The 72,089-nt window shown below is 37.3% G+C and overlaps 2 protein-coding genes across 2 annotated transcripts in view; both read right to left on the minus strand.

The window, feature by feature from the left end:
• EID2 (EP300 interacting inhibitor of differentiation 2) overlaps positions 1-12,653 on the minus strand; it is a 21,326-nt gene extending 8,673 nt beyond the window's left edge. The window contains exons 1-2 of the mRNA XM_074231585.1: positions 12,478-12,653; positions 11,691-11,917 (exon numbers count right to left, since the gene is read on the minus strand). Of these exons, the coding sequence (XP_074087686.1) occupies positions 11,691-11,917; positions 12,478-12,653 (403 nt within the window). The remainder of the gene's footprint in view (positions 1-11,690; positions 11,918-12,477) is intronic.
• A 13,078-nt stretch (positions 12,654-25,731) lies between these two features.
• Positions 25,732-60,250, minus strand: PGM2 (phosphoglucomutase 2). The gene is made up of 14 exons (XM_074229642.1): positions 60,102-60,250; positions 55,969-56,136; positions 53,401-53,507; positions 50,412-50,496; positions 47,942-48,025; positions 47,648-47,841; positions 43,886-44,075; positions 42,801-42,898; positions 40,067-40,247; positions 39,884-39,977; positions 38,295-38,424; positions 31,124-31,313; positions 29,337-29,470; positions 25,732-27,576 (listed from the first exon to the last, which is right to left on the minus strand). The coding sequence occupies exons 1-14, from the start codon at positions 60,222-60,224 to the stop codon at positions 27,474-27,476; spliced, it is 1,881 nt and encodes a 626-aa protein (XP_074085743.1). The 5' UTR covers positions 60,225-60,250; the 3' UTR covers positions 25,732-27,473.
• Between the last annotated feature and the right edge of the window lie 11,839 nt (positions 60,251-72,089).

A 72,089-nucleotide genomic window follows, 5' to 3' on the forward strand; every position in this document is an offset into this window, starting at 1 on the left:
AAATCTGGTCTCAGACCTTAATAATTACCTAGCTGTGTGGCCTTGGGCAAGTCACTTAACCCCATTTGCCTTGCAAAAAAAAACTAAAAAAAAAAGACATGTGAGGATGAAAACAGGAGAAAAATACAGAAGACAATGAAAAAGATCTACAAAGATTTTTATAATAAACAATTTTTATCATTAAGAACCAGAGGATCACCATACTAGAACATCATAGTCCTACAGATGGTAGAAACAGTCCAAAGGAGAGCACAAACAACATCTACTTTCTCATTTTTATAAAACTCTTCTGAGACTCATTTACACACTTATTCAGGGAATCCTTAGGGAAGATACTAATGGGATCAACCAGGTTTTTACAAGCAATAATCTATAAAGATCTATAAGTTTACCATTAAGGAACTGACCAAAGGATAGATAGAATCAAAGCTACCACTTTATTGTTTGCTGATTATGAAAAACCTTTGAATCAGTAGAGGAAAATGTGACCTTAAAAGCTCCCTTTCAATAAAGTATCTTCCAGTCTCACAATAAAATGATTTCCACTTCTTTGAAAAAAGATAAAAACAGAAATAGTCTTATTCAGTGGTGCACTGATCACAAAAATCAATTACAGAATAAAATAAGAAGGAGAATGCTGCCAACATGGTTCATGACTACTATGGAAGAAAGAAAAGGGAACAAACATTAATTTACTATGATATTCTAAGCACTATATATATGCTTTCCAAATATTGTTTGATCCTCACTAGAACCCAGTAAGGCAGGTCCTATTGTCCCCATTTTTCAATTGAAGAAACTGAGGAAAACAGAGGTTAATTAACTTGCCCAGGGACATAACAACTAGTAAGTATATAAGTCCAGTTTCAAACTCAGGTCTTTTTTGTTTCCAGGGCCACTAGCCCCTGCTATCTGCCTCTGGCAGAGATTCAATACATAGTTTAGGTTAACAAGAAATCCTCAGTGAGAGGTAAGATCTTCCAGATGCTACTGTTTGCAGATGACATTACATTGGTTGCATTAAGTCCTAGGATATTGCAGAACCTCCTGGAAGACATCTAAAACCACTCATAAGAGTTTGAAAAATCAGGTGGGTTAAGAACATCTATTACTGAGATTATTACATGTAGTTGGATAAAAAACAGTTATAGAGTTTACCCATCACTCTATCTGGATCAGACAGAACAAAGGACAACAGTTGGGTCTAAAAAATTAGACAGGAAGAGAGAGTTATACTGTCTTTAGAAAATTGCAGAGATTTTTAATGTGCCCAAACTTCTCTAGGAAACAAAGATCTGTGGTTTCATATCTACACAATAAGGAACACAAGTCTGTGAAATGATAATCTCGCAGAGAGCAATGGAGAAGCATATGGTAAATGTGAGCCAGCTATACCCAACGAGGAACTTCAAAGAAGAAAAGAAACAAATGATGTTACCAGAGAAATGATGCCAGAAGAAAATGAAGAAATCTAGCATGTTGGATCAATGTCCCCACAACTGATTTATGAGAGAATAGGGTCACAGGAAGATGTGAATAGGATGTGATCTTGATCACTTGATCACAAAATGATAAAATAATAGATCCAACTTAAAATTTTGAGCAATTGAATGAGAAATGATGACTGTAAATGTTTATTTTTTCCATTTTTTGAAGTGACTTTTTATTAAAATAGGTTAGGTTGTGGCTACTGTAATAACATGGCTTGTTTTCAGTGTTTTATCCTTTGTTCTAATTTGATACTCACTTAGACCTTTGTTCTAATCATTCAATAACCTGCACCCAGGTAACTGATTTTGGAATGACTACTGTACTATGTAACTAATGATGGAGCCAATTTCTTTTTTATGATCATCAGTGTTCACCATGTTTAACATCTTCTGAGTCTATTTGCACAGTACCTTAGCAGACACTTAACAAATGTTTATTGAATTGAATTGGGGAAAGTATCCATGACATTCAAATATTAAGCATCTTAATGGTCAAAGACTTTGGCTTCTTACATTTTTAGATCCTGGAACCATGTCTTCCAATACAGATTTTCCCTACCACCTTTGTGTCTGCCTTTTCACAGACATCATAAAAGTATATTTGCCAAATTATTTAAATTTTACCAAATTCTTTAGAGAAATGCTTTATTTATTCATTCTTTATCATTGACACATCATACACAGTGATATTCATGATGACTTGTTTACCCTCTTTAAAAGCACTACAAAATGAAGTGACCAAGTATCCCATGAAATGATATTTCCTGTTGCCTTTGGGGACTAAGAGAAACAGTCCCACCAATTCCTTTAGCTGAATTTATGAGAATTTGCAAGCTGTCCTTTCTTACAGCAATGGCTACTTTATGTCTTCTGGTTTAATTAATATTGAGAATAACAACAAGAATTTGGTGCAATTCCTCAACAGCTTGCCAACTTATTGGACATTAAACAAAGCAATTAAATGCACCAACAGTCAAATAAATATTCGTGGGTAGTCTTTAGAAAATCTGAGCATTTTATGACCCTTTTCTGTCAATTTGTTGGTATCACTATAGAACAAGATGGTGCTACAATGAACTGAGAGCTCTGTTGAATTGTTGTCTGTCCCTAGCCAAAATAATTTAACCTCCAGCGCAACTTCCTGCTGATGAGCATCTCTGTACACAATTCAGTTGATTCTCTTGTACTGCCTACAAGACTGTCTTTGACCACACCAAGCTCAAAGCTTCTCCAGCTAGACCCAACCTGCCTGAACTTCAACTCTAAGAGTGCTGACTTGGAGTGATCTCTACTCTAAAACATCAGAGCACTTTCTAGAGACTTGGAAATAGTTACTAATAAAACAAATGCAAAAAAACACCCACAGAAGATAATACGAAGACTGCAAAGGTAAAAACAGTCACTACAGACATTTAAAGGGCAAAATACTGTACACATAAACGGACCTATCAAGTAACAGTCTTATCCACAGCAAAGAAGCATCAAGCTAATATTCTACCAAGTTGTTTCTTGATCACAAAGAAGAAATTAAAAACTGGAAGTTTTTAAAACTTGTAGACAGAATCTTGGTTTTTAGCTCTCTAGGTTTATACCCAATTTCTAGAAGTCATTGTTCCAAGGATTGCTTTTATAAAGTGTTACTTTGGGGGCTGCTAGGTGGCACAGTGGATAGAGCATCGGGCCTGGAGTCAGGAGTACCTAAGTTCAAATCTGGTCTCAGACACTTAATAATTACCTAGCTGTGTGGCCATGGGCAAGCTACTTAACCCCACTGCCTTGCAAAAACCTAAAAAATAAAATAAAATAAAATAAAGTGTTACTTTCCCCCTTCCACAAGTTACACCAAGAATTAGTACATTTATGTTGCTATGTCTCTGAGTAGATCAACTTTGTTTTTTCCCCTAGCTATGGAACACACACACACACACACACACACACACACACACACACAAAACACATGTGCTTTCAAACATTTTTAACTCTTCTGAGAGCCATCATTTTGATCCCAATTTTAAATGAAGAGTTAGAAAATTTATGAGCAGGAAAGAATAAGCTTCCTCTTCTCATTTTCTTTCTGAGACATCATAGTATTCTTTAAGCTTTTCTCTCAAGTTCTATAAATGCTTCCCCTAATCCTTAGAGAAACCAGATTATTGCTTCTTATCCCTAAGCCAACCACCCCATAACCAAGTTCCTTATTTGCTTGATCTATCCATTTTACTCTACCCAGATGACATCATCAGCACCTTTACATCTCTACACCTAAAGTGTCTTGTACCTACAAATCTCTGTGCCCAAGCCAGTCCAAAGCAACATCCTCCCTTTCATTCCTTACGTCAAACTTGTGAAAAGAAGTCTGTCTGTCCTTTTTATCATATCAGATGAAACCAGTATGGACTAGTGTTTCACCTCAAGCTGTATTTTCAGAGAAGTAATTAGAGAGTAAAAATCTGGTCCTAACATCAAGAAAACTAAGATTCAAGTTCAACCTCTGACATATACTGGATGTGTACTTTATTCCTGATTGTCCCAGACAACTCTCTAAAACTTAAATTGTTGATCTGCATTGTTAACGGGAATTTCTTCACTGGAAGTTCTTTATACTAAATAAATCAAATATAAGAGGTAGAAATCTATCTACCCCACCTCCACACCTTAATGTAGCCACCAAAGGCCCAAGATACTTCAATGGTCTTCACAGACCTTCACAGAATTGATCATTGGACAAGACAGGTATTAATTTATACATAAGATTTTTGATACAGTAACACAGTCACCCAAGATTAAGGAAGTGCGACTCTATGTGAGAAAGAGGTACTAAGTAAAGAGCAGAATTCTGAAGGCTCAGCCATGTGGTCTACCCAGAAGATAAGATTATCAGAGATATACTTAAGGAGAAAGGATTTTTAATCCCAAGAATTGAGTTACCCCCACAGTCACAGATAGCCTCTATCTATACATGTTCTTCATTATCACTCTAAGTATGAACCCACTCTTTCCATGGATGTTAAGAGTATTTTTGGAAGAATTTGCATCTTATTTGGGGGTAATGTTTTTATATTAAACATTCTTTCTATGTTATCTTGCTAATGAAGTCTAAAGGGAAGCTAGGTGACATAGTAGATAGAGCACCAGACTTGGAATCAGGGAGACTTGTCTTCCTTAATTCAAACTGGCCTCAGACACTTACTTTCTGAGTGACCCTAGCAAGTCACTTAACCCTGTTTGCCTCAACTTCTTCATCTGCAAAGTGAGCTGGAGAAGGAAATGGTAAATCAACTCTAGTGTCTTTACCAAGACAACCTCAACTCAGGTCACAAAGAGTTGGACACAACTGCAAAACAACTCAACAACAAAAAATTAAATCTAAGAGCTGACTGTTAATGGGAAACATACAGTGGAGGCTATATAGAAATATAGTCCAACAGTTACCCTTAGAAACTCCTCTAAGGGACTCCTCTGAGGGACTTCAAGTCTTCAAGTGTAAATATGGGAGAATAGCCAAAAAGGCTACCCATAGGGAAGGTCCCCTACAAATGGATGCCAGTAGATAGAATATCCTTACAGAGATGACAAATATAGCATAATGTTATATTGTATTTAATATGCACTAGAACAAGCTCTTCATTTTTAGAAGAGGAAACTAAGGCCCAGTGAGGTTGAAGGTTACAAAAGGAAGCAAGTTCGCAAAGCCAGAACTGGAACTCAGGTCTCCTGACTCCAAATTCATTAGTTTTTTTTCCCTCACTTCTCAGTGCTGCTTCTTGTCCTCATCTACCAAAAAACAAGGAGGTTTCTCTTAAGCTCTTTTAAGTTACCTTTGACTTTACAATACCACAGGCTTTAAATTTCTACTAGTATAGTATAAACCAGGGCTCCTCAAATTTTTTTGTTTTTGTGAAGGAAATACTCTGCTTCTGATGAAGACAAAGCAGTGGAAGTGCTGACCAGGAAATATGAAGGGCAGTGGTGGCTGGGTGGAATGCCAAGAGGGAGGCCTGCCAGTAAGTCTGAAGGAGTATGGGATCATGCCAATAACTACTGACATTTCAACCTGTGGATTTCCAGCCTTACCTGGTTCCTTGCCAGAAATGTCTGTGGGTCAAGTCCCTGAAGGCCATGCCCTCCTTTCACAGACATCTGAAATGCCAGTAAGGCCAGGGCTTTGCCTCCTATCCTATGCCCAAAGGCCAAGAGGAAGGACTGCTGATAGCTTCCAATTTCCTGGCTTATTAAATACAATCAAGTCAAGTAGTCATCAAGCATTTACAAAGAACTTACTACTTGCTAGGCCCTGTGCTAAATCAAAGACATTCAAAAAAAGGTGGAAACAGCCCACATGCTAAAGGAAGAAATGACATACAAATTCTGTACCAATGATGCTGATAAATAAAAGATCACCTCAGAGGGAAATGCTTCCTACTGAAAGTAGTATTTTTTTTAGCTGAGATTTGAAGAAAGCCAGGGAATTAGTAGACAGAGACAAGGATGGAAAATTTCAGGCATGGGGGATTGCCACTGAAAAGACACGAAGTCAGGGGATCCAGTATCTTGTTCGAGGAACATCCAGAATACCAGTGTCACTGGATCATAGAATATGTGGAAAATAGTAAGGTATAAGAAGATTGGAAAGGGAGGAAGGGGCTAGGTTATAAAGAGTTTTAAAAGTCAGATAATTTTATGTTTGATTACTAGGGGTATTTAGGAACTACCAAATTAATTGAATAGGATTTGATCTTTAGACATATCAGTTTGTCTGCTGCACTAACAAGTCTCCAAGTGTCTGGGGGATACTTAGTTTTTTCCCCAATCTCCAAATATAAAGTTCTTCTTTTGCCCTTCTTCCAAGGATAATTGGGATTACCCAGATTTTATTAATTTCAACTTGTGCCTCATTCTAGCAAATTTATACATGATATTTTAGGCTGCTTTGAAAGTTTAATTATGAATCTCCTTTGTCAGGTAATTTTTCTTTAGGCACAAATAAAAAGTAACGTATTGCTCAATAGGCTCATGCTGTTTTTCAGGAAATAAAAAATAATATATTAAAAGTGTTTGTCAAATTCCAAATAACTTTTTTCAAATGCTAATCTAGGTGATAAGACTGATACAGGTCAAAAATAAGAAAAGGTGGGGTTTTTTTTAACCTTGTCCTCTTCTGTTTTTTCTCTACATTCTCTTTTTTTGGTAGCTTCATCAGCAACTTTGGGTTGGATGATCATCTCTATAAACCTCAGATCTATAAATGCAATCCTATCATCTCTCCTAAGACTTAAAACACCAACAGACATTTTGAACTATATGACTCACAGGCCTCTCAAACTCAGCCTGCCCAAAACAGAATGCTTATTACCTTTCCTTTCCTCCTCCTCCAAACAAAGCTTCCCAATCTCCCTATTTTTTCCAGGATACCACTATACTTCTACTTACCTGTGTTTATAACCTCATCCCTAAATACTTGCTCTTACTCAATTAATATATCCAATCAGTTGCCAAATCTCAGCATTTTTAACTTCTCTCCCATATTTCCCTTTTCTCCACTCAAAAGACTATCACCCTAGGGGCAGTCAGATGGCACAAAGGATGGAACACTGGTCCTGGAATCAGGAGAACCTGAGTTCAAATCCAGCCTCAGATAGTTGACATTTACTAGCTATATGATCTAGGGCAAGTCATTTAATCCCTAGTACCTCACCAAACTCCCTCCGAGAAACAAAATCTACCACCCTAGTCTAGTAGGCCATCACCTCTGAACTGGACTATTCCAATAGCTTCCTAATTGATCTCCCTATCTCAAGTCTCTTCCCACTCTGATGCATCTTCCACAAACCATCATTCTGATCATGACATCCTACCCCACAGTTAATAAACTCTAGTGATTCCCTATTTCCACTAGAATCCACTAGGAATAAATGTAAATCCATTCATTTATTATTTTAGGCTCTTCCCAACCTGGCCCCATCCTGGCCTCACACTTCCAGCTTTATTGCACATTATTTCTCTTCCTTCATTCTGCTATCCAATTATCAGACATGATTTCTTATACACAATACTCCTCAATCTCTGAATTCATGACTCCATGACAATACCCCTGAATCTGCATTGACTATTCAACATAACTAGAATTCTCATTTTTCTCACTCACTTCCACATTCTGGAATCTCTGAGAGAGTCGATTCAATTATAACCTTATTCATGAGGACTTTCCTGGTCCCCCAGCTGCTAATGTCTATTGGTCTACCCTTCACCTCCTCCTGGCTCAGGGTATTTTTTAATCTGTCTTGGATCTGTTCAATACATACTTTAACTTATCCAAGTTCTTCTCCCTTCTTTAGAATGTAAATTCCTTGATGGCAAATTAATTTCGGTTTTGCATCACAATACTTAGCATAGTAACTGGCACATATATCAAGCATTTAATAAATGCTTTTTAATTGACTTTTTTAAAATCAAACCCTAGAATTCCTACAAAATAGAAACACAGGCTTTGAAATGTTATGGCAGCTGGAAAGTATAAACTTTCATAGATTTCAAAATATGCTTTAAAGGATAAACAAGTAACTTCTTAGGGAATATGTGTGCCAGATCTAAAGGGTAGCCTAAATAGGGCAACATGATAGAGTGAACAGAGGATTAGAGGTGGCATCTTCCTTCAGTTGCTTCATCTTTCTAAGAGATCTTCATTTTTTTAACAGAGAAATGAGGAACTACATGCCCTATCCGGTCTGTTCTACCTCTTAATGCTATTATTATAATCAAGGAGCAGTATCTTAAGCTAGCCTCATCTGAGAAGCTCCAAACTAAAAGCCCAAAGGTTCTCTGCTTGGAAAGGAAATGTGACACACTAGAGTATACTGGATTTAAGAGTCCAGGAAAAACTTGGATATGCATCCTGCATCACACACTTGCTAGTTGTATGAATCTCTTAATCTCTGAACCTCAGTTTCCTCATCTGTAAATGGGAATTATAAATAATAGCATCTCCCTTACAGTTTCAGGAAGGTCAAATGAGATAATATATACTTTGCAAACTTTAAACATATTATATAAATGTGAGTTATGATTATTATTGCCATATTGGAGAGCTCTGTTCTCCCTATACTTCCCTTGGATATTAAGCACAGGCAGCTAAACTTGTTGCATCTAGGTGACTCAGTGGACAGAGCACTGGTCCAGAAGTCAAGAAACCTCAGACACCCAATAGTTATTAGACTATGGACAAATCATTTAACCTGTTTACCCTAATCCACTGGAGACAGAAATGGCAAGCCCCATCAACATCTTTATCAAGAAAACTCCATGGACAACATTAGCTTATTATGGTTCATGGGGTCATGAAGAATTAGACATGAACGAACAACAAGCTTAACTTAAGTCACAAATGCCTGTTATTAAACAAATTCCATTTTTCTATGTTTTTCAAGATCACTGACAGAAAAGAAGAAAAAGGGAAGCAGACAAACATGAATAAGTATTGGTCTAAATAAGACATTTAACCTGAGAAGGTCAAGAAGGAAGGGACAGAGGCATCACTGGTCAGGAAAACTTTTTTCAAGCTGACAAATGAACAATTTCTATTTTGGGATCATTCAGACATCTAAATGATCAGGGATGAAGCAATGTTTCCAAGACTGTTAGGAGAGTTGGGACTAAATTGCTATAAAGGGGAAAGATGAAGGTTCAAGGAAAGATGTTCACAAATCCAGAGAAGAATCTGAGACAGGATTTAAGTCCAAGATTTTCTTGATCCTAAGCCTACTCTATCTGCTACAACATATTGCATTACAAAGGATATTTTTAGGCAAAGGAGATAGACAATGGACCTAATAAGCCTCTCCCACATATGAGAACCAGAATTCCATATTCACTGGTGGTATATGCTCAATACATCACTGATGGATGTAATAAATAAAGTGTAAGGTTACATGAAGATTATCATTCACTCACAGCTGAATGGCCTAATCCAGGGATATAACCCATGCTAGGGGAATTCTGGCATCTCCTCCAAAGTGGTTTGCTAGGTGCTAAATGTCAGAACTGGAGTGGAGAGAAAGGTAATCTTTCATTGTGGCCCATTTTTTTCCACGATCCTACTGGATATTATGACAAATATGGTAAAATATTATAATGAGCACTAGAGATATAGGCAAATTATAATTAAACCATGCAATGTCTGGGATCCTATGAAAGAAGGGAACCCCAAGATGCTGTGGGAATAGGGCATTAGATTTTAGGAGTTCCCATTTGCAAATCTTAGAACCCTAGAATTTAAACTTTCACCACTGATAAAAATAAAAAGTAATCATTTTGCAATTGATAGGAAAAATCTCTATCATTTTCTATGTTACATCATCCCCTGTCTTAGGGGGATTGAAAGCCTTTTATCTCAGTTATGAAGCATTTTCAGATTATTTTATATTTTTAAAATGTGTCATTTTACAAAAATGGGGCTTCAATAGTTTCCATTCATAAGACACAACAGAAATCCTTGAGGATACCTTATAGCTCCTAGAATCATAGAGTGTCAATGTCATCTATGATGAGTAGTCACCCTGTTCAGGCTCTGGAGATTTACAGGTAACAAAGGACTGGGGTTTTGTTTTTTTGCTTTTTCTTATTTTTTCTTGTTTTTTTTTAGCTTTGCAGTTGTCTGTTACACTAAGAATAAAATTAAAAATAAGCAAATACCCTTGATTCAGTTTGAAAATGAGGAAATGAAATTACTTTGAAATTCAACTTGAAATAATGGCTAAATATCTATTTTTAAATGTTGGCCAGTAGAACAGACCAGAACAGAAATAACCAGAAACAAATGAATATGATAGCCCAGAGATCAATAAACTCAAGAACACAAACTATCAGGGAATGATTCTCTAGTAAACAAGAATTTCAGGGAAAATGAAAGAGTATTTTGGCAGAAAATAGTTTTAGACTAGCATATTACACCAGATATCATGATGAATAAACCCCTAAACTTTAAAGAGTCACACTGTGGAAAGAGACAGAGAGACAGAAAAAGAGAGAAGAATGGGGGTAGGTATGTTTCACAACTATTGCAGAAAATGCATCATCAGTCAAAGGATAGAGATCACAAAAGACAAAATAAGTAATTTTGATTACTTAACATATTTTTATAAGAATTTTTAACCTAACAGTCAAAATCCTCCAAAAATTTGTTACACTACATTTGTACAATCTTATTCCACATCATTTATATGAATTATAAAAAACAAAAAACAAAAAAAAAAGGAGCCATCATAAAGTCATATTAGTTTGCATTTTTTTCAACAAACTAAATAGGAGCTCCCAAAATCCTGGATCTTTACAATTGAAAGTTGTATTTAAGGGTTTTGTCTGGGGCGACTAGTGGTGCAGTGGATAGAGCACCAGCCCTGGAGTCAGGAGGACCTGAATCCAAATCCGGCCTCCAACACTTAAGAATGACCTAGCCGTGAGGCCTTGGGTTAGTCACTTAACCCCATTTGCCTTGCAAAAACCTAAAAAGATAATAATGATAATAATTCTCGTAGGGAAGGAGATGCTTCGGCCATTGACTGCAGGGAGAATCTCAGCGGTGAGACCGCCGTATCTTGCGTGGCTCAAGGGTCTCCCGCGCCTCCCGCAGGTTTCCCTGGCTAACTCGGCCACACGTTGAACAGGAAGAGACTTAACAATTACGATACAATGTTACACAGCGGGCGGTTGGAGGAGGAAGATGGGGATGCCGTAGCGGGAGCGCGGCTCGGAGCAGGACAAAGTTCCTTCCCGACGCTTAAGTTGCGCAGGGCGGCCCGGCCCGGCCCGGCCCCCCACTCCCAGTTCCCCTCGGCGCGGTGAAGGCGGATAGCGGGAGGCCGGCCACGGCAGAGGGATGGCAGAGCATCAGGTGGGCCCGGGAGCGCCGGCTACGTGACGGTTTCGCTTTCATCCCGGGGGCCCGGGGCCGGCCGGCCGGGCAGGGCCGGCGCATCCCAAGGCGGCAAAAGAACTTCCCGCGGCTCCGGAGCCCACGGGGGCCCGAGACCAAGCGCCGCCGGGCTGCCGCGCCGCCCGCCTCCGGTCCGGGGCTGGGGCTGGGGCTGGGGCCGGGGCCGGGGCCGGGGCCGGGACTGGGGCCGGGGCCGGGGCCGGGGTCGGGACTGGGGCCGGGGCCGGGGCCGGGGGAGAGGAGGGCGCCCCCGGCCCCCGACTCGCGCCTACCTGCCGCCTTCGCCCGCACGGCTCTGAGCGAGGAGCAGCCCCGGGGCCCGGCGGCTTCCCCGGCGGCCCCGCGGCAGGCGGGGAGCGGGAGAAGCGGGCTCGGGCTTCCCGTCCATCCTGCGGGGCCCCTGCGGTCCGCCGGCTCCGCTTCCGACGCGATCGGTTCCCCCGCGGCCGCAGCAACAGGCACCCGTCTGGGAAGCGGCGGCGGCCGCCGGGCGGGGGCCCTGGGGAGGCGGAGGAAAGGGGGGGGAGGAGGAGGAGGCAGAGGGGAGGGGGAGGGGGGAGGAGGGAGAGGAGGAAGAGGAGGAAGAGGGGAGGGGGAGGAGGGAGAGGAGGAGGAGGGAGAGGGGAGGGGGAGAGGGGAGGAGGGAGAGGGGAGGGGGAGGAGGGAGAGGAGGAGGGGGAGAGGGGAGGAGGGGGAGGAGGAAGGGGGAGGGGGAGGAGGGGAGAGGAGGAGGAGGAGGGAGAGGGAGAGGGGAGGAGGGAGAGGGGAGGAGGGAGGGGGAGGGGAGGGGAGGAGGGAGAGGGGAGGGGGAGAGGAGGAGGGAGAGGGGAGGAGGGAGAGGGGAGGGGGAGGAGGGAGAGGGGAGGGGGAGGAGGGAGAGGGGAGGGGAGAGGGGAGGGGGAACGGAGGGGGAGGGGCGCGGGAGGAGAGCTGCCTGCTCGCGTTTCCCCTGTGTAAGCCGAGAGCCCGGGGCGGCGGCGGCAGAGATGCCCGGGGCGGCCCGGGCCGCCCGACCTTGTGACTTGGTCCGCGGCGGCAGGACGGCTCCCGGCCCGTCACACGCAGGAAGCAGCTGCTGCAGTGCGGGTCTGGCGCCCCGGCCTCGGCCTCCCTCGCGGCCCGCCCGCCCGTCCTGGGACACGCGGCCCCGGCTCACTCCGCCGCCGGCCTAGGGGCGCCCGGGGCAGGTGGGGGCGCACGGGGGAGGGCACCGAGGGACCCCGCGCCCGTCTCATCGCCCTCCTCTTCCCTACGGCAGCTGCCCCGGCAGGATTAGAATCAGGGCCGGGCGGGGTGGGAGAGTAGAGAGGGAGAGAATCAGAGACAGACAGAGACAGACAGAAAGATAGAGACAGACAGAGACAGAGAGACAGAAAGAGACAGAGAGAGAGAGAGAAAAACAGAGACTGTGATGTATGTGTGTGTGTGTGTGTGTGTGTGGTCTGATTACCATCTATTTATAGAAGGCCGGACAATAGGGGGGCACAGTCAGGAAGGCCGGGTCTGCACCCTCTTCCCTTCTCAGCAGTTGGCATGACCATCACGCTGTGGTCTACCTCTGACCTCTTCTTCCCGTTCCCAATCCACTGTCTCCTTTCCTGTACCATTCTGGCTTTTCTGTGAAACTCTCCCTTTCCTTACCCCACCCTGGACAACGTACTGGAGAATTAGGTAAGGGTCCAAAGTACCTTCTTCAAACGCCTCTCCTTATCACCTTAGAGTCGGGTGAAGGACCAAAGAGAAAGATAAAGTGCCCCCCCCACACACACACTCAAAACTCACATATACACACACACACATGAACACAAAATGTTCCTGCAGCCCTGAAACAGGCAGAAAACCTCTATCCAAAGAAGCCACTACAATGTCCAAAATGATCTTCAGAAAACCCCAAAGCTGCGCTATATTCCCTTGGTTGCTAAGTAAAGTGATTGACCTACATGGTCTGACCTATGCTTATTTCACAAATTCATAGCATGATTTTTTTCAGCTCTGAACAAAAAACAACATACAGGTGTTATTGGTGGTGGTGGTGGTGGTAGTGGTGATGGTGGCTTTATCAGCTTCATGACACATAACCAGCAACACATAACCAAGCGTAGAAGTGGATCTGTAAGTGGAAGTTAGTGTGGAAGTTTGCTTTCTACAATGTAGATCAAGCCTGCCCCTCCTGTGGGACTCTTGTCCAAGGCTATCCACAGATTATCTGCCAGTGATCCATTTAACATTCTCATTTTGGTGGAACACAAGGGTGGCCAGATGGTTATCTCTTGCTCTGGACCTGTGAATCGCCCATCTTCTTTTTCCCTCTTACATTTCTTTGAGAACCATCTTTTTACTTTGTGGCAACTTGTTACATGTTGTAGCTTGCTTATACAAGCTGTGTGTTTATATATATATATATATATATATATATATATATATATATATATATATATATATATATCTCCATTGCCCTCTGAGTGATACTCATTTTTTAAACCTCCAGATTATATATATACTGTTCCAATGCTCATGGTCACCCAATAGTACAAGTAGAATATTGATATTTTAAAAATAAACTTTTGTTTCTAGAAATTTGGTGTTATTAAAGGAACTTTGTGGTTTCCAGAAGGTAATCTAACCAGCTCTTTTTTCTCCTGTTTAAAAGTCTGAACTCAACTCACTGTCCATTTACGGTATCATTCTGATTGTGTGCCATAATCAGAATAATGGCCATTCCCTATTTGGCTTTTCCTTTGTGGATAAATAGGCCAGATTCTTTGAAGTGGCTAAGGATCTTATCCAGAAGGTTGCAATATTTATGAAACCCAATAACAATTAGCACTGCAATTAATAGTTAATAGAAATTATTTTGAAAAGTACTGGTATGAAAAATAAAAAGTATATAAAAGGATGGCTAATTCTTTTAAGAAATTTGTGGTTTAGGTAGGGGTAAGATAAATATATATGAATATATCAGGTAAGTAAGTATAAAAGCTATAGAAATTCAGGATATGGTCACCAGGAAAAATTTTGTCAAAGATATGCACTGAGTATAGAAGGAGAGGCAGGATATTCTAACTGAACAACAGGTCAAGCAAAGGTACAGAATTGGAAAAGCACCGATTTGTTGAAGAGATAGTAAGTTCAATTCCTCATATTGGTCCATTAAGAACAGATACTATTGAAGGCCAGAAAGAAGCACAGACATGCAGGGCAGTTTTGAAAGCTATAGGTTGAACTTATTCTTAAAAACTAAAGTCAGTCATACAATAGAGATCTGTAGTATCATTTACAATTTTTCTTTTTCTCTTCTACAGTGTATGTGAAAATGCTCATTTTATTTATTAAATATTATTATAAATTATATATATTTGCAAATTATACATATTATTTAATTCAGAATATTTTTTTAAAGAAAAAGATAAACAGAACATGTCTCTATTTGCCTCATTTGATGTGTGACTCATCATAGGTATGTTTTCCACTAAAGTCTTTTTATAATGCCTCACTGATGACAGGGTGACTGAATTCTCAAATGCCGTACTAACTGAGCACACATATTTGGAGAGAGTTCAAGTATGGCCTCCAAAATGGACTGGGAACCTATTGTGAAAGACTTGCCTAGCTTTGTTTGGTGATGTTCTTTACCAGTCCTTTGTCAGTTGACATTGACTTTCTTGGTAGCTGTATCACCAGCTCCTGGCACAGGACCTAGTATGTAAAAGGTACTTAATAAATGCTGTAGGGTAATGAATTGAGAGCGATCTACTAAATTATAAAATGATCTTGGGCAAATCATTGAATTTCTCTGAGTTAAATTTTCATTTGTAAAAAAGTCAGTCCTTTCTATCTCTAATTTTATAACCCTGTGATCTACTAACTTAAATCATAGAAATAACCATACTAGGGGGCAGCTAGCTGGCACAGGGGATAAAGCACCAGCCCTGGAGCCAAGAGGACCTGTGTTCAAATGTGACCTCAGACCCTTAATAATTACCTAGTTGTGTGACCTTGGGCAAGTCACTTAACCCCATTACCTTAAATTAAAAAAAAAGAACCATGCTATCTATTCAGTCAAAGGAAGTGAGTAGACACTGGCATTTGTCTAGTATCTATTTTCTTTTATTTATTTCTGTTGTGTTTTACTTTTCATTTATTATCTTCATTTTTTTTTCTTTGGCACTGGACTGTTATTCAGACAGGAATACATCATGTGGGGATTCCTCGGTTTGACGGGCAACTTTAAAATGTCATGATGCTCTATAACCTGTACCAGATTGTTTGCTGCCATGGGGGGGGCAAGGAGGAGAAAGGGGGGGTTAGAAAAATGTGGAACTCAAAAACTTACAAAAGGATGAATGTTGAAAGCTACCTTTGCATGTAACTGGGGGAAAAAATAAAAATATGTCATGATGCAAAATATATTTAATACTGAAAGTCACTATAAGGTTAAAAGATTATTAATGTCGTCTAAAGTTCACTGTACTTTTAGTCTGCCCTACAAGCACTCCCAGAATCATCCTGAGTTTCTGAAATATCAGACTTGACCAATTGACATCACCTCTTATGGTCCCACTTCCTGGTTACAATGTTAGAGAACTCCTTTCTCCATATAGAGCAAGCCAGCCGTCTCCAAATACTATTCTCACAATAAGAGCATCTAAAACTGAAAATTCTGTAATGTTATTCTATACTTTACCCTTTACAATACCCCTTGGGGTTGTTGAGGGACCCAGTGGGAATGGGAATGAGGTAGGAAAGTAGGATAACAACTGTAAGCCAAAGTCTGGACAAACAGATCAAAGACACTGCTTTGGCAGAACTCAGGGGAAGGGTTCTGACAGCAGGCTGACTTGGAGGGCTTCAGAAGGGTGGAGAGAGCCAGATAACCTGTCTGTAGAAGCTGAATCTGACGGTCCTGGGAAGGAGAGGAACGTGTCCTGTTAAATCTGCTACGTTAAAGTGACCACTGGGGCTCTTAGGATGCTCTGAGCACAGTCATTATTTACAGCCCTATAAACAAAGATGCCAGGGGATTATACATCACTGGGGCAGCAGAGAGAGCATTACTTTGACTTATAGTTAAGAAATGTATTATAAAGTTTTCAGTCTGAAGGTAGGCTTAATTTTCCATTTTAAATTCAAAAGAAATCCTACTACTTTTAACCCAGATATTTGAAATCATCATTTGTGCATTCCATGGCCAAATTTGGAAAACACTGGCCTAATGTGCTCATATTCCAAACTTGATAAATTATTGCTATCATGGAAAAAGGAAGGGGCTTACACTGCTGGGAATCTTCAATACATTGCTACTTGATTCTGAACAGTGTTTCAGTTAACAGAGGAAAGAAAATACAAGGACCAGCATTTTGAATATCTAGTTAATAAAATGTGTGCTCCATGACAAGAAGAACTAAAGTTAGGGTCAAAGACCACAGAGTATTAACTTTTCTGTTATTTATATTTAACATTTCTACAAAGCTACTTTTCTGAAATTGCTTTTTGAGAGAGAAAAGGTAGCAAACATAGGAGAGTTAAAAAAGAAAATGAAAGTTACAATACTGAATGTGCTACCTTTCTTTGCAATTTAGAAACAAGAGTTTACTTTTATGGCAAATTAGTTACAATTTGTATTTTAAATTTAAGACTACACAAATCCACACAGAGAATTAGTGAACTGGGTCTTGAAACATTAGTGGAGCATGTGTGAAATTCAAAAGTCTCCTTTTATGGACAAAGCAAATAAGTGTGAGCTCTAGTTCCAGTTTCTTTTTTCACCTACTTGCTCCATCAGTTAAATTATCATTGTACAAAACCAACTGCCCTGCGTAGATCTCTGGAGACTCTTATGTTGACTTATATCTGTCTCTTGAGGGAGTAGAGCTTGGAAAGAGGCAAGATAACTAGTGCGATGAGATGTACTAGCATAAATTCCTTTTATATTTATTTATCTGGAGGCATAACTTTTTTCTTCAGTGATTTCCCCCCCCGATCTTACCCTGATAGAACTTCCAACTCCTATCACACACAAAAATGTCATATGATTATTAGTATATCATATTCTTGCCAATTGTTTACATGTTGAATTTACTTGGAGTATGGTTGTCTGCATATATAAAGCTCAAAAAAGTGGTCTGGTGATGAACTCAATGAATGACTTTCTCTTCAGGAAGAATGTAAGCTCTTTGAAGAACCAGAAATTTTTCTGATTTGTCTCTGGGCCCCCATAGTAGATACATTATAGAAGCCAGATAAATGTTTTTTGGACTGAAATAGACTATAGCTAAATTGTTATTTTAGATTAAAAGCTTATGGAAGCAGAGGCTATATTTGCTAGCACTATGTAACTATCCTAGCACCCATAATGTCCATGTAAGCTCTTAATTATGTTTTAGATGGAGAAGATGTGATGAACAAATATAAGATGGAAAAGGAGTGAGAACTATTTTCCTGACTCAGAGCAATAATCCTTGCTCCAGTCTTCAGTGATAGTGGTAGACTAGGGCTATATTTCAGCTATTTTCTGCCAACTAGGAATTCTCTTTGTCTCATAGTTTCCTTAAAGAAACTCAAGAATTTTCCTGGATAATCTTTTTTTTAAATTTACCTTTGTCTATTCTGTTACATCATATTTCACAGTGGGCAAGAGTAATAAAGCACATGTTTTCTTTGTCACCTAGTAATTTTCTCTTTGCAGTCCAAATGAGTTAGGTCTGCCCAATTTTATCTCTTTTCTGTTGTGAATAAAAATGTTTTTTAGTCAATAGCTTGAAGTTTCCTTGACCTTCAAGAGGAATCTTTGATTCTTTGAAAAGGGAGCTTTGCTGGGAGTAAAAATAAGAGGCAAAACCTACCTGGATTCACATTTGATTCAATACATTTCTAAGTGCAAACTATCTGGGAGGTACTGTGTTAAGTAATGGATATACCAAGAAAAAAACTAAACAATCCCTTTTACCAAGAATCTCTTCTGTTATTAGGGGGCAAATTGGTTACAATTTGTATTTTAAATTTAAGACTGCACAGATCCACACAGTGAGAGAATTAGTGAACCATGTCTTGAAACATTAGTGGAGCATGTGTGAAATTCAAAAGTCTCTTTTTTATGGACAAAGCAAATAGATTAAGTCAATATAGAGAGCAGAGGAGGAAGAAAGCTCTAAGGACTAAAGGGGATCAAGGAAGATTTCACAGAGGAGGGGGGGGCAAAAACAGACCTGAGTCTCGAGGAAAAAGGATTCTAAGAATGTCTTCTAAGGATGAAGAAAAGGGAGATGAAATGAGTCAAGTAAATCGAACATCTTATAATCCAGTTTGGAAGATATAGTACATGAAGAGGAATAGTGTGAAATTCAATGGAAAGGTAGGTAGTAGGAACCAGACTATGAAGGACTTTAAATGTCAGGAATTTAAATTTTATCCTAAATGCAATAGTGAATCACTGAAGAATTGGGGGGGGGGGGACAGCTAGGTGGTGCAGTGGATAAGGGACCTAGCATGGAATGGGGAGACTCAAATTCAGCCTCAGACACTTAATAGTTATATGACTCTGGGCAAGTCATTCAATCCTGTTTGCTTTAGTTTCCTCACCTGTAAAATTAACTGGAGAAGGAAATGTCAAAGCACCCCAGTATTTTTGCCAAGAAAATCCCAATTGGGGTCACAAGGAGTTGAACATGATTGAATGAAAAAGATTTTGAGCAAGAAAGGCCTGTAATTATTTTGTTAGCTGGCTCAAGGATGAAATAGAAGCAAGAGGTCCATTTGGGAAGCAATAACAATAGATGGAAAAAGGTAATGAGTCTTGAATAATTAGAAAGGGATCCTCTTGTGAAGACACTCCTTGAGAGTGAGAAAGGGGATCATTGAATCACAGATGTGGAGGCAGGGAGGGACCTCATAAGCCATTTAGTCCAACCCCTCATTTTTTTTTACAAATAAGAAAACTGAGGCCTGAGGAAGTTAAGTGACTTGTCCAAAGTCACACATGTAGTAAGCCTCAGAGAAGATTCAAACTCAAGTCTTCTCACTATAAAGTAATCTTTCTACTATACTATATTAAGTCAATGAACTAATCGAGATGCAATTATCAAGTCCTTGCAATATGCTGCATATCGTGTCAGGTGCTGGAGAAACAAATACTAAAGTGAAATAGTTCCTAACCTTCAGAATCAATAGATGGTTGGTCTTGGAGTTAGGAATAGTTAAGTTTTTTGGGGGGTTTTTTTGGGTTTTTTTAGGTTTTTGCAAGGCAAATGGGATTATGTGGCTTGCCCAAGGCCACACAGCTATGTAATTATTAAGTGTCTGAGATCGGATTTGAACCCAGGTATTCCTGACTCCAAGGCCAGTGTTCTATTCACTGTGCCACGTAGCCACCCCTGGAAGAGTTAAGTTTGAACTTTGCCTTCAGCATTCATCATGTGATGATGGGAAAGTCGCTACATCTCCACCTGCCATACATTCTGTATAATGGGACTGATGGTAATCCCCTAGACCCCAAGATTGTGGAGATCAAATAAGATAAAAAAATTTAAAATATTTTATAAGCCTTTTAAGATTATTAACATATAAAAGAAATATTAGCTATTGTCATCATTATTGCATTCTTTCAGGGGAATAATATGAATACATAAGTACATGCAAAATAAATACATGGTAATTGGTAGGAAGAGACATTAGCAATTGAAGAGAACAGAAAGCCACGTAGAAGATTGCACTTGACTAGGGTTTGAAGATAACAGGATTCTAGAGAGGAAGGTGAACAGAAGTATATTCTAGTCATGGAACAGAGGATGTGCAAAGGCTTGAAAATGAGAGATGGCTTGCTATGTGAGGAACAGTAAAAAGTTCATTTGGGCCTGACTGTGAAGTTCATGGATAGAGTAATGCAAAGTAAGTCTGGAAAGACAGGTTGGAACCAGACTGTGATACTGTCTCAGATGTCAAATAAAATAATTTCTATCTAAGAAATAATAGGGTGGGACAGTGGATAGAACACTGGCCCTGGAGTCAGGAGGACACAAGTTCAAGTCCAACCTCAGTTACTTGATACTTATTAGTTGTGTGACCTTGGGCAAGTCACTTAACCCCACTGCCAACCCCAAACACGCACAAATAAGACAAAAAAAAGAATAAGAAGTCAGTCACTGAAGTTAATGGAGCAGGGTAGTGATGTGGTCAGACATGCTCTATAATAATATCAGTTTATTTGCTATATGAAGAATGGATTGGAAGAGCCTCAGTTTCTTCCTCTGTAAAATGAGGATAGTTAGACTAGATGACCCCTATGGTATCTTTTCAGCTCTACACCTAATGAGCCTTTGGCAAAATACAGGTCTTCTAATTCTTATCCAGTGTTTTTTCTACCACCCAAGAATTCTAAAAGTTCCAAGGAAAATGGTTGTTAATGTACTTTTCATTGGCACTAGGAGAATTTTAAATGTTAGAGTAAATCTATATTGTTGGTAGTTTTTAAGCTCTTCTAGTAAACTGTCTTCAATTCTTTGGAGAAGATTAATACTAAAAGTGTGAAGTAGGAGACAGCTCCATGAATTTCCCAGACTTTTAGCTTGCATCCCTAAACTTCTTTGGTTCTTTTGTTACTGAATTTTTTTTTTGTTTTTAATTAAAGAAAAAGCAACTGATTTTTATTCTCTGACCTAAACTAGGAAATGACTTTTTCAAATTCTTTAACCCATTCTCCAAAGAATTGGCTTTTTTTCCCACTAATCAATTATGCTTTACCTATCAAAACCATTAAGTCAGAAAACAACCCCCCCAATAAGAGATAAGCTAGAGAAACTTGCCACCATTACATAAACCTTGCTGAATATTTTTTAAAATGTAACTGTATGATAAAAAGTAAAGAAAACTGAATTTGAAGTTGGAGACCCTGCATTTGAATTTTGACTCTGGTAACTATTATCTGCTTAGCCTTGTACAAATCCCTTAATGTCTCTGGATTTCAATTTTCTCCTTTGAAAAAAAGATTAGACTATATTATTTTTAAAAATGTTTTTTTGTTCAAAATTCTATGATCCCACCTTTTCAGAACAAAAAAAAAATGACCTATTGAAGGGACTGAAGAGACCTACTGAAGTCTAAGGAACTATTTACTGAACTGTACCAAGAATATTTTTCCTCACAATTAAACTTAATATAATTAAGGGAATTAACCTTCCTGTTGATTAAGATTATAGGAATTAGTGTGATTAAATTCTCCTTAGCTAACAATTGGAAATTGATTCCATGAAAACACTATATTAGGCTAAACAACATAATGGAAAATATTTAGATCATTGAAACTAAATTATGAGCATGAGAGAGCTTTAAAAACTTAAAATTAGAGTCTTTATACTTTGATACTCCCAGTTTTCTGGTCCCAGGGAGGAACCTTGGCTTTCTCCCTTCATAGGAAAAGTGAAGGGGAAGTTAGTCTATACATATGTTGTGGAGGCCTTCAATATAACATCCAGAAGGAAACACCTAACAGAGCCTGCCCACTTTCTCGTCTCCAATTAGAAAAGCACCAAGGAGGCCTCTCTAGTTCACTCAGCCACCATTTTCTGATTAACCTGAAAATTAGCGGCTGCTGAGGGAGCCACTATTATTTGTTGACCAGTTAGAGGTTTACTTGCTGTGTCTAGAGGATCCATAGCTTTAAGAACAAAATTTTGCAATGTTGCAGTGGAACTTATTTCAGCAGTGTTATGTTGAAACAACATTGGTTGGGACAGATTTAGGCAGACTATGCCTCTAAACTGAGTTCTTAACTTGTGTCCTTTGAAGACTATTTTTATTATTTATAATAACTCTTTTTTGTGATAGCAAGGAAATGGATATTAAGGGGATGCCCATCAATCGGGAAATTATGGTTTATGATTGCAATGAAATATTTCTAGGTTATAAGAAATGAACAGAATGGTTTCAGAAAAACCTGGAATTACATGAACTAATGAAAAGTGAGGACCAGGAAAACATCATACCCACTAACAGTAATGTTGTATGATGATCAACTGTAAATGACTTAAGTATTCTGAATGATACAGTGATCTAAGACTAATTCAAAGGACATATGGATTATGAAGGAGTTTGAATGCAGATTGAAGCATAATTTTTTCATTCTATTCATTTTATCTTATTTTGCAACATACTAATATGGAAATGTTTTGCATGATTTCACATATATAACTGAATGCAAGTGTTTTCATTATAATTGATTACTTTTACAATAAATGTCTTTCATTTTATGCATTTATAAATAATATTCTAAGGAGTCCCATGATACAAAAAAGTTAAGAACCCTTGCTTTAAATGGGAGGTATTTTGATTGCATATATATAATCTATTTCAAATTGTTTATTGTCTTAGAGATGAGGGGAGGGAGGGGGTAAGAAGGGAGGAAAGTTAGAATTCATATTTTTATATTAATTTATATAAATAAATATAAATATTTTAGGAATTTAGAGTAAGGAAAGCCTAAAATGGTCAGGAAAGTCTTGATAGAGAAATGTAACTTTAATTTTGGCATTGAATAATACAGTATTTGAGGAAATGGAAAGGTGTGGTGGAAATGCCCTGACCTTGCTGACCATTAGGAATAAAATGAACAAATATACAAGTTGTGTTTGGGAAACAGTTTGTCAATTTGTCTGGAACATTGTCTAGCATGCCTAGAATTGAATAGTAGGAGGTAAAATTGGAAGGTTAACTTGGATTCAGGTTAAAGATAACTCTAAAAACAGATTGAGTTTTGAGTTTAGCCCATAAGATTTTTGAATATGGAAGCAGCATGATTAAAATTTGTGTATATTTGAAAAATATTTTAAAGGTCAACTGGAATAGGATGTTGTGTACCACCAAGCCTGTGTACAGATTGGGGCAGTGGCGTAGCAATTCCACAAAGTGGTGTGGTAATATGGCAGCTACAGTTATTTTTCTTCATATATCCTATATATCCTCTGATGTGTTAGAGAGATTGCCTCCTTTCTTAGATTTCCAGGATGTTGATTGTAGGGGAATAAGCTACTCTCTCTCCAGTAACTGCTGAAGGGGATGAGGGTAAAACATGTTCCCTATTTCTCTAAAATTAGTTAACAAGGATTTATGAGAGTCAACATGGCTAACTCATGAAATATCCTGGGGAAAAAAAATTAAACATCTGTAAGGTATAGATTATTGGTTTACTGCATAGGTAAAGGGAGAAAAAACAATTCTGAGGTGATATCACATATCTATTAGATTGGCTAATAGGACAGAAAAGGGAGATGACAAATATTGGAGATGTGGGAAAAATGAAAAAGTTTACTGCTGTTGGAGTTGTGATATGACTCCCCCATTCTGTAGAGTAATTTAGAACCATGGCTTTTAACTGCTCTGGACCAAATCACTCAACAAAAATTAGTCAAGACCATATAAGAATTCAATACCCATTCATGAATACAATGCAACCCATATCACCACCAAACAGAGACCTTCCATTTTTCCCCCAGCCCGTGAATGGGCCAATGGACACATCTGCAAAGGCTATAAAACCACACATTCCCTTTGACAAGCAATATTACTTACTACCACAGCTTTATCCCCAAAGAAGTTTTAAAAAAGGAAAAGAATCTATATGTACAAAAATATTTATAACAACTCTTTTCTGATGGCAAAGAACTGGAAATTGAGGGGGATGCCCATTATTTGGGGAATGGCTGAACCATTTGTTAGTATGTCATTATGAAGGAATATTATTTTGCTGTAAGAAATGATGAGTAGGTTCAAATCCGGTCTCAGACACTTAATAATTACCTAGCTGTGTGGCCTTAGGCAAGCCACTTAACCCCATTTGCCTTGCAAAAAAAAAAAAAACCCAAAAAAATGATGAGCAGGATGCTCTCAAAAAAACCCGGCACTTACATAAGCTGATGCAAAAAGAAAGATACTATGTATAAAGTAATAGCAATATTGTAGGATGATGATGATAATCTTTGTCCTGACATCAGGGAGATGATGTCATGACAAGCACATGAATTGGATTTGAGTAAGAGGGTACCTGTGCTAGGTCACCAACCTCACCTTCTCCTCCAGAGCCATCTGGATCCAGTGGCCAGATGTGGATCAAGACAACTAGAGTTGACCCTGGGTGGGAGACAATGAGGGCTAAGGGATTTTGCCTAGGTCACACAATTGGTAAGTATCTGAGGCCTGATTTGAATTCCTGTCCTTCTGACTAAAAGGCCTGTACTCTATCTGCTGCCAGACCCTAGGTTATTCTTAGTAATACAGTTATCTAAGACCACTCTGAAGGACTTATGATGAAAGATACTATCCATATGCAGAGTGTCTGAATACAGATTGAAGTATACTTTTTAAATTTTATTTTTCTTGAAGTTTCTTTTTTGGGGAGGGGGTCTATGTTTTCTTTCATAGCATGGCTATTATGAAAAGTAAAAATTTTACATGACCACACATGTATAACAATTACTTGCTTTCTCAATGGGGGTTGAGGGAGAAAGAGAGTGAATCTGGAACTCAAAAGTTTTAAAAACAAATGTTAAAAATTGTTTCACATTAGAAATACTTTAAGTACTAAATAAATGTTTCAAAAAAAAAGATTACTGATAAACTTAGTGAAAAATTGAAAAAGAATTTGTACCACCAATAGGGAAATTTTGGATGGGAAGCAGTAGCACTACAGCACAAAGAATATTAGCAATCAGGAACCCTCCAGTTCTATCCCTGGCTCTGTCATTGTATAGTGATTTAGAGGGAGCTCATTAACCTAAACAAAAATATGAGCTGCTTTAGGATGTGGCAAGTTTCCCTTCTCTCACAAGGAGGAGAGTTTGACCACATATTGACCATGTTACTTAGGAAGATTCCTAGAAAGGCAGACTATGTGACCAATAAGGTCTGAAAAGGTCCCTGAAATTCTGTGAAGGTCACACATGAAATAGACGTGGAACAGGAACTATGGTACTCTAACTTCAAATTTAATGTTTTTCCCTCTGATACCATGCTGCCTCACCTGAAGATGTGTAGTAGTAATAGATATTAGATTTATTAGATTAGATATTAAATATTTAAATTTTATTATATTATATAAGTAACATTAGATATTATTTATTAGATATTTATTAGATTAAATATTAAATAATTAATCCCTCTGTGCTGATCATGTCAAATAGTTAATCTTTTTCTGAGCTGGTTTTCCATTAACACTGTCCCCCTATCCCATTGTTCCAAGTTCTCTCACAGAAACTTCCCAAAGCCTGCACATAGCTCCATCTTATTATTCAAAGTTATCTTACGAAGAAGGGGAGCTCCATGCACTGGACCTTGCTGACAGACTCAGAGGCTGCCCCCATGCTGAAAGATAACAGGGACCATCCTGATTCCACCCTTATCCCTTTCTCATCAGTACACCTCCCTTATATAAACCTGGTCTTTTCCCAACTAGATGCTCATCTCCTCGGAAGATCAGTCCAATTGCAATCCTTTTGCATTCTTGAATTTTCATTCTCGAACCTGAAATTAGACCATCCCAAAATTTCTCCATTATCAATGTGGCATTTGATCTCAGCCATTTTCTTGGACAGGCTAATAGGTTAATAAACCTATTTCTGGAGGTAAGTGACTGTGTTTTTATTATAGGATATGCACATTTTAGATAGTCATTTTAATGTTTTATAATTCTACAAATGCTGGAAAAATTGCATCAAGAATGAATCAAACTTTTAACATATTTGGTGCTTAAGATTTAATTAAGATGACATTCATTTTGTTTCCCCAACAGAATATATATTCCTTAAGAACAGAAAGTCCTATTTTTGTCTTTGTATCCACAGCACTGAACACTTAAAAAATCAAAACAAAACAGTACACACAAGTAGAGGAAACCCCTTCTGCTTATACAATAACAGTTCTGAAACTTCTGGTCTTCCAAAGTGATTCAGGTCACTGAAAAGGTTAAGCAGGCCTGGCCCAGGATCACAGAGCCAGAGACAAAACATCAACCTAATCTGAAAGTCAACTTCCTAGTCATTGGCTAGGAAAGTGATGTTGCTTTTCATCTGACATACAATAGGCACTTAATAAATGACCTGTTGATTAAATATAAATAATACATTATAAATATTAATTTTAATCAATTTCAATTAATTTAATGGTTTGCAAAGCTACTGCTTCTGAGAAGGAAGATGAAAGGCAAAAAGTTTTGAAAATTTCATTAGAAAAAAGGGGGGAAATTCTAGTAATGCTATTTTCTACTTAAAAGCCAAATATTACATTTTGTTGAATTTTCACAAAAACAAAATATATGCCACAGTCAAAAACACAAACTATTCATTAAACTATAAATTTCAAACATTTCTTTATGGTTCCAGATTAACTACAGAAACAGTAAATGAAGTATATTTTATTTAGAAAGAACATAAAAATGTTGATAGGTTCTTCAAATCTATGCAACATACAATGGTATCTTTGAAACAAAGGGAGTTTAATAACTACTTTTCAAGTACTTTTCTTTGAAGAATGCACTTAGCTTGGACCTCACTGGATTATGTCTCCCCAAAGTACATATTTTCCTGATTGTGAATAAAACATTTATTTTGTTCTCTCCTTTTACATTATACTTAATATGTGAGCCTATAAATAATGTGTGCCATGTGCCATTCTACATGCCCTCTTTCAAAAATATAAATGACTATTGTTATTTTTTCATTAAACTAGAATTGAAAGCTAGAGGAAAGAGAGAAAGCCAACATTATGAAGAAAACAGTCACTTATGCAAATTAAAGCATTTAATCTACAATATCATCTGAAGTCCACAAAAAAAATTTTACATTTAGCTCTAAAAATACCATACTTCAAAGTTTTAAAAAGACTAATGTTTTACTATACATGATGGTTCTTTCCTAGTTATATAAAACATCAAACTGGAGCCAATAAGAAATATATATCTGTAAATATGTAAACATCTTAATCACAATTTATATTATTTGATCTTGAAAAATATTGCTTTGTAAGTTCAATATAACTTGCAATTTAAGTATAATTAGGAACAATGTAGTAATATTTTACTCGGACTTAGGCTGTAACTTATTTTTTTCTGGCTGAAAGAAGTATTCTTCAATGGCACTGACAAGATCATCAAGTTCTTTCTTTAGCTGTTCATGGTCACTGGAGGAGAAAAAAAGATTACAAATTAACAGGTTACTATGAAACTACTAAAACACTAAACTACTAAAAACCAAACAATAATTTTAAGAAGATAAATTCTGCTTTAGACAGACTCTGAGATATCTTTGGAACATTCAGCTTGAAATGTCTACCAGGTACCTGGTAATATAGGATGAAAGTTGGAAACATGATATATTGGAGTCAACAGCATTAAGATGAAAATTAAACCCAGGAAAGTTGATAAGGTCATTGATGGTGAAAAGAGAGATAAGGATAGAGAACTTAAGACCAAGACTTTTGGAATATTCATAGTTAGGAAGCATAATATGATCTACCAGCAAAGGAGACTTAACAGGAGTAGTTAAGAAGAGAATAGTTTATGGAAGTCCAGAGACAATGGAGTTATCTAGTGGGAGGATGTAGTATAGTATATCAAATGCAGAAGAGACTGAGGATTAAGAATGAGAAAAAAAATCAACAGTTGTGGATCAGCTGAAGGGGAGGAAGGGAGGAAGATGGTAAACTAAGTGCTAAACTCTTTTTTTTTAGTTTTTTTTTTGCAAGGCAAATTGATTGTTTTTAGGTTGTTTTTTTTTTGCAAGGCAATGGGGTTAAGTGGCTTGCCCCAGGCCACACAGCTAGGTAATTATTAAGTGTCTGAGACCGGACTTGAACCCAGGTACTCCTGACTACAGGGCCGGTGCTTTATCCACTACAACACCTAGCTGCCCCATAGTGCTAAACTCTTAGAGAAAGGAAAGAAAATGATTTTGAGTTTGGAATACACTGGGCTTCATCATCTAAGATTGCATAGAAAATTTTGAAACTGAAATTCAAGGAGGTTGCTCTGTGGTGGTAGAAAAGGGAAAGTTTGGAAATGGCAGTATTGAACAAAAGTCTAGAAAATTGAGGGTGATGGTAAAGCTGGTGGTGGGGAGAGGACCAGAGATGCAGTGTCAACAGGGAGGAGAAGTGGAATTATGAGAGAAAAGGAGCCACACTGAAGGAAGTTTGTTCACAATGAAATGGGAATGCCAGTGAATAAAGTGGAAGCTGTGGGCTGGAGCAGGAAATAAGAGGAGTAGAGTGGAAGAAGACAGGGATACAAACTTCAGCTTTGGATATTCTTAAGGCTCTGGCTCCTGACTGCCCCTCTAGTCTCATAGTCTCTTGGATTTTGGCACGATGTCATCCTTATTTCATGCCCTTCTTCCTTAGAAGATCCCTGGCCATAGCCCTCATATTCTCCTTCCCATAGCCTACTCAAGCCCAGTTAAGCAAACTAATACAATTATAGGTTCTTAAAAGAATCTTGGAATTCTCCATAAAATAATGTTACCTATACACTTAAGAGAACAGTCAATTTAATAGATTCATAAATTTAGACTCAAGAGACCTTAAAGGTCATTGAGCTAAATCTCAAATTTAACAGATTAGGAAACAAATCCTAGAAAAGTTAAACTTGTTCAAGGTGAAGGGGGAAGGGGGTGATAAAAGAGGAGAGGATTGAATTTACAATCTGCTAGAATCTGTTGTTTTAACAAACAGAGCGACATTTTAACTCAAGGCCTATGGCTCTAAAACTAGTCCTCTTTTCACTGAACCACACAGTCTTCTTCAACTATAAAAACTATATATTATAGTCTAAAATAGCAATCTAAGTTTATCGCTGTCATTAAATTCCAAGATGAAATCACTTTTCTTAATATTTAGAAGAACCCAAGTTTAATGGATAAAATGATTCTCTTTGCCTACAGTACCTGTTTCCAGGAGGCACACAGAGTTCAGCATAATATTTGATTTTAGGCTCTGTTCCACTGGTCCTCATAGTTGCCACTCCTCCATTTGAAAAAGTAAAAGTAATCATTTGGCTGCTTTTACTTGTAGGAAGAATCTATGAATGAAGATAGAGGTATAATATATTTAATGTTCATATTTATATATGTTATAAATCTTTATAAAGTATTGTGACATAACTAATATGTTTCCTGAATGGGAAAAAATGAACACAGAAATAATCTCAAGGTCAATATATAGAAATAATCCAAAATTAATTTAAAACAGTTAAGTGACATAAAATAAAAAAGAATAGTAAATGACTCTAAAATTCCCTTTTTTACAATTAATTTAACATTCAAATTATTTTTTCTGAATTAGAATCCATTGCTAGTGATGACATTTGCTGAATTAATCATATTTCAGAATGATAACATTTTCTTTGTTCATATGGATATTAAAATAATAAAAAGGTAACAGTCAAAAAGAATCATTATTATTAGAGATCAAAGAAAATAAAAGTTCATATCAAATTTATCAATGCTCCTGTTCTATTCATATACCCTCTAATATATTTGGTTCTTTGTAGAAGACTTACTTTGATTTCAAGGGTAAACACATATAGGGTACCACAGGATGTCAAGGTTGGAAGGGATCTCAGTTCAACTATCTATTTTTACAGATAAGATAGTTAGCTCAACAGGAATAGAGATTTCTCAGGGTACCACACCTAGTTAATAAGGCAAAACCTCAGGTTGCTTGATTTCCAGTCTAGAGATCTAAGTCACAATGTTTGTGATGTGAAAACTTTGCTTTTAGAATTTCCTACCTAGTTCAGACATTAAAAATATTTTGTTATAAAAAATATTTTCAGAAGAATGCTGAACCCTCAGCTCCTTATTTCTTTTTTTTTAATCTTGCTTATAACTACTCTTCATTGAAGTCCTATGCCAATATCAATTTTGGCATGAAGAAGGCCTTGGGTTCTCTCAAGGGCTCTGCTAGAAGGTTCTAAAGTATAAAGGACAAGTGACAGACTCTGTGGTATTTGAGAATTAATCTAGCTAGGTTTGAAGAAGTCCATCAGGTGCAATTCAGAGACCAGGACGACCCTGGGAGATCTGTTATGGATAATGCTATCTATATTTAGAGGAAGAAAAATAAAATAAAACAAGGAAAAACCTACAGAATCTGAATGAATACTTAATTCATTTTTTTAAATTTCTCATATTTTTCTTTCCTATCTCATGGTTTTCCTTCTTTTTCCTTGGTCCAAATTTCTCATAGAGAAAATGACTAATCTATAAACATGTCAAATACAAATGTATATGTACATTATTCATCAGGCTGTTTGCTGTTGAAAGGAGAGGGGTGGGAAGGGAAGGTGGAAGAAAATTATGTAATAAATATGCTATTCATATGAATGATGAATGTTGAAAAATTTTTATAGGATGTAATTGGAAAAATAAAATATCAATTGTGGGAAAAAAACAAAATTAAAAAAAAGAAGCCCATCACAAAAGGATTGCACACAAAAAGAACTGTTTTTTGCCATAGCAGGAGAAGGCATGGAGAATCTGCAATCTACATCACTAGAAGGACTATCTTAATTCTGAAGAAATCATGAATAATTTTAAGTCATGAAGAGAGTAACAATAGTCATGCCTAGATTTTATTTAGATTATTTCTACAGTTTCTGTTTCTTTAGAGCAAATATTTAGTTCTTACATGGAAATGAGGTTTAATGATATAAATCAACAAAAATACTCACAGCTTTTTTGTCAGGTTGGTTGCTGTCATAGCCCGTGGTAAGATCCCTAACTCCAGAAACTTCAAATTTGCCACAAGTCTTTGGATAAGTATTCTTTCCATCATAATTTCTAAGATTTTCAAATAAATTTTTGATGATATTTTGGTCATGGCAAATAAAATATGAAGCCTTGGTAATATGATAGCCATATCTGTCAAAGAGAAAAACAACTTTATACATCTGTAATAATATTTAATATAAAAAAATCTAATTGATCAATAGGACATGAAATCACAGAATTTTAAGGATGATTGAAACCAGAGAAATTATCTAGTCCAACCCCCTTATTTTGACATAAGGAAATTCTGGCACAGAATAATTATGGGATTTACCCAAGATCATACCTATTGAAAGAACTGGGCCTGGGACTCAGAGCTCCTGATTTTAAGTCTATTTCTCTCATCACTTCATTCCTGGTTCACTTTATTCTGTTCTCCCTCCCAGTGGCTTTATGCAATCAAGGAGACGACATCCTGAGGCTGGTTCAATGACTGGTGAATCCTTGGCCAAAAAAAGTCCTACTTTAAGCTTTACCTTAACTCATTTTCTGGTCTGTTCTCCCCACTGAATAATTCACTTTCCCCTTTTAGATTTTGTATTCCATTGTTAGAATGTAAGCTTTCTCCCAATAGCGATTGTCTTGTTTTCTTATTTTTTATCCCTAGAATTTAGTCTGGAACATAATAAAAGTTTACTGCTCTTATCTATCAACAACAAAACCTAATTCAACAAACATTAATGTATTAGGTGCTGAGGTTACAAAGTGACAAAATTCTTTTACTGCAGTAATTCATAATTCATTTTAGAAGAGGGATAGGTTCAGGTGAGTGCATGTAGACAAAAACTCATGGTACAAGGTTGAATATGAGAAGGGTTAAAGAAAGATTCTTAAAAGTGCTCTTTGAAATTTAGAGGAGAGGGGTGGAGCCAAGATGGCAACAGGAGAGGACTGTCTCTTAGGTGCTCTAGAACAAAACTTATAAACTAAGGACTCTACATTTTCTAGAGACAGAACCCACAGAGGGATCCAGTGAGGCAGTTCTCCAACCCAAGGTAACCTGGAAAAGAGCAGAAAGGCTCTGCTCCCCAGGGTTGGAGGGGCGGCCCACCAGAGGTGCAGCCCACCAGAGTGAAGGAACTTCAGCCTCCCCGAGGCAGCCAGAGGGTGCTGGGAGCCGCGGCTCCCAGCAGCAAGGGCAGTTTCCTGACTTACACCCAGGGGATCACCAGGCACAACTTGGGGGAACAGCAGGGGACCTCTACCAGAGCGAGCACGTGAAGCCCAGCCCTCAGGGCACACAGCCACAGACCAGATCTAGGAACTGGAAGTAGGCAGAGCCAGTAAGCAGGATCCCCCAGGGCATGAGTGCAGAGCCTAGGGAAGGGAGCGGAGATAGACTGCTGAGCTTGGTCCTGTGTCCCTGGAACAGGACTCTGGGGTTCTGGCCACATTCAGATCCTGATTGCAGTCTAGGCTCCGCTAATAGAACAGCAGGGCGCCTCCCCAAGTCAGCCCTGTGGCAGAGGGGTATGCTTGTGGTCATTCACAGACTAGGAGGGAAGACAGAACTTCACACACTGAGATCCTTGTGAGGTGTGTGTCCCAATAATACTCAAAAACTCAGGAAGCACCCCAAAACCAGGCACAGGCTGGAGAGATGAGTAAGCAGAGAAAAAAGAGGAACACCGTTGAGAAATACTTTGCCTGTGATCCCAAGAAGGATCAAAACACTCAATCTGAAGATGAGGAAGTCCAAGCTCCTGCATCTAAAGACTCCAAGATAAACAGAAACTAGGCTCAGGCTATGACAGAGCTCAAAAAAGACTTTGAAAATCAAGTGAGCGAGATAAAGGAAAAATTGGGAAAAGAAATGAGAGAGATGCAGGAAAAACATGAAAATGAAGTCAGCAGCTTAGTCAAGGAGATCCAAAAAAAAATGCTGAAGAAAATAACATATTAAAAACCAGCATAGGTCAAATGGATAAAACAGTTCAAAAAAGTTATTGAGGAGAAAGCTTTAAAAAGCAGAATTGGCGAGATGGAAAAGGAGATAAGAAAGCTCTCTGTGGAAAATAAATCCTTCAGACAAAGAATAGAATTCAGGGAGATTGCTGATTTTACTAGAAATCAGGACTCAATACTTCAAAACCAAAAGAATGAAAAATTAGAAGAAAATGTGAAACATCTCATTGGAAAAAACAACAGATATAAAACAGATTTAGGAAAGATAATTTAAAAATTATTGGAATACCTGAAAGTGATGACCAGGAAAAGAGCCTTGACATCATTTTCAAAGAATTATTACAGGAAAATTGCTCTGATATCCTAGAAGCAGAGGGCAAAATAGAAATGGAGAGAATCCACCAATCTCCCCCAGAAAGAGATCCAAAAAAAACCAACCCCCAGGAATATTATAGCCAAGTTCCAGAACTCCCAAGTCAAAGAGAAAATATTACAAGCAGCCAGAAGGGCACAATTCAAATATCATGGAGCTGCAGTCAGGATCACATAGGACTTAGCATCAACTACATTAAAAGCTCATAGGGCTTGGAATATAATATTCTGGAAGGAAAAAGAGCTAAGAATGCAACTGAGAATCAACTGCCCAGCAAAACTGAATGTCTTCTTCCAGGGAAAAAGATGAACTTTCAATGAACCAGGGGAATTTCAAATGGTCCTGTTGGAATGGCCAGAGCTGAACAGAAGGTTTGATCTTCAAATACAGGACTCAGGTGAAGCGTAGAGAGTGGAGGAGAAGAGGAAAATAAGAGGGACTTAATGATGATGAACTATATGTAGTCCTGTATAGAAAAATGATACCGATAATACTCATATGAACCTTCTCATTTAATAGAGCAAGTAGAAGGAGCTTTTATAGATGAAGCACAGGAGACAACTGAATTTGAAGATATATTATGATGTAAAAATGGAGTCAGTAGATAAAAGGGAAATGTAATGGGAGAAAGAAAAAGGAGAGGAGGAATAGGCTAAGATATTTCATATAATAAGATTTTTCTTTATTACAATGACCTATTGCAATGATATGGAAGGGGAAAGGCAAGGGGGAATGAGGGAATCTGCTCTCATCAGAGGTGGCTAGGAAAGGAAATAGCATATATACTCAATGGGGTATTAGACATCTGTAGTAAGGAGAGAAGAGGGATGGAGGAAGGGGAGGGGGAAATGTGAGTGATGGAAGAGAGGGTGGACCATGGGGGGGAGAGTGGTCAGATATAACATATTTTCTTTTTAAAAAAAAAAGAAATTTAGAGGGGAGAACAATTTCAGCTAGGGGTAGTAGTTGCAGAGGGAGATCCAGTAAGGCTTTAGAAGAAACAGTTACAGTTCAGCCTCACAGAATTTCAGCATCATGTGTTGTCACATTAGGGAAATAAATGTAAATAGTTCTTATTGTTAACTTTATGCAATAATTTAGTTTCCAGAATATAATACTGCCAAATTCCTCTGAAAATAAAAGCTTAATATTATTTAGTGTTCTGTTTATTGTCATATCATTAAATATTAGGACTCATGGTAATGACTCCAATCTATCTAGTTTCACTTAAAAGTTACTTTTACTGAAAATTCTCATAAGATAAAAAAGAAAAAATCAGTTGAATGTATCTCTTTTGGCTATAAAAGAATACCTCATGTATACTTTAAAAGGTTCAAAGGTGTCCTCTAAATGAACTTGGGGTTTTTTAAGTTATCTTTATAATTATATCAGAATGAAAAGGAAAATGATTAATATTGGAGAGGATGTGGGAAAATTGGGATTCTAATGCACTGTTGGTGGAGTCTTTCTGTAGAGCAATTTAGAACTATGCCCAAAGGTCTATAAAACCGTGCATACATACCTTTTGACCAGCAATAACAAACTAGGTTTGTTAACCAAAGAGATTAAGAAAAGGGAAAAGAACTTATAGCAACTCTTTTTTTGTAGTGACAAAGAACTGCAAATTAAGGAAATATCTACTGGAAAATGGTTGTAAAAACTGTGGTACATGATTGTGATGAAATATTATTACCATACTAGAAGAAATGAGGGGAATGGTTCAGAAAAATCCGGGAAGATAGAGTGAAGTGAGCAGAAACAAGACAACACTATATTTAGAAACTGCAATATTATAAAATGATTAACTGTGAAACTTTTAGCTCAATACAGTGATCCAAGACAATTTCATGAGACTCATGATGAAATATGCTAACTACTTTTAGAGAGAGAACTGATGAATTGTTGAGTGCAGACTGAAACATATTTTTACATTTTTAATTTTTCTAGTTTTTTCCTGGTAATATGGCTAATGTAAAAATACTACATTTTGCATGATTACATATTATAATTTATATTATATTCTCCATCTGCTCAACAGGTGGGAAAAGGGATGGATGGAAAGAATTTAGAACTCAAATTTTTTAAAAATTAATGTTCATGACTAATATGGAAATATGTTAAATAGGACTGTATGTATACAATCTATATCACAGATTGTTCACTGCCATGGTGAGGGGAAAGAGGAAAGGGTAGGAGGGTAGAAAAATGAGGTATTCAAAAGTTTACCAAAAAATGAATGTTGAAAACTATTTTTGCAGTTAATTGGAAAAAATAATATAAAATAAAATTATTTTAAAATAAAAATATGTTGGGTTTTTTGCTTTTTTTTAGGTTTTTTCAAGGCAAATGGGGTGAAGTGACTGGCCCAAGGTCACAAAACTAGGTAACTATTAAGTGTCTGAGGTCAAATTTGAACTCAGGTCCTCCTGAATCAAGAGCCAGTGCTCTATCCACAGCGCCACCTAGCCACCCCAATAAAATTTATTTTTTAAAAAAGTAACAACCCTTGCCCTAACTGGCAAATCCAATGATCTTTCCTTAAAGCTTATCACTCTTCACCATTTCCTTTAATACTCCAACCTTGAAACTATTTGATTGACTTCTGGGATATGGCACCATGCTAGCTAATTCTCTTTCATCTTCCCTCTCCTAGATGCAGTTAACCACAGAAGATTAGCTCCAAGTCCTGCACTCTTTTCTTCTATGCTCCTTTAAGGCTCTCATTCACCACCAAGTTCTTGACTTCCCTCCTGAATTACAAAACTCTACCTTTAATGAGTTTCTAGATGCTTTATGTGAATATTCTTAGGTCAATTTAAATTTAATATGCCAAATATTTAACACCTCCTCTACACAAAATTTTCCCATCACTAGATCCTCATGTCTCTTAATACCATTAAAGCTATCATTTTCCTAGTCATTCAGGTTTCAATTCATTCTTTTTGTATGTGGTCTTATAAATTCTTCTTTCAAATTGCTTTTCATGACAACACAATTTACATATTGAAGTAATCATATCACACTGCAACAACACTCCTAATCTAACCTTCTCTACTAGTCAATCAATGAATCAACAAGTATTTATTGATGGATGCTGAGCATTCACTGACTCTGCAAAAAGTGAAGTAGCTCCTGTCCTAGTACAGGACATCGTCAGTGTACCACAGACAGACAGACTTACAACACGTGACACAAATACACAATAACCTTCAAGGAGAAAGCACTAGCAGCCAGGGGATTAGGAAATGCCTTAGGAACAGGCTTCAGAGATGCGTGCTGGGAATGCACTGAATGGATGAGAACACATAGGGCCAAGAGTCCAGTGTGGTTGCCCCATGCACACATTGGGGGGGGGCACTAAAATGAAGTCCTTCTATGTGCCAGTCACATAGCACACCAAGAGAAACATACAAAGAGAGGCACAAATGGCTCCTGCTCTGGTGCAGGGCATGCAGCCAGGAAGATCCGCAGTCAACTTCAGTCTCAGATACTCACTGACCCAGACAAGTCACTATACACTGTGCCTCAGTTTCCTCCTCTGTCAAATGAGGATAGTAACAACACTTCTCTCCCAGGACTCTTATGAGGATCAAATGAAATAATAAAGTGATTAACCCAGTACCCCAAACATATATTATTACTGCTTAGTAGAAAGATGCTTCCAATTGTGTACAAAGGATTTTTAAAAAGTTCTGTAAAGGGTAAAAAGAGAAGGCTCTAAGATGGTGAAGGCCTTGGAGGGGGTGGGGTCAGGGGGATTTCTTGTATCAGGGTTTTAGCTGAGACTTGAAGGGAGCAAGAACTCTAGCCATGGGGATGGCTCGAGAAGGGTCAGAGTCAGGAAGACAGGGGACATGTGTAAGGAATCCAGGAGGCAGCTGTTGTCAGATACAGGAAAGGGCCAGTTTACAGAGGGTTGTGATGTTGTGGAATTTATTGGTTTAGGAGTGTGAGTGTGTGTGTATGTGTGTGTGTGTCTCATGGTCAGACCTGGGCATCAGGAAGATCCATTTGTAGTGTTATAAGGGCAAAAGTAGAGAATCAGTCGGACTGTGAAGTTTCAATGCCAAACTAGAGTTGATGCTAGAGGTAATAGAATCAAAAAGGGGGTGATGGCCAGATCAGCAACTGAGGAAGCACTTTGGGGGCTGTGTGTAGAATGCTAGCAGGCAGGTTGGGGTGAGAGATGATTGAAGGTTTGAACAAGGGTATTGGCCACATAAAGAGACAAAAGGAAATGTATTCAAGAGAGACAACGATTTGGAAACTGTGTATGTCAGGGTAAAGGAGCCTATGAAGTTGAGGATGACCACAAAGTTCTGAACCTGGGTAACTGGTGATGGTGCCCACAACAATTAAATAGAAAAGTAGATAAAAGGGGTAGGTTTTGGGGATCAGTACTGTTTTGATTGTTTTGAGTTTGAGATGCCTATAGGAGATCTGGTTTGAAATATCCAAGAGGACACTGATGATATAGGTTTGGAACTTGGGAGAGACTAAGGCCACATCTAGTCTAGGAGTCATATGTATAGGGAGGGAATTAATGAAGCTACCAAGGGAATTAATACTTTACATTGTACATTCACATTTGACTGTTATAATGAGTTGTGTACCTCTTACTTTTCTTTCTGGGCTATAAGCTTTACTAAGGCAGAATTATGTCTTATTCTTCACTGTTTGCACCAAGGACACTGACTTGAAAACATACATTCAAGAAATATTTATTTGCTACATGGATATCATAACACCCCTTGATGTTGTTATAATGACAAAAAAAAAAGTCAGTAGAAACTTACTCAACATAGATGGCTTTTAGTTGCTGGGCCAAAGACAAATTCTTAGTTGCTAGAAAACTAGTCAATTCTGCACTTATAACAGCAGCACTGACCCCGTCTTTATCCAAAACAAAAGGACAGCACATATATCCTATGAAAAACATACATTACAACAATTGGGTATCATATGCATGCATAAAGGTAGCAGAAACTGGTACACTGATGATGCCCACTTTCTTTATTATTTATATAACTCATTTTTATTTCCCATCTCTATTCATTTGTTTTTTATTCAACCTACATCTAGATCCACCTTTGCTAAATCTTATCCATACTTTAATATCCATGACAAGTATGAGTTTTCCTCCAGGAGAATGTCCCCTCTCACTCCAATATACAATGATAGAATTTCTTTGATATAACATCTACTACCATTTTTACTTACTAGGAATTTAATAATATACTTCCTTGTACTATTACTTAGTTTTTTTGTGTGTGTGTGTTGTGTGTTGCTTGGCTCCCCAACAAAATTGTAAGCTCCTGCAGAGTAGGAGCAATGTTTTTCTTTACTTTTTCTTTTGCAGTTTTTTGGTTGTTGTTCAGTCATGTCCAACTCTCTTTGCTCATGTTTGGGTTTTCTTGGCAAAGACACAGGAGTGGTTTGCAATTTCCCTCTTAGTTCATTTTCAGTCAAGGAAACTAAGGCAAACAAGGTGAATTACCTAGGGTGACACAATTAATAAGTGTCTGAGATCAGAGAGAAACTCAGGTCTTCCTGACTCCAGGTCTGGTGCTGTATACAGTACACCACCTAGATGGAGCAATGTCTTTTATTTTATTTATAACTACTGAATATCCAAAAGTGAAGTACAAAGGTTACATTTAATAAAACACTTGTGAGGAGATTAGTATTTCTGAAGATAAAATTTAAAACTTTAAAAAAGTTCCTCAAACTTGTTAATAAAATATTAGAACTTCAGGTATCTTATGTTATGAATAGCTTATAATGATTACCAATGATTGTGTTCCTAGCACAAGAAAACAAAATATAACCTTTAGTGATTATTTCTTCACTGTATTAATTCATCTAAAAAAGCTCATAAGACTTTCCCTGATTTTCCACAATTGAGAGCACTAATTAATTCCGTGTTATTGTCTATATTGTTAAAATTAGAATGCCCAATGCACTTATTTGGGGAAGGAGTGAGTCAAATTTATGTATGAATTAGCAGATACTGAACAGAGAGAGAGAGCATAACTCTCCCAAATTTATGTGGATATGTTTCTACAAACCTACCTTTTGGCAGCATACAAGCAGAACCTGTTAGATATTTTCAGTCATTTGAAAAGAGGATCAAGAAGAACCTAATGATGATCCTATTTTAGGCAATTACATTTCTCACATGATACTTCAGTGCTTTCAATTGAGAAAAAAAATCATAGATGCTATTCTGGTCTATTATAGAAGCATTTCCAAAAAAAGCAGATAAATTGTTCCCATCACATCTGATACAAATAAGGTATTTCTTTCTTCCCAGATTCAGAATATCTTATTTTTAGCAAAATGAAATTTTATGATAGATTAGATCATGTTTATTGTTACTTCTTACCTATAGCTTCTTCAAATGCAAATAGAACAGTTTTCCCCTGGTCTATCAGTTGTTTGGCTCGATTTCCCATCCACTTAAAGCCAGTTAATGTTTCCTAATGGGGCAATAAGTATACAAGAAAAGTCTTATTCTCTGCTACAGCACAATGAAAATAATGAGCACAGAGCTGTACAAATATGTTACCTCAAAATGAAAACCTTCCTTTAAGGCAATGGCCCTCAGGATCTTTGAAGAAACTGTGCTGGATAACATGTACAAGTCTTTAAGAGCATTTCGATCTTGATTCTTTTCCCTCCAAGTGGTAAAGAGCCACCAACCTAAAAGAGCTCCCATTTCATTTCCAGAAAACACTCTCCATTCACCACTGGGGAAAAAATGACATTCATCATTACAGCAATTTTGAAAAAGGACACTAGAAATAATAAGAAAAAACTCTGAGAGGCACTGTGTCACTGTGGACAAAAAATAAGCCTATAAATCAGTAAAGAAAAAAAATAACTAAAAAGACTGAAAAATAGATTCCCATCTTAATTCTTCTAAAAATAACTAATATCAACTTGTAAAAAAATCTGGTTGCCTTAAAGATCTTTATAAATATTTCTCTATCAAAGAGCAAATAAATGATAATATTTATTCTAACATTTTTTGTCCATAGTCTTAAAGTAGATTAGTACTTCATGGAATCATTAATATTCTCCAAACATAAGCTTAATCTAATTTTAGGGCTTGTTTCATATTACTGACTGTGAATAAGTGATCATTTGAAATTTCTCTAAAGTCCATGATCAAAACTTAAAAGAAAATTAATCGTCAAAGAGCAGACAAAGAATTCTATATTCTCCTTTATCTGTAATCAACATGATTAGAATAAATCCTTAATATCAAAGCTGGGACTACTAAATTAAAATCATTTTCTGATAGATAGGGCCTTTAGTGCATTTTCTATCAGCAAAAAATGTTTACATCACATCTGTACTGCTACCCTATGTCTATAGTATAAATTATGTTCTTAGAAGCATTATCAGTTCCCCAGAAGGATTGTATTCAGTTTTGATGAGTAGACTATTCTTGGTTGTTATTCTGGCTCTTTTTCCTTCCAGAATATCATATTATAAGCCCTTCATTTCTTTAATGTGGAAGTTGTTAAATCTTCTGTGATCCTGACTGGATTAACAATATTTGAATTGCTTCTTTCTAGTTGCTTGACTTAAGAGCTTTGGAATTTTGTTTTTAATGTTCTCAGAGTTTTCATTTGGTGATCTCTTTCAGACAGTGATCAGTGAAATCTTTCTATTTCTATTTTTGCTTCTGATTCTAGGATATGAGGGCAGTCATCCTTCCTGAAAATTTCTTGAAAGAGGATATCTAGACTCTTTCTTTGATCATGACTTGGCAGTCCAATAATTCTTAAATTATCTCTTTTCAATTAATTTTCAGGTCAATTGTTTTGCTGATGGGATAGCTTATTTAAAATTTTTTTAAAAAGTTCTTTTGATGGAAAATACCAAGAACTGTGGAACTTGAACAAAGACCAAGGACTATTAACTTTAATTTAGGAAAAAAAACTGATATATTATTGTCTGATTTTGCTATCTCTTATACTTTGTTTCTTCCTTAAAGATATGATTTCTCTCTCATCACATTCAATTTGGATCAATGTATACCATGAAAACAATGTAAAGACTAGAAAATTGCTTCTGTGGGGGGAGGGGGGAAGTAAGACTGGGGGAAAATTGTAAAATTCAAAATAAATAAAATCTTTAAAAAAAAAGAAGCATGATCAGTGCACTCTTATCAGAATCAAAGGACATAAAGGTAACTACATAAATGAAAATGTTTTATAAAGTGCCAAACAGAAGTATGTGATAATAAATATTAAATATGTAAATTTATTTTACAATGTAAAATTGTATGCAATCTGTAAAAAATTTAACTTAAAATCCCCATAGTTCAGTATTTTGTTATGTGCTAAAGAAATAGAAGTACTTAAAATTATTTCTATAAGTGAGAGGCTGTCCATTAATTTGGCACTGGCTGATTAAGTTGTGATAAATGAATGTAATAGAATATTATTATTCTATAAGAAATAATGAACAGGTTGATTTATAAAAAACTGGAAAGACTAATATAAAACTGATGCTTAGTAAATTGGGCAGAACCTAGAGAGAACACTGTACACAGTATTATCAACATTGTGTAATGAGCAATTATGACAGACAAGGCTCTTCTCAACAATATAGTGATTAGACAATTCTAAAAAACTTGTGATGAAAAATCCTATTCCCATCCAGAGAAAGAACTGTGGAGTCTGAATACAGCTCAAAGCATATTATTTTCAATTTTTTTTGATTTAGTCTTTTGTTTTTTTCTTTCTTGTGGTTCCCCCTTTTATTCTGATTCTTTTTCACAGTATGACCAAGATGGAAATACTTAACATGATTAAAAGTATAGCCTGCATCAGATTGTTTGCTGTCTTGACAGAGGGAGAAAATTTTACAAAAATGAAAGTGAAAATCTTTCTGTGTAATTGCAAAAGATAAAAATAAAGAACTTTGGGGAAAATTACTTCCATCACATTTGTAAGTTAATAGAAAATTTATTAAGATCATAATCTGCCAAATACATGGGATGAATCCTATATTCATTTGGTAGTTTGTTTAAATTTTTTTCTAATTTTATTTATTTAAGGCAATGGAGTTAAGTGACTAGCCCAAGGTCACACAGCTAGGTAATTGTTAAGTGTCTGAGGCCGGATTTGAACTCAGACCCATCCTGACTCCAGGACCAGTGGTCTATCCACTGCACCACCTAGCTGCCCCCTTCATTTGGTAGTTTTACCAGTAATAGTTTCCCAAAAGATATTATAAAATTGTATATTAAAATATGTTTTTAAAAAACCTTAAAGCTTTAAACCTGCCTTTCTTGCTTTTCTGCTACTGCCAGTCGATCAGCATCTGGATCATTTGCTAAAACAATTTTAGCCTGTGTTTTCTCAGCCAAAGCAAAGGATAATGTCTGCAAGAGTTAGAAGAAAACAATTACTTATGTCAAGAAAAAAAATAAAATCTTTAAAAAAATTCAGGAGCAGCTAGGTGGTGCAGTGGATAGACCACCGGCCCTGGAGTCAGGAGTACCTGAGTTCAAATCCGGTCTCAGACACTTAATAATTACCTAGCTGTGTGGCCTTGGGCAAGCCACTTAACCCCACTGCCTTGCAAAAACTAAAAAAAAAAAAAAAATTCAATTCAAGTCTCTTTTAAAATGAAAAAAGTTCCAAAACTAATGAGATTTCTAGAGGTACTGTAGGTCATCATTGTATATGATGGTTCTGTAATGAAAAGCAATCATCACCTATTGCAGATGTAATTAGTGAATGCATAATCCACTAATCACCTTAGCAACAAATATATGGCAAAATTAATACTTCTATACTGTCACTATCTATGAGGTATATTATATGAAGAATATATGAAGAATATCCTACTTAGTCTAACTTTGAAAAAAGTTTCAAGTACATAATATAAAGCTATACCTCAAAAATTCCACAATAATGCAAATTACAGAATTATCTCATAGTTCTTTCTTACATAAAGACAACATGGGACATGACATTAAAACAATTTAGCATCCTCGGTCAAAACTAAATGATATATTCAAATTTGGAGGATCCTTTGAGTAATCAACAACTAGCATTTGTTACAGCAAAAAGCACTTGGTGATGAAAGGAAATTTTTATTTTACTTAAAGGACAGTGAGTGCCCTGACTGCTAGAGAATCTTAATATATTTGTTAACTGTTTGGATATAGTAAATTGCTTTTTATTTAAAAAAATTTTTGGTGGGGGAGGCAATAAGAGTTAAATAAATTTTTTTATGGCTACACAGCTAATAGCATCTGACTTCAAATTTGAACACGGGTCTTCCTGACTGCAGAGCTGGTACTCTTATCCATGATGCCACCTAGCTGAGCCCTAAGTAAGAGTTTTAAAATAGAAAAAGTTACCAAGACACCTTTACCCTCTTCAGGATTTGGGTATTTCACTGTTGGAAACTCTGGGTCAGGATCTTTCTGTTCAGAAACAGCACTGGGAGGAACAAACTCAAATGCCTTGAAAGCAGACTGTACAAAATCATGGCCTACTCCATGTACAGAAGTATGGACAAATTTCACTGTTGATGATTTGTTGGCATTTCTGAAATGAGATAAGTCAAAGAAGAAGATATTTTAACTCAAATATTAATGTTATTAAAAATGGGGGATGTTTAGTGTCTACTGATGAGGTGAGATTCTTTAAAAAGCTAAGAAATAATCACACTGCATATAATTATAATGATATCGCTGGATTGAATAAATTTTGTTTGTTTCCCCTTTTCTTAAAAGTGCAAAACTAAAATTACTGATCAAAAATACTTTTTTAGAAAATCAAGCATTTAATTCAGTTAACATCTACAAGTCTTGAAAGCTTTTTATTTTTAGTTTTTGCAAGGCAATGGGGTTAAGTGGCTTGCCCAAGGCCACACAACTAGGTCATTATTAAGTTGCTGGAACTGGATTTGACTCAGGTACTCCTGACTCCAGGGCTGATGCTCTATCCACTGTACCACCTAGCCACCCTGAAACTGACACTTTACAACTTAGCAATAATGGAATACAGAGAGCTGTTAAACCAATACAACCAATCATTTAAAAAATGAATTTTTTCTGAAAACCAGTAGATTTTTATGGGGGGTAGCATGAGGTGGGGCGGCTGGGGGGAGGGTTAGGGGAGAATAATAAAAGTTCAGAGAAGCCAAGTTACTAATTCTATGTGACTTGTCTGGTCAGATCAACTGACTCCAAATCCAGAATATTACCACTATTCTACATTAGGCTTAGTTAGTAAATAAAATACTGACAGTCAAGATACTTTTTTTATCACAGAATTTTAGAGCTGACCCAGTACCTTTATACTGTTAGAAGATTCCCATTAAGTTGAATGTGATTAAGTGATAGAAATTAAAGTCAGACCAGTTAAATGTACTATCAGAGTAATTAATAGATTCCCTTCTCTGTGGCTCTCCAACTTTCTCTTCCAATACAGAGATTCCAACAATGACATTCTAATCTTGCACATCTCAATCTCATCCTTTCAAGAAAGTGAAAAGTTGATCCATTTGAAAGCAATGAGTCCAGACTATAGAATAAGGAACAGAAGCTCAGAAAGATTGAGTGAGGGCCCAAGAACATATACTAATTAACAGCTCATCTGGAATTATATTCTAGATCTTCAGAATTCTTTTCCCTACATGTTTCAATTATAGTTTAGGAAGAGATCATGAAATCTGAATGTAAGAAATAATACACATAACTTACCAAAAGGTATGAGTCAGTTACCCATTTTGGGGGGGGATATTATTATCCCCAAAATATATAGGAAGAGAAGTAACAGAATGACAAGATGTTACTTAATATTACGGAATGACGAAAATCTAAATTCTGCTCAAATAAAAGGATTGATATTCAGTGCTAAATATTCAAAGATGTAGGGGGACAAAGTCTTTACCTTCAAGTCTCTATTTTAGCAGGGAGTGTATGGAAGGAAGGGGCTAAGAACACAGATAACTAGACATCAAGCTATAATACAGGCAGCAGAAAGGAAGATCTAAACAAAGTGGTTTAAGAGGAAATATCCTGTCTGACTGTGGGGATAAAGAGCAGCTTAACGAAGTGAGCTTGTACTGTCCTTTCTCCAATTCACAAAGACAGGCTATATCCGCACTGTGTGGAGAGCTCTCTGCTAAATGGTGAATGAGATTAGACTAAGCTAGTCTATGGCAGGGGAATAAGACAAATGCCTACTAAATAAGATAATACTGAAGGGAAGAAAAGCTGAAAAGAACCATGCCATATCTAAGAGGATCCTGGAGAAAAGTTTCATAGAAGTCACTTAGACTTAAAAGGGTGCAAAAACATGGCGGTAGGAAACATAGCATGGTTATACATATATAGTCTATATTAAAATGCTTTCTGTTCATGGTAGGAGGGAAGGGAGGAAGAAAAATGTAAAACTCAAAACCTTACCAAAATAAGATTACTGAAAACTACTATTATATGGAGTTGGAAAAATAATTAAATTTTTAATTTAAAAAATTCCTGGGGCAGAGCAAAGATGGCAGTATGAGAACAGCTTTTCCTAGGAGCTCTCTCAAAAATATTCCAAAAACCTTAAAATTATGGCTCTAACTAAATTTTCGAGAGACAGAACCCACAGAAAGATCCAGTGAGGTAATTCTCCAGCCTAAGGTAACCTGGAAAACTGGGGGAAAGCTTTATTCCATGGGGGGGGGGGGATGGAAGGGGTGGTGCGCAGCAGCAGAATCAGTCAAGATTATTGTACCCTAAAGAAGGAGCTCCAGGCTTCCGGCCTGTTGTGCCTAGACTCCTGGATCAAGGGGAGCACTGGCTCCTGGCAGCAAAATTAGTTTCCTGACCTGGCAACCCAGGGAACACCAAGCACAACTTAGAAGATGAGCAGGAAAACCTCTGCCAGAGTGAGTGGGAGCCAGCGAGGCCCTCTACGCAGCCACGGCCGTCAGCATAGCTGCAGCCCTCTGCGCAGCCCAGATCCCAGGAAACAGAAGCAGGCGCAGAGCCACAGCAGCTCAGCCCACAGAAAGTAAGGGGAGGGGGATTATTGAGATCTCTCCTCTGGCCCTGGGACAGTGCTTTGTCCATATTCAGACCCTGATTGCAGTCTGGGGGACCCCTATTGCCATCCCCAGACCAGAGCACAGGCAGGAGAGCAGTCAGAGCCTCTTTTAAGAACCTGAATGAACTGAGGTCCTTGCGGGGGTATCCTAACTATACTCAAAAGCTCAGGAAGCATCCCAAATCAGAAGATAAAGTCCATGCTTCGGCATCTAAATCCTCCAAGAAATATAGAAGAAGTCGGTGTCAGGCTATTTCAGAGCTCAAAAAAGATTTTGAAAATCAAGTAAGGGAGGTAGAGGAAAAATTGGGAAGAGAAATGAGAGAGATATGGGAAAAACATGAAAACTAAGTCAGCAGTTTAGTCAAAGAGATCCAAAAAAAATGCTGAAGAAAAAAATTCCTGTTAGTGCCCACCTCCTCCTGTAGAAGGCCTGCCCTGATCCCCCAAACTGCTAGGTCCTCCCAAAATGACTATTTATCTTGCACTTCCTGTGTATTTACTTAAGTGTACTGCTTGGTTTCTGCCTTTGTATCTGGATCCAGGGTTGGGCTGCAAAGCCATATGCTGTTCAGACTTGCAAAGTAGTCAGTCCACTGACACCCGGGCCAGATTCAGAAGCCCGATGCTGTGCCTGCTTGAGCCTCACTTGGCTCTCTTTTCTCTTTCTACTCTGGAGGAGAAGGGTCCATTTATAACCACCAGTCCAAAAGTCTGTCTGGCTAGAGGAGGTCCAAAGGCTAATTAATAGAAGCTGAGCTAGTGGTATCCCAGTTCCTACTGGTAGCTGCTCGCTTCCTGCTCCTAACTGTGAGCTGCTGACTGCTAGTTGGCATCATATTTAAGTCTTTTGTTGTAAATAAGTCACTAAGAACCCTTCCAGGACAATTTCAGGAGTTTAATGTCAATCAAATGCTGCAGCCAATTGGCAACATTAAAAAAACTTTACTTTTTGTGTGTTTTCTCTGTGCTTAGCACAGTGCATTTCACATAGTCACTTATGTTTCTTGAATGAATAAATTAAACTACATCCCAGGTGAGGTTTTATTTGGCCACTATCGATAGGATTTATTTACCTATGAAAGCAGTATTTCTTTAAGTCTTCAAAGTAATCATTATTGATTGTAGCATATGGATCATGAAGAAGGGGGCTGTTATTAATTATACTGTCTTCCCATGCTTTAGGCCATGGCTCCTGATTTTCTTCAATAGCTTGAGAAATTCCTTTGTCATGAGGAGAAATGATCTGAGCTCCATTATCCCAATAGACCTAAAGAATTCAATAAATAGAAGAAATAGCAAAAGATTTTCACTGATGAACACCAGGCTTAAGTTCTATTTGAAGGATAAGGGAAAGAATACAACAATACCTTGTAACCATTATCCTGCTTTGGGTTATGGGAGGCTGTGATCATGATTCCTGCACAAAGATTCAGATGTGTGACGGCATAGGGCTGTAAGAATGTCAGAAGATGGTGAATAAACTTTTTTGTGCATATTATGGTATATACTTTCAAACAGATATATTTTTATAAGTTATTTGTACTCAGTAATATTTTAATATAACTACAACAACTGATTATGACAACATGCTATTTCGCTTCCAGTTGCCACAAACTAGTAGAGACCCTTGCTGTTATTGTTGTTGGTGCAGTTGGGTGGTGCAGTGGATAGAGCACCACCAGGAGTCAGGAGGACCTGAGTCCAAATCTGAACTCAGACACTACACTGAGGTATGTGAACTTGTATAGGTCACTTAACCCTAACTGCCTCACAACCAGGGCCATCTCCTGTCCTGATTCATATCTGGCCACTGGCCTAGATGGTTCTGAAGGAAAAAGTGAGGCTGGTGACTTAGCAGCACTCTCTCACTCATTTCCAATTCCCTTGCTTATCATGGCATCACCTCCCTGATGTCATGGTCTTCAAGAATGAAGAACAAGAAGTTGTCTTCTTTGTTGTTGTCTTCTTTTTTGATGAAGAGCCTCTCCAAATTTAGTTGAGCTGTTCCTTAGACATCAGAGATACCAACTATATCACCTGCCAATTCCCAAAATCTTTCTGGTTCAGCAAAACCTATAGGAACTTAGTCCTGACTGAGCCTTTAAAAACTCAGGTCTATGTCTATTCCACAAGAAGGCAACAAGTATAGAACTTAGTGGAAGTTTGTACCAACTCTTAGAAGCCTTTCATCTCTCCCCACTTGCTTATGGTTGTAACAATGGTTTCTCCAACATTTAGCAAAGTCCTATTAACAAAGAATGCCTAATTCTTGTTAATATCTAGAGAATAGATTCATGAATAAATAGCATTTTTTCTTTATTCTATTACAATGACATATATCCACTGGCATGCAGATATCAACTGAAAGTAAAAAAATTGCTTTAATCAAATAAAAATTTTCAAGCTAATTGAGCTGCCATCTAGTGGCCTATGTGATTAATTCCATAGTGTCCTATCAATATGAGAAATAATGTAAAAATAAATCAGTTAAAAGAACTTTTTATTAGTCTTTATAATATTGCTCATATTTCCATTTGATGAAGGTAATAGTATTTCAATTATGCTGTTGTCAGAAGCCTTAAGATAAAAAATTTTTAAATTACACTCTAAAATTCTATCAACTAGTGAGGAATAACAATCTTGCCACTGTAGCTTTTCTTAACATATATTCATTTAAAGAATTTAATGGAGATCCTACCAAATCAAGCCAAAGGTATTTTTATTGGTCTTTTAAAATGAGACATCTACCAAATTGGCAAAAAAAAGAACTAGCTAGGTTAAGTACTAAGATTGTTTAAATACATTTCAGTAACAAATAATAGGATAGCTAGATAGTAATTTAACAGTGAATCATTGATAATTATACAGTTGCAAAATTTCCAGAGAACAAATGTGGATATAAAATGAAGATATTTTTCAATGAAGATAATTTTCAGTGTGTATAGAATACCTAAAACAATCAAACAATAAATTGAACTACTCAAGAAGACTAAAAAGAACATGGGATCATTCTTGTTTAATGACATCTATAACATAAAACTGCATATATCAGGCTGAGCAGGACGAGCAAAATCAGAAAAACACTGTACACCTAACAGCAACATGGGGGTGATGATCAATCTTGATGGACTTGCTCATTCCATCAGTGCAACAATCAGAGACAATTTTGGGCTGAGATGGAGAATACCATCTGTATTGTGGAGTTTGAACAAAGACCAAAGACTATTACCTTCAATTTAGAAAAAAAAAACTGCTACCTTATTATGTAATTTTGCTATCTCTTATACTTTATTTTTCTTCCTTAAGGATATGACTTCTCTCTCCTCACATCCAACTTAGATCAATGTATACCATGGAAACAATGTGAAGACTAACAGACTGACTTCTGTGGGGCTGAGGGGAAGGAAGCAAGAATAGAGGAAAAACTGTAAAACTCAAAAATAAATAAAATATTTCTTTGAAAATCTATATCAGGAGGCAGCTAGGTGGTACAGTGGATAAAACACTGGCCCTGGAGTCAGGAGTACCTGGGTTCAAATCCAGCCTCAGACACTTAATAATTACCTAGCCATGGGGCCTTGGGCAAGCCACTTAACCCCATTGCCTTGCAAAAACCTAAAAAACAAAACAAAAAAACAAGAGTATATGGGAGAAGTTACATTGGATAGGGGAAAGGACTTTTAATAAATAACTACTAACTTCCTATAACCAATCATCCAATAAAACAAAAGAAATCCTGTCTAGTTTTTCCTATGAATTCTATTCTATAATTATCTAATCTTACTCTTATTTTGTGACAGGAATAAAAAAAGGGGAGAGTTTGAAATGGTTACTTACCACAAAGGGAGTTGGTGTTATATTGGAAAAGAGATACACAGGAATGTCCTGACTGATAAAAGTAGTTGCAGCTAGCTGGGCAAACCTGGAAATGTAGAATTATATGGGAAAATGAGGGGAGGTTTTTGTTTATAAAAAGACATCAGAAACATTGGAGAGAAAAACATATGCAAACATAAATAATAAATATACACACAGTATCATCATTATTATTATTCACAACCCCAACCAAATTATTTCATTCACTGAAAAACCAAGAAAGAAAAATGTAATCCATTTTATACACAGAGCAAGCAGCACAGTGAGAGCTGAAAGTGACCTTAACAGACCATTTAGTCCATTTTCCTTATTGTGGAAATAACAAAAATGAATTCCAGAGATGTCATGACTCAGTCAAAGTCACAGAACTTATTGGTGATGAACCTGAAACTAGAATCTGGGTCTAATAAACAATAAAGTGAATTTGATTCCATGGTGCTTCTGGAAGAAGAGGAGATAAAAGCTATTGGGACTAATCTTAACGGTGAATTGTGCTTCCATTTAAGTCAAGTATTTCACAAAAGTTCTAAAACTTTCTGGCTACTGAATCTTCATAAGAGCATAGATTTTGAGCTAGAAGGAACTATTGTGGCTGGAAGACTGGAACTGTTTTCAAATTATCTATGATGTAATGGTATGGAATCAATCAATCAATTATTAAATGTCTGCTACAGACCAGACACTGAAGGATAAAGAATAAAACAATGACTGAATTGCATCTGGAAGGAAGAGACATTCTCCCTGGGGGGAGGGGGAACATGAAGAACAATCAGTACAAAGGTGCAGAAGTGAAAGTTCCTGTGCTATGCATGAGATCTCTGAGGGGGGTTGGTCTGTGTCCCAAAGAATGAGAATCAAAAATTCTATCTACTATAGCTAAAAAGACAAGCTGGGTAGGGCTTTACAAGTGAAACAGGCATTTGTAAGAGTGAATAAGCAAAGGCAAAGATATTTAAGGACAGACCTATAGAGTGAGAAACACTCACCTTACAGGACAAAGAAGAAGACAGACAAAAAAGAATCAGAGCAAGCTGGAGCGCCACCTCTGAAGCCAAGGGAGAAGAAAATATCTAGCAGCAATAAAATGAACAATAGAATAAAATACTGTAGAGGTCAAAAAAAGATAAAAAATTTAGATATGACTAAAAAATTTGTCATTTGACATGACAATTAAATGATTATGGTGACATTAAAAAGAGCATCATCAATAATGAAATACAATAGTGGATAACAAATTATAAAGAGATAAAGCAAAAGTGTAGGTAGTGAGAAAGTAGAGGGTTTGGGGGCAGATATTTTTAAAAGGTTTAATAGTCCAGGGAAGGAAAGCCAATATGTGTTTGGGGGAGGGGGGAAGGCATAGAGAGGGATTGTCTTCAATTTTATACCAAACTCCTTAAGAATAAGGACCTGATCTTGAATGTTTTTGTTTTTCCCACAATATTTAACACAGTGTTGGGTTCACTGCTAATTTCTAATAAATTTTTCAAGACTTACAGGGTCAGTCTGACTTCAAGTGAGAAAACAATCTACCACGAAAGAATTAGATTATGACTCATACTTTCTATTATACTAATCAGAAGAATTCAAGCAATTAATTAAAAGAACATTGTATAATGTTAAAACAAAAAAAAGATGTCTGGAGGATGGAGATATTGGTAGGTAGAAAAACAAAATCAAGAATGTAAACTAGATCTCATTTAAAATCATACTTTAATAACTAACAATTATATGTCTCGATCTTCAAGAAAGAATGCATCCAGAGACATCTTTGAATAGCTATGAAGTTTCTTTGCAAAGGAAATCACTAAATTCATATAAGTCTACCATAAACACACAAAAATGTGATTCGATATATTCTTTACAAATGCAGAATAGTCTCTGGCCATTTAAAAATGTAGGCATTAAAGACATAATACAATGGCAGTTTTAAGATGTATACATTAAGGAAATAATATGTTTTCATTAAGGAGAACTTTTTGCATTAGAGAGGGAGACTATTTAGAACCACTTGAGTAGATCCTATTCCCCTTGATCTAAAGGGAATATTGGATTTAATTCATCAAAAAAAATTTTTAGGTGAGTTAGGTACCCACTGTATGTAAAATATAACCTAACTAATTGAAATATAAAGTCAAATTTAACTAGGGAAATAAATAGAAAATAATTTGAAGAGAGAGAATTAACAAAGGAGGGAAAGAAAGACTTCCCTGCCTCTCACAATGTCCTTAAATTAGAAGTTACTAAAAGAGAACTGGATTTAGGCAATTCTCTTTTCACAATGACTTGCATGGTACTTCAAACAGTTAAATAACTACAAATTTGGGGGATGATCTTAGTTATTTCATTTTTACAGTCTAAAATGCTCATGTTAAATTAATAACCATTCAGAAAACCTAACTTCTAAATCAAAGGAAAGTGCAGGGAAATGAATAAAAGGTTCTTTTTTTACCACAGTTTATAAGGAAAATTATATATGAGAATTTAATGGATGTTGGAGTCATTATGTATGACACTCTAAGGGGCTTCCAGGTACTGTCAATTAGTTGAAAGAATAGAATTCTGTGGAAGGAAGATAAAAGGAAAGGAAAAAGAAAAAAGAAACATGGTTGTCACTGAAAAGTAGAATTTATAAATTTCTAGTGAACACTTCTTTTGTTTTAGTTAACTCTCTTTGAAGCCGAAAACCAGCTGTAAACTAAGCAAACATATCTAAAAAAATCAAAGTACTTAATAGTAAGAAGAATATAAAGAATCAAATAATCAAAAAATTATTTAAAATACCTTTTGCTAGGGTGGCTAGGTGGCGCAGTGGAGAGAGCACCAGCCCTGGAGTCAGGAGGACCTGAGTTCAAACCAGACCTCAGACACTTAATAATGACCTAGCTGTGTGGCCTTGGGCAAGTCACTTGCCTTGCAAAATAAACAAACAAATAAAGAAATAAAATACCTTTTGCTGCTACCTCCACTGGAGGGGTGAGCTCTAGCATCAAAGCTAATCACCACACCTCTTTTCTTTAGATCACTAAAGGTTTTTTCTAAATATCTGCACATTCCCTAAAAATACAAATAAATCCATATTAAAATTAAATTAATATTAGCTGCAAAATTAAACTTTTAAATATTTAACACCTTAGCCAAAAATAACTAACATTTTTCTCAAGTTCCTCTTGAATATCAGTTTCTCAAAAAAATAAATCATGGGTAATAAAATATAACTTCAGAACACATTATACCTGTGTAACAAATAGTATCACTTTTCCATACAGAAAAATCTTACATGGAATTCAAAAGACTATGGCAAAAATGAACAGTGAATTAAATAAATTTAATTACTGATAGAATAAAAGAAAATCTAGAAAACTGTGTAATAAATTTTATCAAACTATTTTTTATTTGAATTAAACTGACAATACTTTCATATTAACTTCAAAGTTTTATCTGCTCTAAGTACTGGTTTATGGAGATCTGTTCAAAGAAGAACTAAACTGAATTATCTCAGAAAAGAGGTTCTTAGTTTGGTAGTTATAAAGAAAGGCTTTTAAATGATACTGACTAGATTTTGGCTTTTTGCTTGCTACCATATCTAGGTAGATTTTTTTCCCCTTTTTCTTACATTCAAGATCATATTAGAACAAAGAGGTAGGGAACATATCAGCTGCTCATATTTTATTAGGTCCTCTGAAGAACACTCATGCTGCATTGTGGCAAGGATCTGCAAAAAACCTGATTTAATCCCCCAGCACTTCTTGGTAGGTCCGAGACCTCTCCTCAGAAAAAATTTAGAGCCTAAGAGTTTCAAGCCCACTTCCCCCAGGAAGGAAGAGAGAAGAAGGGGTCACCAAGACCTTTACAAAGGCAATGAAGATAATTTCATTCTAGAATATCTAGAGGTGGCAGAAATAGGAGGGGGATCAGTTTCGGTCCAGGACCCCTTAGAACTGTCATTATTAAGTAAGCTACTTGAACAAAGGAGGCTTCAGAGATTTTTGTATAAGTCTAGGAAACTTGCAATGTTTCACTTTCTACTAATGCAGATCCATAATGTACCTTTAATTTATATTTAATCTCAGGGCATTGCATGAGATACTGAAATGTTAAGGAACTTGGTTCAGATCATAAAGTTAACACATGTCAAAGACATAATTTAAACCCAGGTCTTCCTAATACCATGTGTCTACTATACTATGCTCTCAGAATTATTCTTACCTACAGGTAAACCTGGTCAGAGTTCCACAGTATCAATGGATTGGAAAAAGGCTTTGGGAGGCTTACTCCTTGAAAAACTTATATCCCTATGGTTTGTGGAACTTATTAGCAGTCTGATATGGTGTTACAAACCAATTATTCCCCTAATAACTAAAAGGCAGGCTTTGAAAGTGAGGTAACCTCAGGAATTTTTGCCTATGACTGACATATAAATCTACACATACATATATAACTTGTTTTATGTGTGTGTATGTGTGTGTGTGTGTGTGTGTGTGTGTGTGTGTGTGTGTGTGTGTGCACATATACACATCGGGAAATTAGGCATCAACTTTTACTGTATCTATGCTATGAATTATAAAATTGAGACTATAAGCCACAGTCATCATTAGTCTATTTAGCTAATCTTTATTTCATTAATTTCAAAATAACATTCATGACAAGACAGTTTTGAAAATTAAATGCTAAATTATTATACTCTAGGACTTGCAGTCTGATGTACAATCATCTATGTTCCTCCATATGGAAATATTAATTTTGTTTGGTGTTTAAATTCGGAATAGAAAATTAAATGATATTCAAGCAGAAAACTTCAAAAAGGCTTAAAAATATATAAAAGTTTCTATCTAAAGTTTTGGAATGGTGAATTAATTGAATAAGAACTCAAAAGAATGAATAAATGTTAATAGATAAAAATAGCATTATTTCTATTTGCATGCCCCAGTGAAAGTAAATAAACTAATCTCTTGGGTTATTCTGGCAACTTTCTGAAAAAGCTTCTTAGACACTCTGTGTATTTGACCACAGTGAAAATATAGAACCACAAAATTGTTAGTCTAAAGCAAAGATTTGTGAATTTTTAATATGTTAATAACTATTTAAACAAAATTGGTTTCCTTTATACTATGTTTTATATTATATGTACATATATATTTATTTATATTATATATTGAAAAACATTCTTCTAAGAAAAATCTGTAGGATTCACTAGATTGTCAAAGGGATCTATTACCCAAAAAAAGGGTGAGAACCTCTTTCTTAAAGGCAGCATAAGATATGAAACTTGGGTCACTGATTCTCTATGATACCGGTAGTACAAATTGAGCTTCAAACTATTTGGACCATCATTTACTAGTATGATTTACTACACAGATAAGAGGTCAGAAAATACACATGTAGACATATGTAATTAAAGCAAATTAATTCTGTTCAAATGAAAAAGATTATATATATATATATATATATATATATATATATATATATATATATATATATATATAGGCTAAGAAATAAAAAATAAATAAATCGGTACCTGAGTAGTCTGAATAATAGTTAAGTCATTCATTTGTGCAATTCCTGGTCCCATTGCAGCTCGAAGGCCAGCCGTTCCAAACTCCATTCGGGAACAAAAACATTTCTGTAGTTCTTCTCTATTATTATCAGCAATCATTTGTTTCACCATTTCTAAAGTGTTAGGATTCTATAAAACATAATTATATGTGCCATAATAGTCAAGTGATTAGGACAATGAGAAATTTAAATTTTTAAATCACCAAGAAGTAACTGACTCACATGAAAATACATAAACATAAATTTTTCTCTTTTAAGATTCTTAACTGGGGGCGGCTAGGCGGTGCAGTAGATCGAACATTGGCCTTGGAGTCAGGAGTACCTGAGTTCAAATCCAGCCTCAGACACTTAATAATTACCTAGTTGTGTGGCCTTGGGCAAGCCACTTAACCCCATTGCCTTGCAAAAACAACAAAACAAAAAAAACCCCTAAGATTCTTAATGCCATTGAACTTCAAGGTCAAATATTAACTTCTGTTTCTTGGAAGTAGAGAATAAGAATGGATATATTGTGTGTTTTCAGTATTATAACAATACAACATTATTGGAAACAATATTTGTAGAGATAATCAACTTTTGAAAGACTTGGGAACTATGAAAAACATCAGAATTTCAAAGGACTCATGCTAAGCTAATAAACTACCCACCTACCAAGAGAAAGTTTGGGGTATCTTTCTTTTTTTGCTTCTTTAAAGAACAGAGGAGAGGAAGAGGGAAAGAAGATGGAATTCAGGGGGAAAAAAAGAGTAGACTAGTGAAATAGCTAAGTTAAGATTTCTATATCTTTGTATATTTGACAATCTTCTAAACATTATTTTGATGTAATTTTACTTTTTCTCCCAAGTTTTTATATTTCAACAGTATTTCTATTGAATTAACATTGTATCTAGGACAGCTAGATGGCACAGTGGATAGAGCAAGGGCCCTGGAGTCCGGAGTACCTGAGTTCAAATCTGACCTCAGTCACTTAATAATCACCTAGCTGTGTGGCCTTGGGCAAGCCCATTTGCTTTGAAAAAACTTAAAAAAAATTGTATCTAAGTCCACATGTGGACTAGTCTTTTGGGAAAACCCAAGTGTCCCAGGGAGCCCAGGCTAAGATTGGATACTATGGACAGATATGTTGCTGGAATTTAGTGGCAGCTATTTCTGTGACCCAGGGATCTTGTTTTTTAACAGGGTTGTACAATAACTTCACAAAAAAAAATTAAGTGATCAATAAGCAAGCTGAAAACATAGTCTTTTAAAGTACCGTATTTCCCCATGCATAAGATACATACTTTTTCAAAAAATTCAGGGTCTAAAAATGAGGAGCAGTGTATGGCTGTATTATTTTACTTGCATTTCCCACTTTTTCATGCTTGTCTTTGCACTCATTATTTTGCATTTGTTACTGGCATATTAGGTTACATTTTGCAATGTTTGGCCCAGAAATGGCTCAAAAAAGAGATTTTTGTACAGTGCTGAATTCAAGTTCAAAGTGATTCAGTTTGCAAAAGTGAATGGAAATTGAACTGCTGAAAGTCAGTTTGGTCCTCCTCCAACTGAGAAAGCAATCTGAGACTGGCTAGGGGAAGAAGAAGAAGAAGAAGAAGAAGGGCAGAAGAAGACCATGAGAGTCAAGTCAGCCAAATGACCTGATTTAGAGAAGGAACTGAAGAGATATATTGGAAAGCAAAGGGCCATTGGAATTCCTGTGTCCACAAAGTTCAGCATGAGGCAGGAAGAATTGCAGATGAAAAAGAAGTGATTGATTTTAAAGGAGGACACAATTGGTGATTCAGATTCATGAATGGCCTTAAGCATATGTACATGCACCAGACTTGCCCAAATGATGCCTGAAAGTTATGAGCAGAAGGTTCTTGAGTTTCATGTCAAATAAAACTTGAATTCAATAACTTTTTTTTTTCAAACCTCGTGCCCCAAAATTAAGATCTAATATATGGGGAAATATGGTAAATTGCAATTGTTCTAAATGATAGGCTTAGACATGAAGAAAAAGTTAAATTATATTCTGTCTATATTCTGCCCTCTTCAGCAGGGACAAAACAGAGCTCTTTAAAGGATTCTATTTAAATAAAAAGGGGAATATCCTGGTACTTGGATAAATTTGAAGAATTAATATGACAATTCATTTTCTAAAATATTTAGGAATATTGTGGAATAGCAGGCCTTTTAATTGCAATAACTTGCTATCTGTTAAAAGCATAGTGCCAAGGGGCGGCTAGGTGGCGTAGTGGATAAAGCAGCGGCCTTGGAGTCAGGAGTTCCTGGGTTCAAATCCGGTCTCAGACACTTAATAATTACCTAGCTGTGTGGCCTTGGGCAAACCACTTAACCCTGTTTGCCTTGCAAAAACCTAAAAAAAAAAAATAAAAAGAAAAGCATAGTGCCATTCAAATTTTGCAAATAGTGATGAATTTGAATCAGAAGACTTGACTCCTCCATGTATCACCTGTATTTACCTGTGGACAAGTCACTTAACCTCCCTCTATCCCCAGTTTCCTGATCTATAAAACTAGATAATCACATGTAAATTCATCAATTATTAATATTATAATAACTATTTCAATAAAACTGATTTCCTTTGTAGTACTATATATATATTTATATAATATATTGAAAAACATTCTTCTAAGAAAGGATCTATAGGGGCAGCTAGGTGGCGCAGTGAATAGAGCAGCGGCCCTGGAGTCAGGAAGACCTGAGTTCAAATCCAAACCTCAAACACTTAATAATTAACTAGCTGTGTGGCCTTGGGCAAGCCACTTAACCCCACTGCCTTGCAAAATAAAATAAAATAAAATTGTTATTTAAAAAAGAAAGGATCTATAAGCTTCACTAGATTATGATAGGATAGCACCTAAATACAACAAAAGTGGTTGAGAACAGTAAGATGTACAGGGACATAAAAAAAATGCTGGGCTTTTTTTAAAATTTAAATCTCAGCCCTATTCTGGCACCTTGTCCTAAATAATTAGGAAAAGTTTGGAGTAAAGTGTTTTTCACACAGTAGGCACTTCATAAATTTAGTGTGGACCTGGCTAGGACACAATGAAAGGAGTTCAAGTTATGCCTCTGACATATACTCATTGTGGACTCCCCCTTAGTAACTCTTTAAGACTCCTCTCATAAGTTGTGGTCACAGTTCCCTATCCCAATGAAACCACAAGGCCAGTCCCTATCAATAAATAAATAAATGAATGAATAAATGGATAAATGAATGAATGAATGAATGAATGAATGAATGAATAAAGGCTGGTTGGACCACAGACTGAGGACCAATGAAACCACAAGGCCCATCCCTATCTCTAAAGGCTGCTTGGACCAGTGACTCAGGACCAATGGAACCACAAGGCCCGTCCCTATCTCTAAGGACTGGCTGGACCAGTGACTGAGGACCAAACTTGCTAAGATTAGAGTTCACAACTGAAGGTCTGCCACTCTCGCAGGCGGACTGGTTAAAAATAAGGATGATGATTCGGATTAGGTGGGTGATGGGAGGAATACACGATGAAATCCCAGGGTTTCAGCAATTGCAGGAGTGGTTGCATCTAGGGTTTGTTGGATTCCTAACATTTCTGTACCATAAACCCTTTTGGTGCCCGGTCCTCAGCATGGTTTTCAATGCATAAAAAACAAAATGTATAGTATTGCAAAAGGAACCAGTTATATTGGAATGAGTAAGATATTTTTTAGCACTCGGCCAGGAAGCTTCAGAGAGGAAAGGGCGTGCATCCTTTCATATGCAAAATGGACAGTTTAAGAAGAAAAGGAAGCTCCGATACCCAGAGAATCTCATGCCCCCGAGGCTGCGGAAACGGGGGGCGCAGGGAGGAAGAAGCGGGGAGGGATGTCAGTGGGCATCCCCGCCCCAGGGCCTTCGGGGTGCGGGCAGCCAGGCTCGGGCTACTCCCCGGGGAGGCCGCGGAGTGGGGGAGGGGCGTGGACAGGAATGAAAGGGAAACGCGTGGGAACTTTCCACGAGGCCCCCCGGGAGGCGAGGAGGGGAGAAGGGGAAAGGAGAGGGAGATGGCAGGAGATGGCAGGAGATGGAGGGGAGGACGAGGCGCCTGTTCCTCCACCGACTCTCACCTTGTCCCAGCGAAGCCACTGGGAGACTTCCTGATCCAGCTGCGAGTCCCCGCCTGGCCCGTCCCCCGCCGCCGCGGGCACGGGCGTGGGCACGGGCACCGCTGCCGCCGTCCTGCCGGCCATCCCGTCCTATGCCAAGTGCCAAGTGCAGCCTCAGCTCCGGGCTCCCGAGGAAGCCCCTGAAGGAGCCTCCGATTGGTCCCCAGCCAACGCCCAAACCCCGCCCCCAGAGCCGTACTGGTCCAGCGTCAGGAGGGGCGGTGCCTCACGGAAAAGAGAGCCGAGGCTCCGCCCCCAGCCCCGGCCCCGCCCCCCACCAGAGACTTAAAATTGTTTTCAATTAAAAAAAAACGTTGATTTTCTCTCCCTCTTACTTTCACTCATGAACAAAGAAAATAAAAAAAAACAACAAATCCGCGTAGTCGGATAAAATAAATTCCCACATTCATGTGTTTCATATTTTGAACTTTTGACTTTGAGTCCATCACCTCTCTGTCACGAGGTGGACAGCGCGCTTTATTTTTGGTGCAAGGATGAGAAGTCTGCTTTTGTTTTGGGTTTTGGTTTTTTTTTGGGTAGGGATGAGAATTCTTAAGTCTTTCAACCTTTTAGCCAGTAGTGATTAAACATTTCTGACCATTTGCCAGGAAAATGTGAACTCCGGATATATATAAATATCAAAAATGAAACAACCACATTCTGTAAATGAAAGGCGCAATAAAAAATACCTGTGGGAGTAAACAGATTACTTCTGTTTAGGGATCTGGAGCAGGCACAAATCCTATTGTCATATTCAGTAGATACAGCCCTTCCAGGAAGTTTGCTTCTGGGACAATTGTGATATTATGCAAATCTGCCTTGGAGAGAAGCATATGCGAACATTTTCTGTTTCCCCTTGGTTAATCATGTGGTTGGGAGGAGCCGTTTTCAAACTGTTAGCATTATTTTAAAAGAACTGTCAGCTTCAGCTCATTCACATCTAGGGGAGTTGGGTGACTCCCTCATGGTGTTCAATGAGATGTTATCTGGTAAGGGGGAAAAGTCTTCAGGTCTTCTTCCCCTCTGAAGCCCCATGACCCTAAGAAATGGGCCTCAGTCTTTTTGTTTGGCCTTTTCCATTCGTTGTATGTGAAGAAAGTAGTCTCAGGAGTGTTAACCTCAGGGATCCTGGAGTAGGAATCCAATCCTAGTTTTGTAGGAAATCCCAGCACCCATTCCTCAGATTCAAGAAATGATTTTTCGGGGTGCTTAGGATAGAGCCCCGGCCCTGAGTTCATATCCGACCTCAGACACTTAATAATGACCTAGCTGTGTGGCCTTGGGCAAGCCATTTAACCCTATTTGCCTTGCAAAAACTTTAAAAAAAAAAGATTTTTCAGGAGTAACTTCTGATTCCCTTACATTCACCCCACACTCTAAATCAGGTCACATCTTAATGTGGGACCAATGTTCCAATGGAACTGCATGAGATTTCCTCCCAGAGACCAAGCGGGGCATTTTATGCCTAAAGAACAGGGGAAAATGTGCCTATATTTGTGCTATATCTTTGGGTTTTTTAAATTTATTTAGTTATTTTATTTTCACCAGTTACATAGATGTGCCAAATCTTTGAAATAAGTATTCCTTTGTAAAAACTACACAGTGGTTAGTTGGAGCTGGGTGCAAGTCACTGGCCTTTAAGGAAGGGAGTAGAGTATGGAGAAGCAACATAGCTGATGGGGCCTTGAATTGATGGTTCAACACACAAAAATGAAGAACTTGGCCTAGAGAGGTAATATGAGTTGCCTAGGCAGTAATCCAAATATTCTGATCCCACAGGTAATGTTTCTTTGACTATACCACTATGACTTCTAATTAAACTAGTCACTGTGACATGTAATGTGTTTAATGTATACTAAAAACTCAATTTTTTTTTAATCAAGGAAGAGTCCTTGTTTGACAAGAACTAAATACAAAGTTCTGTGGACCTCAGTTTGCTCTCTTGTAAATGAGATCTTTGGATTAGATGTTCTCTAAGGCTCCATCCAGCTTTAAATCTAGAATCTAGGAATCTTATGGTTTATCTCACTAGAGTTTGTCTCATGCAATAATTGTTTACCTCTTCATCCATCCATTAAATGATTTTTTTTTAGTCAGTTAAGGCCAGGTCCATGATATCTCCTTGCCAATGTCCACATGCCCTACCACTTTCTTTCTTACCTCCCCAGTTCCATTAAATGTAATCAAGACTTTGAGAATAATGATACCAGATCCTTGAAATTGTCACCAAAATAAACACAATGATATTTGGACAACTTTTCAAAAAAGTTTCCTGGGGGCAGCTGGGTGGTGCAGTGGATAGAACACCTGCCCTGGAGTCAGGAATACCTCAATTCAAATCCTGCCTCAGACCCTTAATAATTACCTATCTGTGTGGCCTTGGGCAAGTCACTTAACCCCATTGCCTTGCAAAAACCTAAAAAAAAGCAACTTCCTGTCAGACAGAAAATACAGCTTATATATACATATATATATGTGTGTGTGTACATATATATATACACATATATTTACATATATCCAGAATAAAGGAAATAACTTTCATTTTTATGTTTTTATTTTTTTAAAGATTTTATTTATTTATTTTGAGTTTTACAATTTCCCCCCCCATCTTACTTCCCTCCCCCCAACCCCCACAGAAGGCAATTTGCTGGTATTTACATTAAGGAAACAACTTTCCTAAGAATAAAATGGCCCAGTATAAATAGAAACCAAATTTTCTGATATCACTGGTGATGTCTCCCTGCCATTCCCTAAAAGTGCTTACTTTTTTTTTTCTTTGAGGTAATGAGGGGTTAAATGTTTTAGTAAGTATCTGAGGTCAAATATGAACTCAAGTCATCCTGACTCCAGGACTGACACTCTATCCAATTTGTCACCTAATTACCCCAAATATGTTTTTTTCAAAACTCTTAAAACAACCTAGGTGTGATAGAAAGAATATTGGATTAAGCGCTACAGTGAAAAAGACCTGGATTTGTATCCAATGTCCCAGGTTCAAATGTTTCTCTGCCAGGTGCTAGTTAGATGAACTTGGCCAAGTCTTGACCTCTCTGGTCCTCAGGTTTCCTCATCTGAGAAATGACTAATTGACTGCTGAGGTTTCTCCTAAATCTAAGTTTATGATCCTGTGATCTTTGCTAGATTCTCCACCCTGATTCTTCTAAACTATATGAGTAATGGAGAGTCACTTAGCTTCTCCAGACCTCTAGTTCCCTCTTTGCTATTTATATGATATATGCTTCAAGATTATTGTGAAAAAATGGTTAACAAACTTTTTGTATTGGTCCTTGTGATTTAAAGCTACAGGGAGGGACTGCTAGGTGGATAGAGCACTGGCCCTGGAGTCAGGAGTGCCTAAATTCAAATCCGACCTCAGACACTTTATAATTACCTAGCTGTGTGGCCTTGGGCAAGCTACTTAACCCCATTTGCCTAGAGAAAACCTTTTTTAACAAAGGTACTGGGACCTACTTAGAAGAAACTTTATCACCACAGATATGCAATTCCTATGCACTTATTTAAAGATTACAGAGAATGCCCAAGATCTTAGATATTGAGTGAGAAGAGATTGTAGATGTTTTTCTAATTCAAACCTTCATTTTCTCAACAATGAAACTAAAGTTCAAGGAAGTTAAGGGAATTGTTGAAAGTCTCACAGATTACAGAAGTGGGTGGGGGGGAGTGTGCAGAACTGAGCAGTAATCTGCTCAGCCTGACACAGGTGATAAGAAGGTTGGACAAGAAAGAAGCCAAGTCTTGCTGGCTCTCTGGATAACTCCATGCTGTCCATTTATGGGATTTATTATTATTGGGGTTCTTGAAGTCATTGACAGATGGCATGGCATAGTAGATAAAGAAATCAATAAAATAGACAGGAAGACCCCTATACCCCCCCACATACATACATACATACACAGACAACTCAGAGTCCCACCACTGCCCAAGCCCCTCTAAAATGATAACCTCTATGCCTCCTTGAGGAGAATGAAATCCCACTGAACCTCAAACACTAACTGACCTCTAGACCCAGAATACATTCCTTCCTCATCTTCAAATTCTTTATTTTAGTTAGATTTAGCAGTGACCTCTTCCTTAAATGTTCCTGAAAGTCCTTTCCTTATCTCTCTCTTTTCCTTCATTATTTATCTTACGTTACTTACATTTGATTACTTGTTGGATCCTATTTAGGAGGATGTTAACTCCTTGAGGGCAGGGATTGTTTTTCAAAAAGAAAATTTTATACAAGTCATTCTCCAATTGATTTATGGTCAAGGGATATGAACAAGCAGCTTTCAAATAAAGAAACTAAAACTATTTATAATCATATAAAAATACTCTAAAACATTATTGAATAGAGAATGCAAATTAATACAATTCTGAGGTACCACCTCATACCTATCAGATTGGCTAAAATACCAAAAAAAGGAAAACGATCAGTGTCGGAGAGGATGTGGGGAAAATTGAAACACTAAAGTACTGTTGGTGGAGTTGTAAACCGATCCAACTTTTCTGGAGAATAATTTGGAACTATGCCCAAAAGACAGTAAAAATGTGAATACCCTTTGATTCAGTAATACTACTACTAGTAGTAGTTTTATATTCCAAAGAGATCATAAAAAAAGGGGAAAAGATGCAGATGTAAAAATATTTAAAGAAGCCCTTTTTGTAGTGGCAAAGAACTGGAAATTTTGGAGATACATATTAATTGGGGAATGGTTGAACAAGCTATGATACATGAATATTATGGGGAACTATTGTTCTGTAGGAAATCATGTGAGTTCAGACTTCAGAAAATCCTGGAAAGACTTGTATGAGGGGTGGCTAGGTGGTGCAGTGGATAGAGCACCAGCCCTGGAGTCAGAAGTACCTGGGTTCAAATCTGACCTCAGACACGTAATAATTACCTAGCTGTGTGGCCTTGGGCAAACCACTTAACCCCACTGCCTTGCAAAAACTAAAAAAAAAAAAAAAAAAAAAAAGACTTGCATGAGCTGATGTTGAATGAAGTGAACAGAAGAACAGAACCAGGAGAACACTGAAAACATTATACACACTAACAGCAACATTGTGAGATGATCAACTATGATGGAAGCAACTTCTCCCAGCAATTCAGTGATCAAGGACATCTGTTAAAGAAAAATACTATCCATATCCAGAACACAAACTATGAGATCTGAATACAGAATAAAGCATATTATGTTTGCTCTGCAAACCTTCTTTTATGTTCTTATTTTCTTTCTCATGCTCCCCCCCTTAGTTTTAATACTTCTTTCATAATCTAATATAGAAATATGTCAAATACTATTGTACTTGTACGATCCATAACAGATTGTTGCCAAGAAGAGGGGAGTGGGAAAGGAGGGTGTTAGAAGACTTGCAAAAGAATGAATGTGGAAACTCTCTTTGCATATAATTGGGAAAAAATGTTTGAAATCATTAAAAAATAAAAAAATAAAAATAAATTAATTTAATAATTAAAAAGTACATTTTATAGATGCCTATGTCTATTACATTGTAATTGCCTTTCTTCTTCTTCCCCACTCTTTTTTTTTTTAGGTTTTTGCAAGGCAAATGGAGTTAAGTGGCTTGCCCAAGGCCACACAGCTAGGTAATTATTAAGTGTCTGAGACCGGATTTGAACCCAAGTACTTCTGACTCCAAGACCAGTGCTTTATCCACTATGCCACCTAGCCGCCCCTTTTCCCCCACTCTTGAAGCCTCTTTTGTGGCAAGAAAAATGAATGGGTAAAATTCATTTAATATAGTGACTGAGGCTGACTGGCAATAATTACAACATTGGGGAGGAGGACAGCCATAGCCTCATACAATGAAGGGTGGTGCAGCAGAGAAGATGTTACAGATAGAGGAGACAAGAAGAAAGATAAGATTTCAGAGGGAGATTAAGCAGTGAGAATGACAAGAACCAAAGGCTTTAGACAGAAAAGCATCTTTAGCAAGGCTGAGCTCAGATGGATTGGAGTACAGATTCCTATTGGAGAGGAATGAGGGCAGAGGAATTAGAAAAGAGAGAGTACATATAAGAATCACTGCAGGGAAATCCACAGAATGAAAGGAATCTCAGATTTCATGGAGAAGACCCTAGGATCATAGATTTAAAGCTAGAAAGGATCTTGGAGATTATTTAGTTCAATATCCTCATTTTAAAGGTGAAAGAATAGAGATGCATTAACAATTTGCCCAGTTATAGAAGTCCTAAGCGGCAGAGGCCACATTTTGAACTCAGATTGTACTATAATACAAAGTAATTGAGTGTGGTTTTAGACAAATGAAAGAGGAGCCTGAAAAGAAGACCCAAAATACTGGGTTCTAAGAACTGGATCCTAGTCACAGAAAGCTGATAAGGGGGCTGGGTGAGGAGTAAATCAATTTATTTTAAAGGGCTAGGACAAAGGGAAATCAATCAAACCTAACCAAAACCTGCAATTAAAAAATTAATTTTTCCCAATAACATGCAAAAGTAGGTTTCTATAGCCATCTTTTTGAAAATTTATGAGTTCCACATTGAAAGTCTGAAATTTTTATAGAACTGCCCAGAAATTTTCCCTTAAGAAACTTATCTGAGATGTTTCTGCATGATAGGGAATAGGACTGGATCTGTGATTTTTACTTCACTGTATATGAATTTTTCAGATGAGGAAATTCCCTCTACCAAAACAGCATATCTTTTCTTTGTAATTTGAGTTTTTCTAGTCCCTATTATCTGAAAACTCAAGAATCTTTATTTTACTTACCTCCCTTTTTCCAGTCAGGATTCTCTGAAACCCCTGGAACCTGGGAAGAGGCTCTATTGTCTTCCTAGGACTCAAACCCTCCCTAAATAGGTCCCCATCTTTTTAAAAGGTCAAAGACTTTCACCCCAGTTCTTTTAGCCTTAACAGCAGATTAGTTTTTTTTTTACAAAGGACCATTGACTTCAAAGGAAGAGAGAAAACAAGCACATGCACATTACCTTGAAAACATTTTGATGACCTAAATCCCTTCCCCATTATTTCGATCTTGGGGAGAGGAGGGCATCCAGACCTCACCTCATATTTTAACTCAGTTCCTTCAGAGCATCAACCCCATCAAGTTAAAGCCCCAAATTTCCTTCTTTTTAGAAAGTCAATGATTGGTACCTCAGTTCATCTTAACTAGCTAAACACAGATCGGTTTTTACAAATGACCATTATCTTCAAAGGGACAGAGGGAACAAAAATACATATATTCCGTCCAACTAGGGGTTTAATCTCTCTCTCTCTCTCTCTCTCTCTCTCTCTCTCTCTCTCTCTCTCTCTCTCTCTCTCCACACACACACACACACACACACACACACACACACACACACACACACACCCCCCACTCCTGTAGATGGACTGAGAGGTCATGCCATCACTCAGATCCTATATAGTGTAGTCCACCTAGCCCACCAAGTTAAAACCCAAAGATTCCTTCTTTTTAGGAAGCCAATAACTAGTACCTCAAATTCATTTTAACCATTTAAATGCAGGTTAGTTTTTACAAAGGACTATAGACTTCAAAGGGATAGAGGGAACAAGAATACACACATTCCTTTCAATTAGGGATTTAATCTTCACCCCCTACCACTTCTGTAGATTGGGGAGAGGAGGGTCTCCTACTACTTGGTTCCTATACAACATTAGTAACATTAGTCCCACTAAGGAAAAGACCTGAAGTAGAGTTTTGGACTCTTGATTCTGAGGGGCTGGTTGTTAATTGCCTGGCCTTCAGTGTAGGCATCTCATCAAATAGAGCCCTCCACTCAGGACTTAATAGGATAAATAAAACCAAAAACCCAAGTCTGTTTCTTGGAGCCATCTGGCCCAACAGGTGTGGAAGGTGGCCCTCAAATCCTTCTCCCTTATCAAATGGTATCTGTCCTCTGTTGTGAATAATGGTATCTTTTCTCTTAGGCAGAAACACAGGAATGAGAGCACCATGTATTCAATCTGGTGGTTTTAAAGGTACACACAGTTCTGGCTCTGGACCAGTAAAAAAAAAAAGTTTCTCCAAATCATGTGGTAGGTCAACACCAAATATTCATGCATGCAGCCTATTCTGCCAATCTCCACCATCTCTAATGTATGTGATTCCATTTTAAGTTATCTGAGTGTGTCAACTCCTATCACATCTGAAGATTAGAGTTATAAAGAATGCCCTCAGTCCTGAGAGGGATTTGCCAAGGACTAGCCAGCATGTATTAGAGGGAACTTGAACTCAGGTGTTTCTAATTTAGAGGCCAACTCTCCATCCATGATGTCACATTACCTCTCATGATAGAAAATATCAACTCAAAATTAGAAATTGTTTCAAACTAACCTGGAAACAAAACTCCTCTTGGATCACTGCTTACTTGTGGTGGAGGGGTTTGTGTGGCTCAATGAAACTCTGAACTTATGCTGTGCAGGGTTATCCTAAGTTGAACAAGTCATAGTAGAGAGTTTAGACAAAACAAAACAAAACAGAACTCTTAACCTTCCTGGATATCAGTCTCCTCAAATGTAACATGAGAGTTGCACTAGATCTCTTCCATCTCTAATTCTATGATTCTATATTTTATAGTCAAACATCTGTAGTACAGTGAAATGGTGAAATAAATCCTGGCTTTGGAGTCAGGGGACCTGAGTTCAAGTCCCCACGCTATGTGCTGCCTTTAAAACTTTAGATAATTTTTCTCCTTTGAAAAATGAGAGACTTGGAGTAGATGACCTCTGAGATCACTTCTGATGGTAAGTCTCTGATTCAACTTTGGTACTCATGAGATTTTTCTGCTTCTTCACTTTAATTTTTTTCCCCACTTTTCTTATGTACTGTGGCTGTCTTCTACATTTTTTGTTTCTATCCATTCCATAGATGTGTACCCCAAAACAAGTACTTAAATGTATGTTGAATAAATGAACATATGAAATCATTGGTGCCTTCCTTAACTCTTACCTAAGACTTCCCATTCCATTTTTCCCTTTGGTTCCTGTACATTTTATAGTTTCTGACCTTTTAGCTTCTTTTTAAATCTTTAGATTATCATTTGGGGGAGGTCCATTCCACTGCCTGTCCCATAAATTTTGGTAGTAGCTTTTTCTTGACTCTCTAGGTCCTGAACTTTCCACACCATCTCTGCTCTGCTGGTATCCTATGCACTTGGCAGGTGGAGGTTGGCTAAAATGTTCATCTTATGGGTTTTAACTAGTCAATAAAGCTCTAAAAGACCCAATTTTAGATCCTAAAACATGATAGTAACTCTTTGACTCTTTTTACATTAGAAGTATGACCTAACAGTTGGTGTAGTAGTGACATTTTAATCAAAGGAGACAATTTTAACTTCACTCTGTGAACATTCTGGGAACTTTGAGACCAGATCAGCAGATCAACAATATATAGTCTTCAGATCATAACCTTTTAGAATAGTAAACATCCTTATATGAAGGAAGAAAAAAAGGGAAATGAACTCCTACATTAGTAGATGTACCTGTTAATGAATAACTATTTCCATAGTAATACATGCTGATCTGTTTCTTGAATAAACTAAGTATCTGACGTTTCTTTTTATTTATTGATAAATTTAGTTTTACCACAGCTCACAAATACTTCAACAAACTAACATCAAAATTGTGAAAGATATTAACACAGTACATAGCACTAGAATATTCTATTCTGTAATTTTCTGTTCCTTAAAAGAAAGGAAGACAACTAATTTTAATTGACAATTGACATTTTAGAATACAAAAGAAAAACTTAAATTACTTCAATGTTGAAAACTATCTTTGCATGTAATTGGGAAAAAATTTTTTAAATAACATTTAAATAAACCAGCTCTGATAATATTAAAAAAACTAAACTACTACAAAATATCACCTTAGTTCAATTCTCCAGGTTGGTGAAACCATGAGTAAACAGTGAATCAGTAAAGTTTATCTGTATCCTGATAATGTCCATAAATACAAAGTACACCACTACTCCAAAAGACTGCAGGCTAGCTGACTCAGCCTGTTTCTACTTTTGATTACAGTTTAGACCATCCCTATAATTTATCTCTGTGGAACACATTATCATAATTAGGCTACTGGACTGATGTCAAGATGGTCCTAGATTCAAAGTCCTCCCTCTAACCCATTCTGACTCTGTGATCCTGAGAGAGTCTGAAACTATTAGAAAGTTGCTTCAGGAAACTCTTCAAGAGGATTAGTAGCAGAACAGAGAGAATTTCATCACCAGGAGTTCCCTGAACTAATCAAATGGACTTCTGTCTTTATGAGACAACATCAGGAAAAGAGGTGTTATCTTAAATTAATCCATTTCTCATTTTGTGGATTCTTTGAGATAGTCAGTATTGGACTTGGAGTCCAGAATCCTTGGGTCCAAACTCAGCCTCAGATACTTACTATCTGTGTGACAATGGGCAAGTAGTGGATCCTGATTAAGAAGACAGCTCTCCAATACCATGATGTCACCTTACCTCTCATGATAGAAAACATCAAGTCATCTGGAAAAGGGAGAGACTTATAGCACCCTCCACATAAGCTCATTTTGAAGATTACATGAGAATAAAGCAATTTCCAAATCCTGAACTACTGCATAAATTTGAGTTATCATGAATAATTGACAAATATGGCTTTTAGCAAATGTATGAAGAAGGAGGTCTAGTAGTTCATTTCCCTTTGCTGGCATCCCTCTATTTCCACCTCCTGCTCTAGTGGCCAGTGCTTTCACACTCTTTTCTGATTTTCTTTTAAAAAAATACTAAGAAAGGATATAATAATCTCATTAATATAGAGAAATGAATGATTGAAAACTGGTGTATTGCTTCCACTAGGAATTGTTGGCACAGTCACTATTTAGCTGAATTCACTCAGCTGTCACCTATCCTCAAAATTCCTCAATTTCCACATAAATTAAATGTAGATCTTATCATTATATCCATTGAAGATGTCCTGGTTACTTCAAAGTGTTATTATGAAAATATGATATAATAGATAAAAGGACTTTGAAAAGTAATGATATGGCACAGTGGATAGAGCACCGGCCCTGGAGTCAGGAGGACTTGAGTTCAAATCTGACCTCAGACACTTGATAATTATCTAGCTGTGTGACCTTGGGCAAGTCACTTAACCCATTGCCTTGCAAAAAAGAAATGTAATGATACAAACATAAAGTTTTATTTCCATTTTAGAGCCTTAAACAGGGATCTCAGACATGAGCAAGCTAGGTAGGAAAACTATTTTCCTGGGAAGGAAGCCTTTCTTGATATTCCTGAAATCACACTATATGGGTGGATAACTTCATGCCTATTCTAGCCCAACAAAATATATAAAAAAAATATAGTCTGTGGTTATTGTGAATTTATGCAACATACATTGGATTGTCTGAACAAGAGTTGAATATGAGGCATTGGGTGAGATATTTTGTTTCAATGAGATTTCCTTTGAAGTTGCCTTAACAGAGCACTGTTATGTTTCCTCTACCCCATGATCTTTAACTCTTTCAGCTACAATAATGTTAAATTTTGGTTAGTTTGTAGCCTTGAACAGTAACAGTTTTAAGAATAAAAACAAAACGGAAAAAAAGAGTATTCATTAAAGATGTAAGGAGACAAATTTTGAGCTGTCCAGAAGATACCAAAAACAAAATCCTGATTTTGATTATACCTTCACACAGATATACCACTGTTAGATTATCATGGACACCTGTCTCTTCCATACACATTGCATCTATTTTCAGATAAATGTGGAGTTTCATATTCTTGTGCTTCTGATAAGTCTGGCAGCTGAAGTGAAGAACTATCAACTGACTGCTTCCCTTGACCCAAGGGAAGGCCTCCCCACTTCATCCCTATTCCAAGAACCTCTGATTGAATAAGAACCCATCTCTATTCTCTGATTTTCCCTTCTAGAAGGTCCCTTGTAACTTTTTTACAACTTCTCTTTCCAACTCTTT

This window comes from Macrotis lagotis, chromosome 3 (genome assembly GCF_037893015.1).
Source record: "Macrotis lagotis isolate mMagLag1 chromosome 3, bilby.v1.9.chrom.fasta, whole genome shotgun sequence".
Classification (NCBI taxonomy): domain Eukaryota; kingdom Metazoa; phylum Chordata; class Mammalia; order Peramelemorphia; family Peramelidae; genus Macrotis; species Macrotis lagotis.

Excerpts from the sequence above, each read along its gene's own strand:
- PGM2 (XM_074229642.1), bottom strand. The coding sequence starts at position 60,224 with ATGGCCGGCAGGACGGCGGCAGCGGTGCCCGTGCCCACGCCCGTGCCC. Across the intron at positions 42,899-43,885 it reads AAGAGGGTAAAGGTGTCTTG|ACATTATCCTTTGCTTTGGC; the intron begins GTAACTTTTTCT and ends TAACTCTTGCAG. Across the intron at positions 38,425-39,883 it reads TGCATTTGAAGAAGCTATAG|GATATATGTGCTGTCCTTTT; the intron begins GTAAGAAGTAAC and ends TGTTTTTCATAG.